Here is a 71,897-nt window from a genome sequence, read left to right on the forward strand (position 1 = left end):
GGCGGTGGCCACAATAACCCAGCACGCACATGTTCCGCATGAATTTTAATTATTGGCGCGTTCTTGGTATTCGCGCTGATGGGATCAGCTGTGCGCATATGTTACGCCCCACTGGGGAGGGCCGCGCACAAATTGAGATCACTTTAAAAGGATGGGTGGGCTACTCACTGGCCATCTTCACCATGGCTCGGCTCAAGCACAACCTGTCCTTCTCAGGAAGCCCAACTTCTCCCCAGGGGAGGTTGACATGCTGGTGGAGCATGTCATGCGTCACAGGGAGATGCTGTATGGCCCACAGTCTCGTACGGTGGGGGCATACAGAAAGGAGCAAATCTGGAGGCGCATCAGGCATACTGTGAATTCGGTGTTCCACCACAACCGCAAGTATTGCCGAACCTGATGCATAAGTGGAGGGACATGCGGCGACTGGTGGAAGCAGAAGCAGGCCAGGCGACTTGCTGAGGGAGGAAGGAGCCGCATCACTTTCTCAGCCTCGAAGCAGCTGATACTGGGAACCATATCGGAGGCAGCTGTGGGTGGCGTTGGCCACCTGGACCCATGCGCCGTGCAGGGCAGCAAGGTATGCAGAACACCTTGGAAAATCCCCCTCTTATCCTATCTCAACATATAGCAGCATATGTCTCATGTACCTATAGGTACTGATTACTGTTAACCTGTATAGCCAACCCTGTGCCCATTTCAGGTACAGCAATCAGTAATCCAGGATTGCAGCCAGGCCTGCTGTACTGATTATGTACCAAGACAGCACAGAGCAATGCACAGCTAACACTTTGGGAGTACTGTAGTAGGACAGTGTGCACTGCTCTGGTTGGTGTGTATGGTGATGCAGTATAGTGTACATACTGTCTTACAATATTAGTGCATGTTAGTTCTTATGGGCAATGTAAGACTGAAGTATCAGCTGCTGCACATGGGTCCAAGGCACACAATACTGGCTTTAAACAATAGTAGTCAATGGGAGGGGTGCATTTCTCTGGTATTGATGTGAGGCATATGAATCAATGGGCACCTGCTCAGTATTGCAGGTTCAACCTTGCAAAGTTGCCCTCTCACTCTTCCCCCCCCCCCCCTTCCCCATACACCCTAGCGGAGATGTGCGCAGGGCCCATAGACCCTGGCGGAGATGTGCGCAGGCAGATGTGCGCAGGGCCCATAGACCCTAGCGCACATGTGCACACGGCCCTTCCTACCCTTCCCCATTTGTTTCCCCTTCAACTTCCTGTACCACACATGCCAACTTCACAGGTTACATACCATATTGCACAGGTCTGAGGCCGTGGATTGCAGAAACAGTGGGCTTGATTAGGTAGAGGGTTAAAGTGCAGGTCGTAGGACAGGGCTCTCTGTTCTAGGTTTGGCCTGAAAGGTCCCACATTCCATGCAACACACTGAGAACGCTCTTGTGTCCAGAACTGGTTGTAGGGCAGGTGCTACATGTGTGTGGTTGGCAGCCACAAATGATACCCCAGAGGTGTCATGACAAGTGCCATGTGACTACAACTTGAGTATATGGAGCGAAGTACATCACACCCCTATTGTCAGTGTGCTAATACCCAGTTGGCTAAAATGTTAATATTCTTCCTTCAGTTTCCTCCCCCTTTCAGATCCTAGTTATTTTTCCTTGTTTTTTGTAACTTTCTCACATCCTAAATATTGTTAATATATCTGTTAAGTTTCATTCTATATGTGACGTTGAATTGGGAAATGTTTTACTATGTTACTCTCTGCCTTTACTCACATTGTTAATTGTAAACCGGGTTGATGTGATTCCTATCATGAAACTCGGTATAATAAAAATAATAAATAAATAAATAAATAAAATATGCTTTACCATTTAGGGGAACCAGATGATGAGCAACCCGGACCTGCCCCTAGGCCCCAACGCCAGTACCGGCGTGTGCAGGTGCTCCGTGACTCCTCGGAAGAGGAAGAGGGGGAAGACCGTCAGCGCATGGAGCAGCCTGAGGAGGAGCAGCAGGGAGAGGAACCGGACGAACCGCTCGCTGAGGTGGAACCTGATGTTCAGCAGGACAGCAGTGCGTCCGACCATCCTGAGCCCCAGGCCGGCAGAGACACTCGTCCGGCAGGGCGCCGGCCTCTTGGATGCCATCTCTGGCCTGTCTGACGTAGTCCAGCAGGAAGGCAGTGCCCTCCGTCTCACTGTCAGGGAGGGGTATGAGCGCCTTGAGGGGCGCCTTCAAGCCATTTGCCGGGCCACCTGAGCAGCAGACGGAGGTTTGGAGGGAGTTGCTTCAGCGCATGCCTCCCGTGCAGCCCCCGCCACCAGTGGCTCCATGGCCTTTCATGCCATCCCCTCCAGGGTATTTGCCTCCATACCCATGGATGCCACCTGCCCGTGCAGGGGCCCCTGAGGTGGTACCTCCACCTGTGGCACCAGCACCTCAGCCTCCTGCAGGCTATGAGTGGATGGCACCCCCCGCCTGCACCTGCTGTTCCACCGCCGCCTCCTCCACCACCACCACGAGCTGAAGAGCTGTTGCCCCTGGCTATTCCCTCATGTAGCCATGCCCCGGATGTGCCCCAGGCACCTATGCCCTCTGAGGGCAGTGTCAGCAGTGGGAGGAGTCCCCTGCGCCGCAGTACCCGGGTGGGCCAGTCTAGGCTTTCCGAGGCTCGTAGGAGGGGACGGCCAAAGAAGTGAACTGTCACAAGGTTTCAGTTGTTCATTTACTTTTATTTCATTATCACATTTGTCACACTTGTAAATAAATGCACATTTATCACCTACGGAAATGGCTTTCTATGAGACTGTTCCTTTCTCGTATCGCCCGCCTTTGGCTTAGGCGATGTATCTCATCCAATTCCTCCATGGACAGCTGTATGTCCTCCTCCTCCTCCTCCTCATTCTCTTCAGGTCCATCCTCAGGTACAGGGATGTGTCTGTTAATTGCCAGATTATGTAGAATACAGCAGGCTAGGAAAATCTCACACACCTTAGAGGGGGAGTACAGGAGGCACCCACCAGATCTGTCCAGACAGCGGAAGCGTGATTTCAGGATGCCAAATGTTCTCTCGATGACAGCTCTGGTCCTGCGGTGTGCCCTGTTGTAGCGCATTTCAGCTGCCGTGTTGGGGCTGGCCATGGGGATCATGAGCCAAGATTTGAGGGGATAGCCTCTGTCACCTGTAGCATAAAAGATAATCAGAAGGTTAGATAATGTCTGTGGATCACTGGCGTTCAGCTCACAGGGCTTACAAATAGAATGCCTACTGTGGCACCCTATAGCTAGTGATTGTACAAAGATAGGTGGGTGCTGTTGTTTGTTGCTCTACTACCTAGGAGCCAGCCCCCAGTGATGTGACACAGCTGGAATTCTTCATAGATCCTTGATTGGGTGAGAATGTAGGCGTCGTGGGTGGATCCAGGAAAGCGAGGCACTACGTTCTTGATGAGGCCCTTGGCGTTGCACATCACCTGCATGTTTAGTGAGTGGAATCCCTTGCGATTGCGGTAGATGGCCTCATCTGCTCCTGGTGCCCTTAGGGGCACGTGGGTGCAATCAATAGCTACCAAGACCGAGGGGAAGCGTGCTATTTGGTAGAAGTCTCTCATGGTTTGTTTCATGCTGTTCCTCTCTTCTGATGGGGAAGGAGATAAAGTGGTGTGTGTGTCGCAGCAGGGCAGCCAGGGCCTGCTCCAGACATCTTGAGGTGGCACCCTGAGTGATTCCAGACGTCAGGCCAAGCGGGGTTTGGAAGGTGCCGGTAGCCAGAAATACAAGGAAGGTAGTCACCTTGATGTGTACAGGCAAGGCATGGCCCCTTTGCGTGCGTGGTTGCAGGTCACCCTCTAACATTCTGCAGAGGGACAGTATGGTCTCCTTATCAATCTGTAACGGGTCATTATTCCTCCTCAGACAGGTCCAGAAATTGGGTGTGAGTCCTGTAGACTCGGTGTAACGGGTAGCGCCTCCGTCTCAGCTGCCTTCTCTCCTCCTCTCTCTCTATCCCTTCTGAGCCTTAGGGATTGCAGCACGTATATTGCTGCTGCTGTGAACATGTGTATACAGGGAAATTAGCAATGAATGGCTGTCTGTAGAAGCTCCTGAGGCTCTCTCTCCTATGGTCATACGCACATGAACGTTGTTTATGGAAAACGGTGCCACTGTCCCAGTTTAAAGCAGGTACTCCCCCAGGCCCTCTCCTTTCCACCTTCTGGCCTTCTACAGGATGTCTGGAACTGTAGTGATGTCAGACAGCAGCCGCAGAACCTTCACTCATTCCTTGCGTACAAAAAAAGCAGTAGTAAATCTACGTGAGTGAATTCGTATGCGCGCGCCGGTGACGTTATGCGTGTCCCTTATAAAATACGTTTTATGCACATAAGTTTGGTCTCCACCCAGACACGCCCCTTTTCTATTTCTGTAATGTTCCTCGCGCAGGTCAACTAACACGCACAAATACCGCTATACAAAATTCAGGTTGTGCGCGCCACTCCAGTTTATGCGCTTAAGTGCCTGTTTTTCCGCGCGTACAGCTTTGAAAATCTACCCGTTATTGTATAGCTTTCTTTAAAAATCTGTTTAATATTGGCACATAAGTGCTGAAGGATCATTTAATAAGTAAAGGACTAGAAGGTTCCTAAAGGTGTTCAGTTATAACCAGATTGGGTGTGGCAACTCAGAGGTCTGGGGGAAGCGAACTAGTGAACTGGTTGGAACAATACAGCTGCTTGCACAGCCCAAGAGAGGATTCTTCTGTTTCCAGTGCAGATAAGCCTGTGTTAAAATTGAAATTACTATATAGTAGAGTTTCTGTGCAAAATAGAACTTTGTGTTTTTTTTTATTATTCCTTCTTCCAGTGCTCTGATTCATAGTCTCTGAGCTCTGTGTAAAAAGAAACTGTTGTCTCTCATTATCCCTTCTTTTCTAGACCTCTGATTCATAATTTCTGTGGTGCTCTCTCTGGGGGAAAAAAAACAAAAAACAAAAACAAAAATTCTGTGTTTTCTTTCACTATTCCTTCTAACAGTGCTCTGTGCTCCATTTACATCTTGGCTCTCTGTGTAGAAGTAGTGCTCTGTTTATATCTTTCTCTACGGTCTGGTATTGTATATTATTGGTTTGGTTCCTTGCTAATTGTTTGCTTTAAGATTCAGTATACCTGCAATTATCTTATTGTATAGCTTCTTTAAAAATCTGTTTAATATTGGCACATAAGTGCTGAAGGCATCATTTAATAAGGTAAAGGACTAGATGTTTCCTAAAATGTTCAGTTCAAACCAGATTGGGTGTGGCAACTCAGAGGTCTGGGGGAAGCGAACTAGTGAACCGGCTGGAACAATACAGATTGCTTGCACAGCCCAAGAGAGGATTCTTCTCTTTCCAGTGCAGATAAGCCTGTGTTAAAATTGAAATTACTATATAGTAGAGTTTCTGTGCAAAATAGAACTCTGTGTTTTTTATTATTCCTTCTACTGGTGCTCTGATTCATAGTCTCTGAGCTCTGTGTAAAAAGAAACTGTTGTCTCTCATTATCCCTTCTTTTCTAGAGCTCTCATTATTTCTGTGGTAATCTCTCTGTGAGAAAAAAACAAAAAACAAAAACAAAACTGCTGTGTTTTCTTTCACTATTCCTTCGCACAGTGCTCTGTGCTCCATTTATATCTGGGCTCTCTTTGTAGAAGTAGTGCTCTGTTTATACCTTTGTCTAGGTCTATTATTGTATATTATTGGTTTGGTTCCTTGCTAATTGTTTGCTTTAAGATTCAGTATACCTGCATTTCTCTTATTGTATAGTTGTCTTTTATAATCTGTTTAATTTGGGCACATAAGTGCTGAGGGATCATTTAATAGGTAAAGGACTAGAAGGTTCCTAAAGGTGTTCAGTTATAACCAGATTGGGTGTGGCAACTCAGAAGTCTGGGGAAGCTAACTAGTGAACCGGCTGGAACAATACAGACTGCTTGCACAGCCCAAGAGAGGATTCTTCTGTTTCCAGTGCAGATAAGCCTGTGTTAAAATTGAAATTAATATATAGTAGAGTTTCTGTGCAAAATAGAACTCTGTATTTTTTTATTATTCCTTCTACTGGTGCTCTGATTCATTGTGTCTGAGCTCTGTGTAAAAAGAAACTGTTGTCTCTCATTATCCCTTCTTTTCTAGAGCTCTGATTCATCATTTCTGTGGTGCTCTCTCTGGGGGGGAAAAAAACAAAAAAACAAAAACAAAACTGCTGTGTTTTCTTTCACTATTCCTTCGCACAGTGCTCTGTGCTCCATTTATATCTGGGCTCTCTTTGTAGAAGTAGTGCTCTGTTTATACCTTTGTCTAGGTCTGTTATTGTATATTATTGGTTTGGTTCCTTGCTAATTGTTTGCTTTAAGATTCAGTATACCTGCATTTCTCTTATTGTTTAGCTGTCTTTAATAATCTGTTTAATTTGGCAGATAAGTGCTGAGGGATCATTTAATAGGTAAGGGACTAGAAGGTTTCTAAAGGTGTTTAGTTATAACCAGATTGGGTGTGGCAACTCAGACATTTGGGGGAAGCTAACTAGTGAACCGGCTGGAACAATACAGACTGCTTGCACAGCCCAAGAGAGGATTCTTCTGTTTCCAGTGCAGATAAGCCTGTGTTAAAATTGATATCTACCTTATAAATGGCCTGTGACCGACGGCCCGCAAATGCGCAGTAGAGACCAGCTCTACCGCGCATGTGCGGGCGAGCACGTCGCTCTGAGGCAGCTTCAGAAAGAAAAAAAAATGGCGGCATCCAGTGGCAGCAGCGGCGGTACCGGCAGCGGGCGGCGACAGCGGTAGCGAGCGACGGCGGTAGCGGCGACGGCGGTAGCGAGCGGCGGCAGTGGCGACGGCGGTAGCGGGCGGCGACGGCGGTAGCGGGCGGTAGCGAGGGAGGGAGAAGAGAGAGAGAGGGAGGGACGGACTGAGTGGGAGGGAGGGACGGAGAGAGAGAGTGGGAGGGAGTGACTGAGTGAGAGGGAGGGATTGAGTGAGGGGGAGGGATTGAGTGAGAGGGAGGGAGTGGGACTGAGTGAGAGGGAGAGGGGGGACTGAGGGAGGGAGTGGGACTGGGAGAGAGAGGGAGGGAGTGGGACTGAGGGAGAGTGAGTGGGACTGAGTGAGTGAGAGGGAGGGGGGGAGGGAGTGACTGAGTGGGAGGGAGGGATTGAGTGAGGGGGAGGGACTGAGGGAGGGAGTGGGACTGAGGGAGAGGACGGAGGGAGTGGGGACTGAGTGAGAGTGGGACTGAGTGAGAGGGAGGGAGAGAGGGGGGAGGGAGTGAGTGAGACTGAGTGGGAGGGAGGGACTGAGTGATAGGAGAGGGAGGGTGGGGAGGAGTGGGTGAGGGAGGGGGTGGTGAAGAGTGAGGGGAGAGAGAAAGAGGGGGAGGTGAGAGACAGAGGGATGTAGCCCGTTTTAACGGGCTTAACGGCTTGTTACTATATAGTAGAGTTTCTGTGCAAAATAGAACTTTGTGTTTTTTTATTATTCCTTCTTCTGGTGCTCTGATTCATAGTCTCTGAGCTCTGTGTATAAAAAACTGTTGTCTCTCATGATCCCTTCTTTTCTAGAGCTCTGATTCATAATTTCTGTGGTGCTCTCTCTGGGGGGGGGGGGGGCGGAAATCAAAACAAAAACAAAACTGCTGTGTTTTATTTCACTATTCCTTCGCACAGTGCTCTATGCTCCATTTATATCTGGGCATTCTGTGTAGAAGTACTGCTCTGTTTATACCTTTCTCTAGGTCTGTTATTGCATATTATTGGGTTGGTTCCTTGCTAATTGTTTGCTTTAAGATTCAGTATACCTGCATTTCTCTTATTGTTTAGCTGTCTTTAATAATCTGTTTAATTTTGGCAGATAAGTGCTGAGGGATCATTTAATAGGTAAGGGACGAGAGTCACGTGACGCTGTGCAGGGGAGCGGATGTAGCTTGCCCTTGCTGGCATCCCTTCTAACCATCCAACCCCATCTGTGACTACCAAAACTTTCTTTTTGGGTGATATTTGAGCCAGAAATTTGTGGTAGCATTCAAGGAGCAGCTGTCTGTGTGTGATGTCAACCAGAACAACCAGAAAGGAAAAGGAGAGAGACAGAGAGAAATTGAGGCCTACGGACCCACTGTCGGAAGCCGAAGGGGAGATGGCAGAATCCTCGATGCCTGTGAACTGGGCCGACCTGAGAACAGCGGTTGTGGAGGCGTTGGAGCCGGAATTCAAAAAGCTCTCGCAGCAAATTGCTGATTTAACCTCCTCAATTGCGGGCTATGAATCCCGGTTTACGGAAGTGGAGCAGAGAATCTCAGAGGCTGAGGATGGCCTCCAGGCCACGCGGGACGAGCTGGCTAAATTAACAAAGGCAGTAGAGCAGCACACTGACCGTTTGGAGGACCTTGAGAACCGTTCTCGGCGGTCGAATCTCCGTTTTATAGGGCTGCCGGAGTCTTTGGACGAGAGGGAGCTGCCGAAGATTATGGAGGGCTGGCTGCAACAGGAAGTGGGCCTGACAGGGGCGAGAGGGCCCTTACGAATTGAACGCGCGCATCGGCTGGGTCAGCGCAGAGTGCAGCAAGATCGGCCCCGAGTCACCATCGCTAAAATTTTAAATTTCGCTCACAAGGAAGCGATTTTGCAGGTGGTACGCAGCGGCAAGACTCTCACCTTTGAGGGTAAGAAGATCCTTGTCTTCCAGGATTTTTCGGCGGCCCTCTCGGCTCAACGGCGCGCGCTCTCCCCACTCTGCGCGCAGCTGCACAACCTGGGGCAGCGTGCAGTCCTTGTTTACCCAGCCAAGGTCAGGGTTTCGACTCCCAGTGGTCCTCGGTGGTTTTCAGCGGCGACGAAGCTGAAAGAATATGTTGCGACGTTGGATAAGCCGGCGCATGGGAACTGAAGGGCCTGCTACCGCGAGAATGCCGGCGGCACGTGAAGAGGCGAGGTGGTTCGTTTTTCGTTCTGTTCGTGGTCCCTGACACGTGGGCGTCCTTGATGGCGCTGAGACGCGGCAGCCTCATTATTTGGCGGTTGGTACAGGACATTGTATTTCGGAATGTTGCTGTGCCCTGGACAATATTCTGGACAGGTTTGGCCGCTGACCTCCCAGACGTAAACTTATGATGTTTGTGGTTTTTTTACAGACTTGGGGATGGCTCGAGTTGTTTACTCATTTTGTTGGGACTGACTCCAATAGTTTTTGCTCCTTTAGCACAGGTGTTAAATGAACCGCAATCGCTCAGGACGCACACGGCGGTATTATAGCCGGGAGGAGCCGCGATCGGTTCAAAAAACAAAAACAAAAAAAAACAAAACAAAAAAAAAAAAAACAAACAGTTTATCTTATGTTCTGGTTTGTTCTTTTTGCCTAAAGGTTATGCTGCATGTTGGTTTAATCAACCATAGATTCTGCAGACAGATGAGTGGCCGGAGTTACTGTGGGGGTGTAAAATTGTGTTGTCGAGTCTCTGTCTGTTCCCTGATGTTATTGCTAACTGTTCTAACAATTCTTTATGCTACTTTCGAAGTTTTATCAAGTTTTTTTTATTTTTTCTGGGATCCGAGTTGGGGTTGGAGGGAGGGGGGGAGGTCTAGAGCGTCGGAGGTGACTCAAATGGATGGGGGTAACATGCATGCGGTAGGGGGAGTGGGTCAATGGGGTTGCGGGGGGGGGGAGTAGGTAGGGAAGGAGGGTTGCACACGGAGGGTAGGGAACGGGGAAGACAGGGCAGGGGTGGGGGGGTGGTAGGGGTGAGAGAAGAAACACTTCCTTGGTTGCTTCACGCTACACGTGCGGTGGGGAGGCGGGTGCGGGGGGGGTGGTCCTTGCTGGGACGGCCGTCCTCCCTTCTATTATGGATCAAAGCTCATGAGTTACTCTTTCATACTGTGATGCATGGCTAGTCGGGGAACTGTCCTGATATCCTGGAACGTTTGTGGTATTAACTCGCCCATCAAGAGGGCCAAGATTTTGCGGGCTCTGAAACGGAAGTCGGCGGATGTGGCTTTTCTTCAAGAGACCCATCTGACAGACGGTGAACATGTTAAATTATGTCAGGGCTGGGTGGGAGCGGTACACTATGCATCGGGGAGCTCCAAGTCTGCAGGGGTGGCTATTTTAATTAGCAAGAATCTTCCGTTTACGGTTTTGAACGAAATTAAGGACCCTAGTGGTCGGTATTTGATCCTAGAGGTGGAACTCAATCACACGCCCATGGTGTTTTGCTGAGTTTACGCCCCCAATGCTCAACAAGTCCCTTTTTTTCAGACCCTACAGAAAGTGCTTTTACCGTATATTGACAGAGCTATGGTGGTGGGGGGTGACTTTAATGCCCTAGGGGATCCAGACTTGGATAGGATGTCCACGACTGGGCCCGGGGGAACCCGAAGCGGGGGCTTCCATGCTTTGGTGGACTCCTTGCATCTGATTGACTCTTGGAGAACACTCCATCCACTGGAAAAAGATTTCACACACTTATCACGGGCACATGCGACCCAATCGCGTATTGACTATTTTTTGGTCAGTACTCATTTTTTTTCCAAGGTGGCGGGGGCTGGAATTGGGGACATCATTCTCTCCGATCACGCCCCTATCAGCTTAGAATTGACAGTCGTAGACAAAGCCATTTCGGTTAAACATTGGCGTTATCCATATTATTTAGCGGAAGATGAGTCCTTTCAGGGGTTCCTAAAGGAAAGATGGGCGGATTACGCAAAACTGAATGCTCAGCATAGCGTGGACCCTATTTTGTTTTGGCAAACCGCAAAGGCGGTTTTACGGGGTGATATCATATCATATTTGGCATATCGGAGGAAATCTCTAGACAAGCGGCTGTTGTCCCTGAGTGCACAGCTCCAGAGGGCAAAACGGGTATTGGTGCGACAGCCTTCCTCGTCTCATAGGGCATCTTTTATCGCCCTGCAATCTGCAGTCAACTCCCTGATACATCAAAGGGCTAAGAAGAGTGTTCTTTACTATCAGTTCCAGCTACACAAATTCGGGAATAAGCCGGGGAAAATGATGGCAAATTTGGTAAAATCGGCTAGGAAATCTCGATATATTCCGGCTATCAAGTCAGGGGGAGGTCAAGTAGTTAACACTACTTCTGAGATTCTGGCTGCTTTTCACTCTTATTACTCGGCTCTTTATGAGTCTGATGGCTGGAATTCCAGGGCCTGGGAAGCTTTTCTGCATCGTATTAATTTGCCTTCCATAACGGTAGGACAGCAGCGGCAATTAAATGAGCCAATTACGTCCGAGGAAGTCCGTTTGGCTATTGCTAAAGCAAAAAAATTGAAAACGCCGGGCCCGGATGGGTATAGCTCGGAATTTTATAAATGTCTCGTGGAACCCCTCACCGATCTTCTACCGTTGGTCTATAATGCTTTAATTGTGCAAGGTTCATTTCCTTCGTCGGCCAATAGGGCACATGTCACTCTTATTCCGAAGCCAGGGAGGGATCCGCTCGTACCAGCGTCCTATCGCCCCATTTCCTTGTTGAATGTTGACCACAAGCTGTTAGCCAAAATTTTGGCTGACCGTTTGGGCGATATTTTACCCCAGTTAGTCAGCCCAGGGCAGGTGGGGTTTGTCAAGAAGCGTTATGCGCTCACCAATATCAGACGGGTAGTGGCGGCTATGGCGTTGTGTCAACGTTCGGACACGCCCTTTCTTATAGCTAGCCTCGATTCGGAAAAAGCGTTTGATAGGGTAGAGTGGGGCTACTTATTTCGCCTGCTCCCCTTAATGGGGTTTGATGGCTTTTTTCTTCAAGCAATACAGCTTCTATACCACGATCCGGTTGCCCTGCTTTTGGTGAACGGGATGCTATCCGCTCCCTTTCCTGTAAAGCGCGGTACACGACAGGGCTGTCCACTTTCTCCCCTGCTTTTTCTACTAACCTTGGAACCCCTGTTAATAGCTATTCAGGAATCTCCGCTTATTCGGGGTGTACTGTTTCATGTTGGATCTCAAAGGGAGATTTTCAAATATGCCGCCTTTGCAGACGATGTTTTAGTCTTTCTTACGGCACCGCAATGCTCGCTGCCGTTGCTTTTGGATCTTGTTCACGACTTTGGGTCCTTCTCAGGTTTGCGAATAAATTGGGACAAGTCCGAGGCGCTGGCGTTTCCGCCGGGGCTTCGGGAGTCATGGCCCGGTCCTTTTCCGTTGCGGTGGGCTGGACCCTCGATTAAATATCTTGGGATATTTCTGTCCGTTGATTTAACTACCATCTACTCTCTGAATATCGCGGGTCTGCTTACGCGAACACGAGACAAATTGCAGCAATGGCGGGATCTTCCGTTGTCCTTGGGGGGGCGAATTAATTTGTTTAAACTGATTCTGTTACCCCAGTGGTTGTATGTGGTGCAAAATTTCCCCTGTGTGATTAAACGTAAGGATTTGCAGACTCTGGATGCTCTTATGCGTGTCTTTCTCTGGAGGGGAGGAAAAGCCCGGATCCCATTGAAGTGGCTTAAATTAAGATGGGGTTCAGGGGGTATGGGGGTTCCGGATCTTTGCTGCTATAACGTGGCTGCCAATTTAAGACTGGTGAGGGATTGGTTGCTGGGGGAATCTAAATTTGTGAGCTATATAGCGGAAAACACATTGGTAGCCCCGCTCAACCTTAAATTTGTGCTTATGTGCCCCAGTCGGGCCCTTCCTGGTGCGTTGTCACAGCATATCTTGATTAGCCCGATTAGAAAGGCCTGGCGATTTCTGACGCAGCATCTACATATTCCACTGCAATGTGCGTGTTTGCTACCATTTCTGGGGAATTCGGATTTTTCTCCGGGTTCTGACTCCCGTGGGTTTCGAGAGTGGAAATCAAAAGGCGTGGTTCAAGTGGGACACGTGCTGGATTCCACGGGTGAGTTATTTACTTTTGAGGTGTTTCGGGATTTATATGGGTTATCTAACAGTCATTTATTTAGTTATTTACAAGCCAGGCACTACATCCACTCACTACCATTCTTCAATCAATCGCCCGGTCATATACAAGCTCTTAATGGTTTTCTTCACCTTGATAATAAACGAGGGATCTCTCTGTCCATGTTTTATCAGAAATTGCTCCAAGGGTTGGCTACTGATACTGTGCAGGTTTCTGTAGCTCGCTGGGAAAGGGATGGTGCTTTTATAATACCAACAGCTGCTTTCACTGCCTGTATGAAAAATTTGATTAAGGTCACTGGTAATATGTATTATCGGGAAATGCAGCTCAAATTTCTGCGCAGAGCATATGTCACTCCCCAAATTGCTTTTCGGACACAAATTTCCACATCGGCGACATGCTTGCGATGTGCCTCGGCGCTTGGGACTATGTCACACTTATTTTGGACTTGTCCACATATTCAAAAGTTTTGGGGCAAGATAGTGGACTATTTGAGTCAGCTTCTGCACATTAATCTCCCACTTTCTCCTTACATGCTTTTATTTGACTGCATTCCCCGCCCGCTTGTTCGGGGTTTTGGTCCCCGTTTGTTTGTGAAGAAAGCAGCTGCGGTGGGGAAGAAAGTTATATTGCTTAATTGGCGGGAAGTGGAGGTCCCATCTATTTGGACTTGGCGGATACATCTTCATCGCCTGATGCAAATGGAAAACTTGGATTCGAAGGTGTGCCCGAATCGGCGGCGTCGGTTCCTGCAGATTTGGGATGCATATCTTCAAGCTTTACCACATCGTTCCCGAAGTTTGATACTTAACGACTGACTATAGTGTGTACTCATGGCCCAGATCGTACGTGTATGCCTGGTGGGAGGGACTGGAAGAATATATGGAAGTGGTCTTGGGGTAAGGGGGGGGGTGAATTTTAGGGAGGGGGGGGGAAGGGGAAGGGAGGGAGGGATGGGTGGTTAGGAAAAGGAAGTTTGGCGTGAGCAGGTGGGATTCACCCGGACTTTCAACATAGTTGGGGCGGTATAAGGACAATAGCGTTCCTGGTTAAGTTTGGTGTTCACCCATTGGTTTGCTTGTCTATATACCGTAAGGGGAATTACAGATATTGTTCAGGTCTGTGGGAAGGGGGGGGAGATGTATGTCTATAAATGAGCAGTATTTTGGCTGTTTACTGTACTTGGGTCTGCGGCTGTGAAAGTGTCAACACAGTGGAGACCATGTGTATTTCATTTTGCTCAATAAAAATTATTTGAACATAATAGGTAAGGGACTAGAAGGTTTCTAAAGGTGTTTAGTTATAACCAGATTGGGTGTGGCAATTCAGACATTTGGGGGAAGCTAACTAGTGATCCGGCTGGAAAAATATCGACTGCTTGCACAGCCCAAGAGAGGATTCTTCTGTTTCCAGTGCAGATAAGCCTGTGTTAAAATTGAAATTACTATATAGTAGAGTTTCTGTGCAAAATAGAACTTTGTGTTTTTTTATTATTCCTTCTTCTGGTGCTCTGATTCATAGTCTATGAGCTCTGTGTAAAAAGAAACTGTTGTCTCTCATTATCCCTTCTTTTCTAGAGCTCTCATTATTTCTGTGGTAATCTCTCTGTGGGAAAAAAAAAACAAATACCAAAAACAAAACTGCTGTGTTTTCTTTCACTATTCCTTCTAACAGTGGTCTGTGCTCCATTTATATCTGGGATCTCTGTGTAGAAGTACTGCTCTGTCTATACCTTTCTCTAGGTCTGTTATTGTATATTATTGGTTTGGTTCCTTGCTAATTGTTTGCTTTAAGATTCAGTATACCTGCATTTCTCTTATTGTATATCTGTCTTTAATAATCTGTTTAATTTTGGCGCATAAGTGCTGAGGGATCATTTAATAGGTAAAGAACTAGAAGGCTGCTAAAGGTGTTCAGTTATAACCAGATTGGGTGTGGCAACTCAGAAGTCTGAGGGAAGCTAACTAGTGAACCGGCTGGAAAAATACCGACTGCTTGCACAGCCCAAGAGAGGATTCTTCTGTTTCTAGTGCAGATAAGCCTGTGTTAAAATTGAAATTACTATATAGTAGAGTTTCTGTGCAAAATAGAACTCTGTGTTTTTTTTTATTATTCCTTCTACTGGTGCTCTGATTCATAGTCTCTGAGCTCTTTTCAAAAAAGAAACTGTTGTCTCTGATTATCCCTTCTTTTCTAGAGCCCTGATTCATAATTTCTGTGGTGCTCTCTCTGGGGGAAAAAAAACAAAAAACAAAAACAAAACTGCTGTGTTTTCTTTCACTATTCCTTCTAACAGTGCTCTGTGCTCCATTTATATCTTGGCTCTCTGTGTAGAAGTACTGCTCTGTTTATACCTTTCTCTAGGTCTGGTATTGTATATCATTGGTTTGGTTCCTTGCTAATTGTTTGCTTTAAGATTCAGTATACCTGCATTTCTCTTATTGTTTAGCTGTCTTTAATAATCTGTTTAATTTTGGCAGATAAGTGCTGAGGGATCATTTAATAGGTAAAGGACTAGAAGGTTTCTAAAGGTGTTCAGTTATAACCAGATTGGGTGTGGCAATTCAGACGTTTGGGGGAAGCTAACTAGTGAACCGGCTGGAAAAATACCGACTGCTTGCACAGCCCAAGAGAGGATTCTTCTGTTTCCAGTGCAGTTAAGCCTGTGTTAAAATTGAAATTACTATATTGTAGAGTTTCTGTGCAAAATAGAACTCTGTGTATTATTTTTATTTCTGATACTGGTGCTCTGATTCATAGTCTCTGAGTTATGTGTAAAAAGAAACTGTTGTCTCTCATTATCCCTTCTTTTCTAGAGCTCTGATTCATCATTTCTGTGGTGCTCTCTCTGGGGGGAAAAAAAACAAAAAAACAAAAACAAAACTGTTGTGTATTCTTTCACTATTCCTTCTAACAGTGCTCTGTGTTCTATTTTTATATGGGCTCTCTGCGTAGAAGTACTGCTTTGTTTATACCTTTCTCTAGGTCTGGTATTGTATATTTTTGGTTTGGTTCCTTGCTAATTGTTTGCTTTAAGATTCAGTATACATGCATTTCTCTAATTGTAAAGCTGTCTTTAATAATCTGTTTAATATTGGCAGATAAATGCTGAGGGATCATTTAATAGGTAAAGGACTAGTAGGTTCCTAATGGTGTTCAGTTATAACGAGATTGGGTGTGGCAACTCAGAGGTCTGGGGGAAGCGAACTAGTGAACCGGCTGGAACAATACAGACTGCTTGCACAGCCCAAGAGAGGATTCTTCTGTTTCCAGTGCAGATAAGCCTGTGTTAAAATTGAAATTAATATATAGTAGAGTTTCTGTGCAAAATAGAACTCTGTGGTTTTTATTATTCCTTATACTGGTGCTCTGTTTCATAGTCTCTGAGCTCTGTGCAAAAAGAAACTCTTGTCTCTCATGATACCTTCTTTTCTAGAGCTCTCATTATTTCTGTGGTAATCTCTCTGTGGGAAAAAAACAAAAAACAAAAACAAAACTGCTGTGTTTTCTTTCACTATTTCTTCTAACAGTGCTCTGTGCTCCATTTATATCTTGGCTCTCTGTGTAGAAGTACTGCTCTGTTTATACCTTTCTCTAGGTCTGGTATTGTATATCATTGGTTTGGTTCCTTGCTAATTGTTTGCTTTAAGATTCAGTATACATGCATTTCTCTTATTGTATATCTGTCTTTAATAATCTGTTTAATTTTGGCACATAAGTGCTGAGGGATCATTTAATAGGTAAAGAACTAGAAGGTTGCTAAAGGTGTTCAGTTATAACCAGATTGGGTGTGGCAACTCAGAAGTCTGAGGGAAGCTAACTAGTGAACTGGCTGGAACAATACCGACTGCTTGCACAGCCCAAGAGAGGATTCTTCTGTTTCTAGTGCAGATAAGCCTGTGTTAAAATTGAAATTACTATATAGTAGAGTTTCTGTGCAAAATAGAACTCTTTGTTTTTTATTATTCCTTATACTGGTGCTCTGATCCATAGTCTCTGAGCTCTGTGTAAAAGAAACTGTTGTCTCTCATTATCCCTTCTTTTCTAGACCTCTGATTCATAATTTCTGTGGTGCTCTCTCTGGGGGAAAAAAACAAAAACAAAAATTCTGTGTTTTCTTTCACTATTCCTTCTAACAGTGCTCTGTGCTCCATTTACATCTTGGCTCTCTGTGTAGAAGTACTGCTCTGTTTATACCTTTCTCTACGTCTGGTATTGTATATTATTGGTTTGGTTCCTTGCTAATTGTTTGCTTTAAGATTCAGTATACCTGCAATTATCTTATTGTATAGCTTTCTTTAAAAATCTGTTTAATATTGGCACATAAGTGCTGAAGCATCATTTAATAAGTAAAGGACTAGATGTTTCCTAAAAATGTTCAGTTCAAACCAGATTGGGTGTGGCAACTCAGAGGTCTGGGGGAAGCGAACTAGTGAACCGGCTGGAACAATACAGATTGCTTGCACAGCCCAAGAGAGGATTCTTCTCTTTCCAGTGCAGATAAGCCTGTGTTAAAATTGAAATTACTATATAGTAGAGTTTCTGTGCAAAATAGAACTCTGTGTTTTTTATTATTCCTTCTACTGGTGCTCTGATTCATAGTCTCTGAGCTCTGTGTAAAAAGAAACAGTTGTCTCTCATTATCCCTTCTTTTCTAGAGCTCTCATTATTTCTGTGGTAATCTCTCTGTGGGAAAAAAAAAACAAATACCAAAAACAAAACTGCTGTATTTCTTTCACTATTCCTTCTAACAGTGGTCTGTGCTCCATTTATATCTGGGATCTCTGTGTAGAAGTACTGCTCTGTTTATACCTTTCTCTAGGTCTGTTATTGTATATTATTGGTTTGGTTCCTTGCTAATTGTTTGCTTTAAGATTCAGTATACCTGCATTTCTCTTATTGTATAGCTGTCTTTAATAATTTGTTTAATTTTGGCACATAAGTGCTGAGGGATCATTTAATAGGTAAAGGACTAGAAGGTTCCTAAAGGTGTTCAGTTATAACCAGATTGGGTGTGGCAACTCAGAAGTCGGAGGGAAGCTAACTAGTGAACTGGCTGGAACAATACGGACTGCTTGCACAGCCCAAGAGAGAATTCTTCTGTTTCCAGTGCAGTTAAGCCTGTGTTAAAATTGAAATTACTATATAGTAGAGTTTCTGTGCAAAATAGAACTCTGTGTATTTTTTTTATTCCTGATACTGGTGCTCTGATTCATAGTCTCTGAGTTATGTGTAAAAAGAAACTGTTGTCTCTCATTATCCCTTCTTGTCTAGAGCTCTGATTCATCATTTCTGTGGTGCTCTCTCTGGGGGGAAAAAAAAACAAAAACAAAACTGTTGTGTATTCTTTCACTATTCCTTCTAACCGTGCTCTGTGTTCTATTTTTATATGGGCTCTCTGTGTAGAAGTACTGCTTTGTTTATACCTTTCTCTAGGTCTGGTATTGTATATTTTTGGTTTGGTTCCTTGCTAATTGTTTGCTTTAAGATTCAGTATACATGCATTTCTCTTATTGTAAAGCTGTCTTTAATAATCTGTTTAATATTGGCAGATAATTGCTGAGGGATCATTTAATAGGTAAAGGACTAGTAGGTTCCTAAAGGTGTTCAGTTATAACGAGATTGGGTGTGGCAACTCAGAGGTCTGGGGGTAGCGAACTAGTGAACCGGTTGGAACAATACAGACTGCTTGCACAGCCCAAGAGAGGATTCTTCTGTTTCTAGTGCAGATAAGCCAGTGTTAAAATTGAAATTACTATATAGTAGAGTTTCTGTGCAAAATAGAACTTTGTGTTTTTTTATTATTCCTTCTTCTGGTGCTCTGATTCATAGTCTATGAGCTCTGTGTAAAAAGAAACTGTTGTCTCTCATTATCCCTTCTTTTCTAGAGCTCTCATTATTTCTGTGGTAATCTCTCTGTGGGGAAAAAAAACAAATACCAAAAACAAAACTGCTGTGTTTTCTTTCACTATTCCTTCTAACAGTGGTCTGTGCTCCATTTATATCTGGGATCTCTGTGTAGAGGTACTGCTCTGTCTATACCTTTCTCTAGGTCTGTTATTGTATATTATTGGTTTGGTTCCTTGCTAATTGTTTGCTTTAAGATTCAGTATACATGCATTTCTCTAATTGTAAAGCTGTCTTTAATAATCTGTTTAATATTGGCAGATAAGTGCTGAGGGATCATTTAATAGGTAAAGGACTAGTAGGTTCCTAATGGTGTTCAGTTATAACGAGATTGGGTGTGGCAACTCAGAGGTCTGGGGGAAGCGAACTAGTGAACCGGCTGGAACAATACAGACTGCTTGCACAGCCCAAGAGAGGATTCTTCTGTTTCCAGTGCAGATAAGCCTGTGTTAAAATTGAAATTAATATATAGTAGAGTTTCTGTGCAAAATAGAACTCTGTGGTTTTTATTATTCCTTATACTGGTGCTCTGTTTCATAGTCTCTGAGCTCTGTGCAAAAAGAAACTGTTGTCTCTCATGATACCTTCTTTTCTAGAGCTCTCATTATTTCTGTGGTAATCTCTCTGTGGGAAAAAAACAAAAAACAAAAACAAAACTGCTGTGTTTTCTTTCACTATTCCTTCTAACAGTGCTCTGTGCTCCATTTATATCTTGGCTCTCTGTGTAGAAGTACTGCTCTGTTTATACCTTTCTCTAGGTCTGGTATTGTATATCATTGGTTTGGTTCCTTGCTAATTGTTTGCTTTAAGATTCAGTATACATGCATTTCTCTTATTGTATATCTGTCTTTAATAATCTGTTTAATTTTGGCACATAAGTGCTGAGGGATCATTTAATAGGTAAAGAACTAGAAGGTTGCTAAAGGTGTTCAGTTATAACCAGATTGGGTGTGGCAACTCAGAAGTCTGAGGGAAGCTAACTAGTGAACTGGCTGGAACAATACCGACTGCTTGCACAGCCCAAGAGAGGATTCTTCTGTTTCCAGGGCAGATAAGCCTGTGTTAAAATTGAAATTACTATATAGTAGAGTTTCTGTGCAAAATAGAACTCTGTGTTTTTTATTATTCCTTATACTGGTGCTCTGATTCATAGTCTCTGAGCTCTGTGTAAAAAGAAACTGTTGTCTCTCATTATCCCTTCTTTTCTAGAGCCCTGATTCATAATTTCTGTGGTGCTCTCTATGCTATCGAAAACATCGTTGGTGCTCTCTACACCTCCCCGATACAAAAGGGAGACCCACGCGCCTGTCGTGGCTTCCTCAATCAGTGCTTCATGCAATTTGCACTGCAACCATCCTTGTTCCCAAAGGAATCAACCAAAGTAATCTTCATCCTTTCCCTCCTGGAAGTGAAGGCTCTCTCATGGGCCTCTCTCATATGGGAACGCTCTGATCCTATGTTTTCCAAGCTACCTGAGTTTATTGCTCTCTTCAAGCAGACTTTCAGAGATCCCGGCTGCCAAGCTGTCACCAGCTACAGTCTACTCCACCTCTGCCAAGGGTCTCGGACCCTCTCTGAGTATACGGTGAAGTTTAGGACCCTGGCTACTGAGCTCGGGTGGTAAGAAGATTATCTGTAAGCCATCTTCCTAGATGGACTCTCCAGCGCTCTCAAAGATGACCTCTCCTTCCTTAAGATTCCCACATCTCTAGAGGACCTGATTTCCCTCACAGGGAAGATCGACCATCGTCTTTGGCAAAGGCACCTAAAAGTAAAGGCTTTCCGCTCTCCTACACCGCGTTCCACACGTGTCCACAGTCCTCCAGCCAAGATTCCAGCACCACCACTTTCTTCATGGTGGAACCTATGGAGGTGAACCATGGATGATTGACTCAGACGGAACGTTGCCGTCAGAGGAAGGAGGGTCTTTGCCTTTACTGTGGCACTTCCAGAAATCTTCGGCAGTTTTGTCCGGCCCGTCTGGTAAACTACAATGCCTGAGCCTGGTGGGGGTCCCGAGCTTAGGCGCTACCGTCACTGGCCCCCAACTCCTGCTTCCAGTCTCTCTGGGCATCCAGGCCCACTCCTTCGCCACCACTGCTCTGGTCGATACAGGAGGAAGTGGCAGCTTCATCATGGATGACATCGTCAAGCTTCTGAACATTCCTCTTCAGCCAGTAGATGTGAGCCTCCGCATCACCTCCATTCAAGAACATCTTCCAGGGCTCATCACCCATCGAACAGTGGCTGTCTGTCTTACCGTGGGTACTCTCCATGAGGAGGAGGTGTCCTTCTATGTGTTAAAACGTTCCACACATCCAGTCATCCTGGAGCTGCCTTGGCTCCAGATCCATGAACCCCAGTTCGATTGGCATTCCCTGCAGTTGGTGCAGTGGGGTTCCAAATTCCAGAAGACTTGCCTACGTCAAGTATTCTCAGCTTTCTCTGACATGAAGTCTACCACTCTATCTGGGTTGCCTACTCAGTATGTTGAGTTTGAAGATGTCTTCTCGAAACAGAAGACGGATACCTTGCCTCCGTTACGCAAATTCAATTGCTCCATAGAGCTTCTGCCGGGCACGACGCCTCCCAAGGGCAGAACGTACCCATTGTCTCACCCAGAAACCCTAGCCATGTCTGAGTATATCAAAGAGAACCTAGAAAAAGAGTTCATTCGTCCCTCTGATTCTCCTGCTGGAGTGGGCTTTTTCTTCATTAAAGAAGAAAGACGGCGGTCTATGCCCTTCTATTGATTACAAAGGGCTCAACTCCATAACCCGCAAAGACCATTAGCCTCTGCCCCTTATCAGTGAGCTGTTTGACTGACTTCAAGGGGCACGAATCTTCACCAAGTTGGACATGAGGGGCGCGTACAATCTGGTACGCATCCAACCCGAAGATATCTGGAAAACCGCATTCAATACGAGGGATGGTCACTATGAATATACAGTGATGCCCTTTGGGCTATCCAATGTCCCAACGGTCTTTCAACGCCTTTTGAACAAAATCCTCTGAGACCTCTTGTATTCATTCAGAGTCGTGTAACTCAACGACATCTTGATCTTTTCCAAGGATCTCGAATCCCATCGAGATCATGTTTGGATTGTCCTCCAACATCTAAGAGAAAATCATCTATATGCCAAGTTAGAAAAATGCCTCTTCGAGAAAAATTGCTTACCCTTCCTAGGGTATATCATTTCTGATCGAGGTTTCTCCATGGATCCAGAAAAAGTCCATGGGATCCGATATTGGCGCCAGCCAGTAGGCCTACGGGCCTTACAACGTTTCCTTGGTTTCACCAATTATTACCAGAGCTTCATTGCCAACTATTCTACCCTAGCTGCTCCGCTCACCGCCATGACCAAGAAAGGGGCTAACACTCATGTGTGGACACCCAAAGCACAAGCCGCCTTTCAGACGTTAAAAGAAGTCTTCTGTTCCAGTCCTTGTCTTCAGCATCCAGACCCAAGATGTCCATTCGTTGTCAAAGTAGATGCCTCTGCAATTGGAGTGGGAGCCATCTTAAGTCAGTTTTCTCCAAAGGGTAAATTAATACCTTGTTCATTCTACTCCCACAAGTTCTCTCCCACAGAGCAGCACTACACCGTGGATGACTGAGAACTTCTCACCGTCAAGTTGGAGCTCCAAGAGTGGTGCCCCTGGTTGGAAGGGGGGCAACATAAATTTACCATTTTCACGGACCATAAGAATCTTGAGCACCTGAAAGAGACTCAACTCTATGTCCTAGACAAGCCCGATGGGCGCTCTTCTTTGAACAATTCAATTTTGTTCTATGTTCTCGCCCAGGTCCCAAGAACCTCTGTGCTGATGCAGTATCAAGATCCTTTGAACCAGAGGATGTTCCTGATGTTCCCAGACACATCATTGATCCTGCCTGCATATCTCTTGCTGTGACCACCACTGTTCCAGTGGGGAAAACAGTCGTTCCACGTAGATTACGTGAAAACGTTCTGAAATGGGCCCATGATTCCAAGTGGCAGGACACCCAGGTTGTACTAGGACCCTAGAGATGCTGCGGAGATATTACTGGTGGCCCAATATGGTGCAAGACTCTCGTAACTATGTGGACTCCTGTCTCGTAGGTGGCTTCAACAGAAGCCACCTACCGTACGGCCTTGGGGCCTACTCCAGCCGCTTCTAGCACCTACTGAGCCATGGAGCAGCATCTCAACGGACTTCATCACAGACCTGCCTCCGTCCCAGAACAATACCGTAATTTGAGTCATCATCGACCGTTTTTCGAAAATGGGTCACTTTATTCCCTTGCCAGGCTTCCCATCAGCCCCAGAACTAGCCAAGTTGTTCCTGAAACACATTTTCCGTCTCCATGGACTCCCAAAGGAAATAATATCCGACCGAGGACTACAGTTTGCCGCCAGATACTGGCGCTCCTTATGCAAGAAATTTAATATTGTCTTGAATTTTACGTCGGCCTATCATCCACAGGTCAATGGTCAAGCTGATAGGACCAACCGGACCTTGAAAACATCCCTCCATTCCTACGTGAAAGACCAGCAGGATAACTGGTCTGATTTGCTTCCCTGGGCTGAGTTGTCGCATAATACCCACATCGCTGCTGCCAACGATGTATCTACGTTCTCTGTGGCATTTGGACAACAACCTCAGCTGCCACTTCCAGTTCCTCTGACTGTTCCTTCCTCAGTGGCACAGTTCATGGCCCACACCATTTGCCAGGTGTGGAATAAAGTCAAAGAACGCCTTACCCAGGCAGCTGAATGCTCCAAGCGTACTTCTGATGCCCACAGACATCCCGCTCCACTCTTCCATCCTGGTTAGAAGGTGTGGTTAAGCACCAAACACATAAGGTTGAGACTTCCCTCTCATCGCCTGGCTCCCAAGTACATCGGTCCATTCCCGGAGCTTCGAAGAGTGGGAGCAGTGTCGTATCAGCTACAGCTGCCACGTGCCATAGCCATCCATAACACATTCCATGTCTCACTGTTAAAGCCTTTGGTCCTCTCCTGGTCCTCTCATAGAAATCCTTCTCCTCTACGGATCTCCACTGAACCAGACTCACCTCTTCAGGTAAGAGAGGTCCTCGATGTCCGTCGGCGTCAAGATAGATGGGAATACTTCTTAGCCTGGGAGGGTTATGGGGCCGAGGAGAATTCATGGAAACCCTCCCACAATATTCTCAACAAAGAACTCCTTAAAGCCTTCCATAGAACCCATCCTGTCAAGCCACAGCCGCATAGAGGGAGGCCTAGAAGGGGGGGTACTGTTGCGCGCCCCGTCCGTGACCGGCCTGCTCACCTTGCTAACTCCTCTGCAGTTCATGAATCGGCCTCCCCAGCGGCAGCCGCGAGCTCCGCTAGGCCTCGGTGTCCCATGGCAGCAGTTGCCAGGCCTTCCACTGTGCACCAGGCTTCACGCCGGAGTACGGCCTCTACAGTGGTATTGGCCATGCCACTACGCGCGCTGACCACTCGGCCTCTTGTAGGGCCAGGGGCAGGTCCTAGCTCCGCGGCGCGCCCTGATTGATGGAACAATATAAGGAAGTCCCTGCCTTCACATCCTTGCCTTGGCAATCGGGTCGGCATTGTATTGTGCTAGGTCACCTCTGCGTTCACAGTCTTGTTCCAGTCTTATTCCATCCTTGTTCCAGTGTCCTACTGTTTCAGCGTCCTCCTGTTCCTGCGTCTGTCTGTTTGACTTCTCAGGTAGTACCCTCAGACTGTCTCTCTGGTACTGACCTCGGCCTGTTCCTTGACCTTCCTGTCTGCTGCCTGCATCCTGACCTCTGCCTGCCTTAAGAACTCATCTGACCTCCGGAACCTGACCTCTGCCCTCGTTGACTACTCCTCGGACCGATACTCGGATTCTGACCTCGGCTGCCATGACCACGTCTCCTGATTCTGGCTTTGTCCCTTGCCTTGTCATTGCCTACTCTGTTTGGGCCTTCCTTGCCTTTTCAGGCCAACAGCGTGAAGTCTGACCGTGCTCCCTTGCTGATCGTGGGCACGCCTCTCTAATACCTCTCCGGGAGACCCTGAGAGGCCCACCTAAGTCCAAGCGGCCTGGGTCCCTACGGGCTCCACCCGGGGGGACCTCGGGCTTCCAGTGGTGAAGCTCATCTCAGCCTCTGTCTCCTCCTTTGCTCCGACCCCTGGGGGCAGGTGCTCCCTGGTCCCTACCAGGGAGCCATTCTCCACTGCTCCAGGACAAGGGTCCACCTCCAAGCTCAACAATGGGCATGTGTTTGTTTATAGTTTTGTATTTCTGCATGTGAATGATTGTGTTCTTGAGTCTCTGTGATTGTGTGTTTGTCTTGTGTATTTAATTTGTGTGAATGAGTATATGTTATTTTGTGGGTATGATTGAATGTATTTGTGACTTTGCTATGTGTATTTGTGTGTGTATATGTTTTTTGAAATTTTGTATATGTGTATGCTTGTCTTTTTCTGTTTGAGTTTATGGGTATATTTTTTTGCTTGTAGCAATATGTATATATTAGTATGTATGTAGCTGGATGTTTATGGTTTTGTATTTATACATATGAATGTATAAATACATATGTGTCTGTGTTAAAGATCTGTGGTTGTATATTTGTTTAAAGTGAGTTAATGAGTATATGTTCTTTTGTGGGTGTGAGTGTATTTGTATGCATTTATGTGTTTTTAAATGTGTTTGTATATGTGTTCTTGTGTGTAATATGTGTCTTTACATACTTTTTGGGTTTGTGATTTTGTGTGTGTGTATTTGATTGTGTTGATTCTGGTATGTGTGCATGCTTGTGTGTTTAAGTTTCAGTGTGTGTATATATTTGTGCATGTATGTCAATATGTTAATGTGTGAAAGTTTGGATTTTCTCCCTCATCCCAAACAAAGTTTACTGCCACCAGATAAGAGCCTTTTCATCTGTGGTCCCTGGGCTATGGAACTCCATCTCAAGCTGTCATCTTTTCAGTTAATTACTTATTGCTTTAGGAAGATGTAAAGGCCTTTTTTTCAATTAGCTTTTTAAGTGATTGCCTTTTATTTTAAAAATATTTGGGTTTGCATTTGCAGCTTGATATTTTCTCTTCAATAAGTCTTAGTAAATTATGAATGGTTAGTGGACCTTAGACTAACCTTGGACTTTTTCTGTGAGTATTTTTAGTATTATGGTAGTTTTAGGAGCTTAGGAATGGACTTTAGATGATAATAGAAGGTTTTCTTGGGTATTGTAAATACATGTGATATCTTAGGTGGTTTCATCCCATTTTGTGAGTGTTTTTTAAATTTTTATATGTAATAAGTTTCCAAAATAATTACAGGGATCAATCTTGATAAAGAAAAAACAACATGCTTAACATACAGATATTATCATATTAAAGAAACATATCCTCAACTTTGCAGTAAAGTAATAACTCTAGTAAGACATGTTGTCCAAAGATCACACTGTAGTAGCAATATGAAGGCAAATAGATGCTAGGGTCAATGAGCTAACTCTATTGAGAAAGAAGGTGTTTTATTATATGTATTCATGTTTTGTTTTGTTTATTGCTTGTTTTATGTGCTTTGCTTTTAGCATTAATAATTTATGTATAATGGATTTTGTTCATTATTTATTTGTTGTATTGATATGCCGTCGTTCTGTGACCACAACACTTGACAAAATAAAACAAATAAGAGCATAATGACAGATGGATAAAATCATAAAATACATAATAAAAAAATACAAAGGAATACAATATTAAAATATATAGGTTTAAAAATAAAAACAATTAAAAATAAAATGAGCCAAAATAAGATACTGCCTTAACTTAAGCATAACTTTCATATGCTAGTTTAAATAGCCATGCTTCAAACATTTCTTAAGCACAGAAACTGCTTTGCAACCCTTATTCAATGGGTAGAGTATTCCACAATTTAGGTCCAGCAATTGAGATAGCTCTCTTTCTCACTTCACTCAAGTGTGCAGTTCAAATTGATGGAACTGTAACAAGCCTTTGTTCGTGGATCTTAAATTTCATTGAGGAGTATGTAAATAGATAGCAGCATGTAGCCATTCAACTTTAAGAATGTTTATTGTACACCACTTGGAAATTATTACTTGTGGTATATAAATTTCAAATAAATAAATAAATAAATAAATAAATAAATATATTTAATTCTTTTTTATACCGACCTTCATGACAGGTGTCATATCAAATCGGTTTACATGTAACAAGGGGGTAAACATTCTTATCAACCATTTAACAGTAAAATAATCAGAGGAGGTAATAAAGTTACATATAACAAGGAGATCGAACTTGGGAGAAGAGAAAGAGAAGGACAGAGGAATAACCATTGTGATAAAAGGTATCACTAAGTAAGTTGTCCAGTAGGCTTGAGATGTGGAGTTCTGAAATTGAATAGATTAAGGGAAAGCTTGGCTAAATAGCCAGGTTTTAAGTCTTTTTCGAAATGTTTGTAGGCAGAGTTCCTGTCTGAGGTTTGGCGGTAAATTGTTCCAAATAGTGGGTCCCGCTATAGAGAATGCTCTTTCTTTGGTTGCGGTGTGGCGTGAAGTTTTGTTAGGAGGTACATGGAGAGATTCTTTATATGATTCTCTGATGGGCCTGGATGAGGAATGAAGTTTGAGGGGGAATTGGAGGTCCAACGGTTGTTGCTTGTGGATCGTTTTGTGGATTATGGTAAGGGATTTGTGTAAGATTCGATAATTTATTGGCAGCCAATGTAGGTTCTTTAAGATGGGGGAGATGTGATCTCTGTGGTTTGTATTGGACAAGACTCTAGCTGCTGCATTCTGGAGCATCTGCAATGGTTTTGTGGATGAAAGTGGAAGCCCCAGAAGAAGAGTGTTGCAGTAGTCAATCTTGGCAAAGAGCGAGGCTTGGAGGACAGTCCTGAAGTCATGGAAAAACAGTAGGGGTTTAAGCCTTTTTAGGACTTGCAGTTTGTAGAAGCCATCCTTTGTTGTGTTGTTAATGTATTTCTTTAAATTTAAGCGATTGTCAAGGATTACTCCGAGGTCTCTAGCATGAGAAATTTGGGCTGTAAGAGGGGGCTGAAGCGAGGAGTCATGATGGTCGGTTGAAATAATGAGCAGTTCGGTTTTGGACGTATTTAGGACTAGATTCAAATTGTTGAGGAGTTGGTTAATGGATTGAAGGCAATTTTCCCAGTATAGGAGGGTCTTTGATAGTGATTCTTTTATGGGGATTAAAATCTGCACATCGTCTGCATAGAGATAATGTGTTAATCTTAGGTTAGTAAGCAGTTGACAGAGGGGGAGGAGGTAGATGTTAAATAGGGTGGGGGATAAGGAGGATCCTTGAGGAACACCTACTGAAGATTTAATACTGGATGATTCTTTGTTGTTAATTTTGACTTTGTAGGTTCTGTTGCTTAGGAAAGAATTAAACCATCTGTGAACTGAGCCTGAAATACCAATGTCTGAGAGACGGCTTAGCAAAGTGGAGTGATTCACAGTGTCAAAAGCTGCCGAGATGTCAAGCAGAGCTAACAGAAAATCTTGACCTTTGTCTAGGCCTAAGATGATGTGATCCGTAAGGGAGAGGAGGAGGGTTTCTGTGCTGTAGGATTTGCGAAACCCGTATTGATTAGGATAGAGAATATTGTGATCGTCTAGGAAATCCAATAGTTGGGAATTGACCAATTTTTCAGTGATTTTTGCAACAAAAGGAAGGTTGGAGATTGGGCGGAAATTAGAGAGATCTTGTGTGTCTAAGTTGGGTTTCTTCAGAAGAGGTTTGAGTGATGCTGATTTTAGAGAGTCAGGATAAATTCCTTGAGATAAGGTACAGTTTATGATGTCTGCCAAGGGACTGGCTTTGGTGTCAGGGATACGAAGGAGGAGTTTAGTAGGTATATTGTCTGAGGGATGGCTTGATGGTTTCAGTTTCTTTAGGAGGGATTCGATCTCCTTGGATGAGATGGGTTCAAAGGTATCAAATTTGGCTCCGATATTGGACTGTTTTTCGGCCGTAGACTGTAGTGTGGAGGAGTTAGGGGGGAGCCGTGCTAAAGTGTTTATTATTTTTTTTTGAAAGAAAAGAGCAAGTTCTTCTGCTTTGTTTTGTGCCTCATCCTCTGGTATAGCCGGAGCATTGGTTTTCGTGAGTTGCGAAACGTATGTGAATAGAGCCTTTGCGTCGAATTGGAATTCATGGATTCTGCTAGCGAAGAAGATTTTTTTTGATCGTAGTATGAGGTTTCTATATCGGTGGAGCTGGTCTTTGTAGATAGATAAGGTAGTGTGGCTGGGTGCTTTGCGCCATTGGCGTTCCTTAAGTCTAAGGTCTTGTTTAGACTTTTTAAGATCTGGTGAAAACCAAGGTTGTTTAGCTTTCTGATCCGGGTTGATTGTTCTTACAACTGCTGGGCATATATCAATTAAGGAGAGGTCCAAGAAACAGAACTTTAGGAGCATATTAAGATTAACACACACACACAAAAAAAAAGAAAAAGAAAAAGACAGTTGAAGTTACACTACTGAGTGCTCCATAGGCTAATATGAAAAACTAAGAGCAACCCTTGCAGGAGCCTGATATTCAGCTGGATCTGCAGATTGCTAACCTACAAGCCTGTGATTCTGCCTTAGATAAAGACAAGCTTGTAGAACATTGCAAACTTGAATCCTCTGAAAATCTCAGGAAAAAGCTGAATTTAAGATTTCATTATGTCCCCAAGCTATCCTTGATTATACCAGATGACTTGCTCAAGAGCTATTACAAGGATATTTTGAAGGTACTAGAGGAGAATATCCCTTCAATCAGAAAGTCCCCTGTGTATTCCAACAGGGGACTTATGTCCCCTGTTGGAATACACAGGAGGGAGGCTTCTGTTGATAGTCTCGATGTGATTAGTTTCCTGGATAATTCCCCAGCTGGAAATAATTACCAGGAACATTCTTTTGGTGACTTTCATGCTTGAACCAGACAAGAAATACTATAGATAATGAAAATTAATTTCAGATTTAAAGAGGATTGCTTTTTTGGACATAGCATTTCTCTGTTTCCAGATATTTGCAGAGCATCTCAGTTGAGGCAGAAGATGTTTCTGTCAAAGCAAGAGGTTGTTCTCTCTATAGGGGCCATATTCATGTTATGATTTTTTTGTTTATATGTTGATGGTTATCAAGGTAATAAATATTTTGTCTATCCAATTCAGATTCGATAGTAGGAGTGTTCCACGAATTATGGCACCAGATTTGCCTTGGGGTGAAACAGGAACTAGTTGAGGTGGTTGGGTATGAAGGGTAAGTGGAAATGCTTGTTCTCAACACTAATTTTTATGATTCTAGACATGAATTTTATATTTATATGATTTTATGCTGTTGATGTTATGGATTTTGGGGTGGGGACAGAGTTTTGCTGTTTCAGACTAAATACAAACACCATTCATTGGAAATGTAATTGGACTGGCAGTGTCATCATAAGTACGTTAAATGCTGATCCCGTTCATTAAAAGAAATAAAAATAAGCAACTGGATTAGAAAACTAACCAGCTATGAAGGAGAAAAGTACAGCTGACAAGATATATTGGGCCTATGCAAGACTAAGCAGTGAAAAGAGTGTAGAAAGTGGGCACTTGGGTCAGCCAGATATGTGGAGAAAGGAGCCTGTTATACAAGGGTTTTAGTTAACGGGAGCCAAAGGCTCTGCATTAAGGTTGTTGCTATGTGGGTCCTGGGTATTAGTGCTGTCTAGTAGGGTTATTTGGCACATAACAATGTGCTTGGTAGTGGAATGTGCATGGCTATTAATGACATCTAGAATTAGTATAATATAATAAAAAGTTAAATGATTCAACTGAAGCAACAAAGTTTGACATCATCATTGTTAAAGGCATACACTCTCTTTTTAACTCCCCTACTGCTTAATAAGAAGGAGATTGTTAATCAGTTGGGTAGAGGTTAAGGATCATATTTATACAGACATAAGGGTCACACTTGTATCTATTTATAAGTTATAAATAATAATAACAGCATTATGTTTTAAGCCTCCTCCCCGAAAAAAACCACATTTCTTGATGTCATGTGTTGTGTTCTCAGTTAGGATGCATTTTTCTACGTAACCATAGATGCCATATCACCTGGCGATGGCTCTATTGTGTGCATATAGTCTGTGTACTGTTTATACATATGTGCTTGGAAATGTTTTGGTAGCAGTGTTGGGATGCAGTATTCTATGGGTGTTTGTGCCTCTGTGCATTTGGTAGCTTTTGCATGTGTGCATCGGGGGTGTTTGTGGTATGCTGGTTGATGTTTTTTGGCATATGTTTGTGTATGTATATGTGTTGCTACTTTAATATATTTATGTTTCTATCTATGTATTTTTCAGTGTGTGTATTAGTTGGATGGGCATTTGTGGTGTTCTTTTATGTGCATGTGAAAGAAGTGTGTTTGTATATGAGATGTGAGAATGTGTGTTCATATGTAATTTTGTTTTATAAAAGAGTGTGTGGGGATCAGGTGATGCAGTGAAGAGATCAGACGTGTGATTCTCTTCCCGGTTCCCTGGCTCGCATCCGGCACTATCCACAGCCATTAAAAGAGCCCAGTATCTCATCCAACATTAATATCTATTCATCTGAGCCCCAGACCTGAGATCTGCGAAATGGCATCCCGACAGGCCCGAAAAGAGAAGGAAAAGGAGAAAGACCGGGACAGACCGCGTCCATCCGACCTTATCCAGGAAGAGGAGGCCGAATCCCCCAAATTGTCACAGACGGCGGCAATGCTAGATATAAAAATTGCAATTCAGGAAGCCCTTCACCCAGAGCTACAATCGATTCTTAACAAATTGATGGAGCTGACCTCTTCCATAGCGTTTTATGAGACCCGCTTCGTGGATGCTGAGCAACGCGTCTCAGACATTCACGATGGCCATCTTGAACTACAGCAAGGCCTTGAAATCCTGAAAGCTACGGTAGCGAAACATGCAGATCGGCTAGAAGATATGGAAAATAGATCGGGCAGATCTATCCTGCGCTTCATAGGTATCCCTGAAAGTCTTGCAGATAGATATTCCTTTTAAACTGGACTCGTGGTTAACTCGAGAGCTAGCTCTTACCCAGACGCATGGACCCGCGGCAGACAGCTGACTCCCGACCGCATGTGGTGATTGCCAAAATATTCAATTATGCCCTTAAAAATGAGATATGAGATCACGTGATGTGGTGGACTCGGTAGGACGCCATCCTCCGAGCTCCGGCTATCCCCCTGCCACATCTTGCACCATCCTGCCTACTTTCTGCTTTTTTGGGCAGTTTTGCTCCACTAGAAGCTTTTCTGTGCTTTGCGTTCCACTTATCTCTCCCGGGGCCTCGCATGGCGACCCGATCTCTTAGAAAAGAGAAGGAGAAATTGAAGGCCCCCGAGAGCAAAATGGCTGCCGCTCCTGACCCAGATTTCGATCCTGCGGGTGAATCGCTGGAAGAAAAGATCTCACAAGCGGTGGTACAAGCACTAGATGTCCATCTTCACCAGCTGTCGGACCAAATAGCGGATGTCCGGGCATCGTTGACCGAGTTTGATGCCCGCACGGAGCGCCTTGAAGGCCGGGTGAGCCTCGTGGAGGACGACGTGGGGGCTTTGGAGAGACGCGTAGAGGAGCTCACTAAACAAGCGCGAGCAAACGAAGAGAAAATCGACGAGCTCGAAAATCGATCTCGGCGGAATAATGTCCGTTTTGTGGGATTCCCGGAGTCCCTACCGGAAGCTGAGCTCCCTCGAGTTTTGGAAGCGTGGCTGCTCGGTTTGGTGCCTTCCTTGGCCTCTCCCTCCGGGGGGTTGTTTGAACGGGCGCATCGGCTGGGTCGGAGGACGGAGGGGGATGCGGCACGGAGACCCCGCGTCATTATTGCCCGATTCCTACACTTTGCTCATCGTACTTTGGTCTTACAGCAGTACCGAAGAGCGCGGGAGTTTTTCTATGAATCCTCTAAGATTCTTATGTTTCAAGATTTTTCGCCTAGAGTCTCCTCACAGCGGAAAGCTTTTCACGAGGTTTGCACAGAGTTGATCAACAAGGGTGTGCGGTTTGCCCTCATGTTTCCTGCCCGGCTCCGGATTAACCACCAAGGCCAACTAAAGTTTTTTGACTCGGCGGTGGAGGCTCGCGCTCTCCCTGGTGGTGCATCTTCTTCACCAAAGTGATTTTCATGTGGATCGGAGCGGGACTCTACATTGTTTATCCTTGTCTAATAGGAGCGCCTGTATTCCACGTGCTGGTTCTATGTGGGCACTACGGAGCACAAGCTGCAGTACGCTCCAGTGCTTCCTTATGGTTAATGCTGTTTTCTGTTAGTGTACTCCCTGTATCACTGTTTATATATTTTGCTATATGATGTTTTTTGTACAAGGGAGCATTGTAATCGTTATGCTATGTTGTAGCGGTTGTGGACCGGGTGGTGCATCAACTAACTACTGTAAGGTTATTGGTTTGTGGGGGGCGGGGGGATAGCCGAACACATGTGGTTCATCCCCGTGATCTCTAACCCCTCTGGGGTAGTAACGTTGGTAATGGGGTATGGGGAAACATGTTGGTCGTCCGGTGACCTAGTTTGGGGTTTGTTCAAGGGGTCTTCTGGGGGGGGGGGGGGGGAGGGTCTGGAAACGGTTCGGGGGGAATCTCTGGTATGGGGGTATGATTGGTAAAGTGCTCTGTGTAAAGATGTGGTACGGCGGCTTGGGGCATGGCCGGGGCCCTTTCATTTTCAGAACCCATGGACCAGTTGACCACGTATATCTCTCTTCTGGGGTCAGATGGTGTTAAATATGGTCACGTGGAACGTGGCGGGTATGGGAACTCCTGTTAAGCGGGAAAAGGTTTTTGCTCGATTAATCAAACTGCAGGCAAAAATTGTATTCTTACAGGAGACTCACATGCTCCCCACTGAGATTCTTAAACTCAAAAAAAAGTGGGTTTCACAGCTCTATTATGCCTCGGGGTCATCCAAGAGTAGGGGTGTAGCCATAATGTTCCATAAGTCTGTCTCTTTCCAATTGGTGGAGTCGGTGGTGGATCCACAGGGGCGCTATGTGATTGTGAAGGGGTTTCTCATGGGTACCAAAGTCTTATTGGCATCCATCTACGCTCCCAATGCGTATGATCACTCTTTCTATACTCGCCTTTTGTCTCTCCTCAGTAAATTAGGAGATTGTCCAATGATATTAGGCGGGGACTTTAATTTTGTCATGGACCCTGAATTGGACAGAATGCCTAGTAGGGGGGGCCTGCGAGCGAGCGAACGGAAGGGGCCCCGGTTTCTATGCCGTCACTTAGATCTGGTGGACTTGTGGCGAGTACTTAATCCTGGAGAGCGCGATTTTACGCACATAGCTAAGGCCCACCCTACTAAGTCACGGATAGATTATTTACTTGTATCCGAATCCCTTTTCTCGAGATTCACGAGGTCATCTATTGAGGCATTGGTGATTTCGGATCACTGTCCTGTGTCTGGGGTCTTTTCTATAGGGGGTGGCGCAGCTCCAACGCAGTGGCGGTTGCCGGCTTCATTGGCCACTGATCCTGCTTTCACTGTTTTTTTAAAAAGGAAATGGCAGGAGTTCCTCTCCTATAATCAGCAGCATATGGACCAACCGATCCTTTTGTGGGAGACTGCTAAATCTGTTTTACGGGGTGACATAATTAGTTATGTTAGTTATCGTAAAAAGCAGCGAGACAAAGAGATTATAACCCTTGAAAAAAAACTACGGACTCTGAAACGGGGGCTCTATTCCAAGACGGACCCCAAGTTGACTTCCCAGTTCCGGGAGACTCAGGTTGCACTTAATGAATTATTGCACACTAGGGCAGCCCATATGCTTCGCCACAGACAATTCAATTTCTATAGGTATGGTAATAAGGCGGGCAAGCTAATGGCGTGCTTGTTAAAGGCGCAGGACGCTTCTAAACATATTGCGAATATACGTAATAAACAGGGGGATATCCAAACTCAATCCAAGGATATAGCAGCCGTATTTTCTGATTACTATCAGACGCTCTATGCGGCGGACCAGGTCCAGGATGAGGATATAAATGTTTTTTTACAGCGGACTAACATGCCCTGTCTCTCGGAGGCGCAAACTCTGACCCTGCAACGGCCGATCACCGTGGCCGAGGTTCAGGAGGCGATCCAAATGCTCCCAAACAAGGCCCCTGGCCCTGATGGCATGACCTCTACGTTCTATAAGGGGTTGCAGGAAGAGGTGGCCCCGGTGTTGCAACTAGTGTATGAAACAATGACTGACCGACAGGAAATGCCCCCTACTATGAGAGCGGCTACTATTGTCGTCCTCCCAAAGGCGGGTAGAGATCCACTGCTACCTTCGTCTTACAGGCCCATCTCGTTACTCAATTTGGACATTAAGATTTATGCTAAAGTCCTGGCCAATAGGTTGAATCATCTCATGCCTTTATTGATTTCCCCAGATCAGGTGGGCTTTGTGATGGGGAGACGGTCTACAGTAAACATTCATAAAGTTCTAGCCGCACTGGAGCTTTGCTCTAAGGGACTGGTAGCCGACCCGTTATTGGTCACATGTGATGCCGAAAAGGCGTTTGATCGGGTGGCTTGGCCCTTTCTACGCCGTGTCTTGGCTAAAGTGGGGATCGTGGGCAGGATTTTTGACTATATCAATCTTTTGTATTCCAACCCCACGGCGAGGATATTAGTGAATGGGGACCTTTCGGGGGAATTTTCGTTACAAAGGGGTACCCGTCAAGGGTGTCCCTTATCCCCTCTTTTGTTTATTTTAACGGTTGAACCCCTCATATGCATGCTGAAGGCTGATCCTTTGGTTACTGGAATCCCTTTGCGACAACAGTCCTATCTTACCCTGCTATTTGCAGACGATATATTGCTTTTGCTGTCTAAAGCGAAGGCAGCTCTTCCGGCTGCATTAGCTATTTTCCAGGAATATCAAGGACTATCGGGTTTTAAGTTAAACCTGGATAAGACGGAGGCGTTAGACCTGTCAGGTAAATTGAAATCCACTTGGGATCGGTTTCCGGTTAAGTGGGCTGCGTCCACGATCAAATATTTGGGGATCATTATTCACCCAGACCCCAGACAATGGTATGCGCTTAATGTTCCACCCACGATTCAGAAAATGGTCCATAAACTGAGGAGTTGGAAGGCTTTGCCCTTATCCCTACAAGGTCGTATTGCTATTATCAAGATGGTACTGGCACCCCAGTTATTGTATAAATTGTTGATGTTGCCCTTTCTACTCCTTGCCCGGGATAGACGTGGCCTCTATAGAGAGCTGCGTAAGTTTTTGTGGCAGGATAAAAGGGCGCGCCTGTCCATGTCCACTTTGATGGGACCCACAGTTGAGGGCGGATATGGACTCCCAAACTTTTATTTTTATTCCCTGGCTGCGAATTGGCGTTTTCTGGGGGACTGGTTGTTCGAGACTGCTGAATACACTGATCCTGTCATGATACGTATGATGTGCTATCCGCTGACTCCTGGGGTGGTTCTTCACCTTTCCACAGATAAGTTTCAACGTTTACCAATGCGTTTTATATTGTGTCACACTGTGCGAAAGGTATGGGGTATTCTTCGCAAGATGTTGGGGCTGTCTTTGGCAGTCTCCCCTCACTACCCAGTGCGAGCGGGGTCGGCTGTAGCTCAATCCCTTCTACCTGTCCAACATTCTTTTAAGTTGAGCTCACAGTGGTTACTGGGAGAACTGATTGACCCGACTACGGGAGCCTGCTATACCTTTGATGAATGCATAGCCCTATTTGATTTCAAACCCCAGCACTTCTTATTGTATGGGTCTGTACGAGCTCTGGTGAATGCCTTGGTGCAGGGGACAGCAGGGACGCTCACGAATGACCACTATTCTGCTCTCCTCACTTGTTTCAAATCCCGTAAGGGTTCCCTTTCGTGCCTCTATGCTTTTTCCCAAGTGATACAGGTCTACACGATTTACCAACACTTACTTCCTAAATGGTCACAGGATTGTCGGGAGGAGCTGGAGGTGAGGATGCTTAAACAGTCATATGCGTCCATCAATCTTATAACGAACAATGTGGGTCTTCGGGAGATGCAGCAGCGAATCTTTCACCGGATTGTTTACTCTCCAGCGCGAGCAGCTTGCATGGGACTGGTGGAATCTGCGGTGTGTCTTAAATGTTCCCACCCAGTTGCTTCTCTCATTCACTGTCTGTGGGAGTGCCCTTGTATTCAGACATTTTGGACTTCCATTCAAAGGTTCTTATCTCAACTCCTTGGGACTGATATTCAATGGTCATGCTCTTTCTGTTTGCTTAATAATGATGTTGGAGATCACAGTCTGAATGTTGATAATGTGGTTTTGCTGGCCAAGGTGTGTCTTATGGCTAAGAAATGTGTATTAGTTAAGTGGCTGGCAGCTGACCCACCGACCGTTGCAATGTGGTCCTCTCTGATGACTGAAATGTATCAGCTGGAATATGGCTCAATGTATAAGAAATTCTCCCCCCGAAAGAAACGGGGGTTTGAGGACATCTGGGGACCTTACTATAGATCGCTGTCCGCTCAAGTGAGGAAACTGGCACCCTTGGGTGGCCCCTAGTGCCTGAGCTTCATAGGCCGGCTGGCCCCGATGTGGGTTCTTGACCGATTCGGTATTGGTCACCAAGTTGGTGCCACGCAAGCACTGTCCAGAGATTCCCTTGGGGTGGTTGGGAGGGGTGGGGGGGTGGGAGGGGTATGGGGGGAGATATTGAAAAGCTTTCAGGGTGACACCGCTGTATTGTATTGTTGTTTTGTTTGTTCCTTGTGCCTGATTCACCCAATAAATATATTTTGAAAAAAAAAAAAAAAAGAGATATTGCAGGCACTCCATTCTGGTAAAGCGCTCTCATATGAGAATCAAAAGATTCTCATATGAGACTTCTCGGCCAGACTCACTCTCCAACGGCGGGGAATGGCCCCATTTAGTGCAAAACTGCATGCGATGGGCTTGCGATCAGCGTTGGTTTACCCGGCGCGGATTCGTGTAGCAGCTAAGGATGGGATTCACTGGTTAACAACGCCCGAAGAAGCTTAAAATTAACTGCGGGAGCACGAGGCCTTTAAATCTGCTTCTAACAACTCAGCCGATTCAGGGCCTCCTTGAGTAGACGACCGAGGAACAGGTGAAGGATAGCCCAGCATTTTTGGAACTCGTTGAGGAGCCTAATCTCCCTGGAGATTAATTCTATCATGGCTATTTTATGAATACCCTTACTGCCTATGTAACTATATACTTTTTCAAGGGTTTTGGGGTCAGATTGATACCAGCTAGATTCGGGGGAGGGTTTTTTTTCCTCTTTCTCTTTTTTTCTTTTTTTTTTTCCTTCCACTCCCCTGTTGGGAGACTTGTGGGATGCACACCGGGCATACTTGCCAGTAGAGCCTTTCTATTACTTGTTCCTTTGTGATACGGGGCACTTTGCATACTGCTAGCTCAAGGTTTATGTATGGTTGGTTGGGGGGGGTTGGGACTGGGTGCGGGAGGGAGAACTGGAGGCATAAATGTGATCTTCGAGATTCCTTTAGGGGATTCTATTGCAGATGTGGGGGAATAGGGGGGGACGAAAGGAGAGGGGGACAGGGGGGGGGGGGGCCCGGTTCAGGGGAATTTGGTATTATGGTTACAACACTGTGTCACTGGAGACTTACATCAATGTCAGACATCCCTCCTCTTGAAAAATGAAATACCAGCTTACTGGAGGTCTCAGCTGGGCCCTCTTCCCTGCCGTATGTGTGTGGCCTTTGGGCCCTATGCCCTGCTGTGAGTGTGTGGCCTTCAGGCCCTCTGCCCTGCTGTATTGTGTGTGGCCTTCGGGCCCTCTGCCCTGCCGTGTGAGTGAGGCCTTCGGGTCCTCTGCCCTGCCGTGTGAGTGAGGCCTTCGGGCCCTGTGCTCTGCCGTGTGAGTGAGGCCTTCGGGCCCTGTGCTCTGCCGTGTGAGTGTGGCCTTCGGGCCCTCTGCCCTGCCGTGTGTGTGGCCTTCGGGCACTCTGCCTTACTACTAGGTAACTTGACCCAGCCTGGAGACTCTGACACTGTTGCCTGCCGCCTGCCCTGACCCAGCCTGGACTCTGACACTGTTGCCTGCCGTCTGCCCTGACCCAGCCTGAACTCTGACACTGTTTCCTGCCGTCTGCCCTGACCCAGCCTGAACTCTGACACTGTTGCCTGCCGCCTGCCCTGACCCAGCCTGGACTCTGACACTGTTGCCTGCCGCCTGCCCTGACCCAGCCTGGACTCTGACACTGTTGCCTGCTGTCTGCCCTGACCCAGCCTGGAATTTGACATTGCTTCCAGCCATCCCTATCTCTCTCTACCTGGAGTCACTCCAGAAGGTGGTGTTCACAACACCAGAACACAGCCCGAGCGTAACAGTATGTCAAAGCCATCAATTTCCAGGGGAAGAGATAGGTCTTTGTGCTAAACCGGTGAGTCAACTTTTTTTTCACTAGTCACAATATGCCTCAGCCTCCAAGATTTTATATCTGTGCTCGTTGCCAGACCTTAAACTATCCCAGTTACCAGAACTGTCTTGCCTGTCAACTCTCTGATCAAGAACACTGGGTATGTAGCAGTTGTCACAAGAGGAACGTTTCGGTCTACCATGAGTGTTTAAATTGTAATACTTCTAGACCAGGATGGTGGATCTGCTCTTGTCTCCCGAGCCTTTTGCCTCCTGGCAAACCCTGCCCCTGCTGCACAACTAACGGGCCAGCTGTTTCTCCAGAAAGCTCAGCCAGTTCTACTACACTAAATCCTGCTTCTGGTCCTGCTAAGGTTTTCACTATTGGGCAGTTTGCAAAGAATGCCAGTACATCCTTTCATAAAACATCTCACCAAGAAGTAAGGGATATTTCAGGAAAATTCAAGACTCACCTGGTTAAGAAGGCTTCTATAACTTCCACGCTAGAGCACCAGAAACAGAAGCTGAGGGAAGTAATTAACTCTAGCAGGGCTCTGCTTCCCACAGCTGCCAATCAGACTCTAACGAGCACCTTCCCAAGACGGCCCAAAGCTGCCTGTGTTTTCTCTAAGCTGCAAGTCTCCGCTGCAGAATCAAGGAACCATGATCTGGGGTTTAAGAATCTGTCCTCGTTTACCATGTCCTCTACAGCCCAGTCTTTATCCTCCTCTCACCCCAGCATAATGATTCCCATAATTGGTCAACAATCCACAACTGACTTCATTACTCTACCATCTCAGACTACCGCTGTGCCCCTGGAGGGGCTTGAACCTGCCTTGCTGCCCCCGGAGGGGCTTGAGCCTGCCCTGCTTCCCCAGGTGGGGCTTGGACTTACTGCTGCGCCCCCGGAGAGGCTTGAACCTGCCTTGCTGCCCCCGGAGGGGCTTGAGCCTTCCCTGCTGCCCCAGGTGGGGCTTGGACTTACCGCTGTGCCCCTGGAGGGGCTTGAACCTGCCTTGCCGCCCCCAGAGGGGCTTGAGCCTGCCCTGCTGCCCCAGGAGGGGCTCGGACTTACCACTGTACCCCAGGAGGGGCTTGAGCCTGCCCTGCCACCCCCGGAGGGGCTTGGACGTACCGCTGTGCCCCGGGAGGGGCATGAGCCAGCCGTGCCACCCTGGGAGGGGCCTGAGCCGGTCCTGCTGCCGCCCCTGGAGGGGTTTGAACTGGTCCTGCTGCTGCCGCCCCTGGAGGGGTCCGTACCAGTCCTGCTGCTGCCGCCCCTGGAGGGGTCCGTACCGGTCCTGCTGCTGCCGCCCCTGGAGGGGTCTTTACCGGTCCAACTGCTGCCCCTGGAGGGGTCCGTACCGGGCCTGCTGCCATCCCTGGAAGGGTCCAGACTGGGCCTGCTGCCGTCCCTGGAGGGGTCCGGACCGGGCCTGCTGCCGTCCCTGGAGGGGTCCGGACCGGGCCTGCTGCCATCCCTGGAGGGGTCCGGACCGGGCCTGCTGCCACCCATGGAGGGGTTTGAACCGGTCCTGCTGCTGCCACCCCTGGAGGGGTCAGTACCTGCCTTGTTGCCCCAGGAAGGGTCTAACCCCGCCGCCTTGCCCCAGGAGGGGTTACGGACTATTTTGCTGCCCCAGGTGGGGTTTGTGTCCCCCTGGTCACCCCAGGAGGGGTTATGGACTGCTTTGCTGCCTCAGGAAGGAGTTGAACCTGCCGCATCACCCCAGGAGGGGTCTGCCTTCATTATTCAGTACTCCCTGCAAAGTTGGGACCCAAAAGGAGGGGGAGGCCTTGAGGGGGGGGGGGGTACTGTTACGGCTATGGCTGCTGTGCAACTGCCTCACCACCAGGGGTCCTTCTAGGGCTGGCTCTCCTGACAGGCCCAGTCCATCTCCCTTATTCACTCTATGTTCTGGACTTCCCTTTATATCCCTGCCTGGCAGTTCCCTCAGTGCTTTGGCATCGAGCTCGCCTGGGCTCCCTGCTCTAGCCTTCCTTGCTTTGCTGTGCGTGTGGTCCTTGGGCCCTGCTTTGCCTTGCGCTGTGTGTGGCCTTCGGGCCTTCTACCCTGCTTTGCCTTGCCTTGCGCTGTGTACAGCCTTCGGGCTCTCTGCCTTGCCATGGGTGTGTGTGTGGCCTTCGGGCTCTCTGCCCTGCTGTGAGTGTGTAGCCTTCGGGCTCTCTGCCCTGCCGTATGTGTGTGGCCTTCGGGCCCTCTGCCCTGCCTTATTGTGTGTGGCCTTCAGGCCCTCTTCCCTGCCGTGTGAGTGAGGCCTTCAGGCCCTGTGCTCTGCCGTGTGAGTGAGGCATTCGGGTCTGCTGTCCTGTGTGCGTGTGTGGCCTTCGGGCCCTCTGCCCTGCCGTGTGTGTGGCCTTTGGGCTCTCTGCCTTACTACTAGGTAACTTGACCCAGCCTGGACTCTGACACTGTTGCCTGCCGCCTGCCCTGACCCAGCCTGGACTCTGACACTGTTGCCTGCCGCCTGCCCTGACCTAGCCTGGACTCTGACACTGTTGCCTGCCACCTGCCCTGACCCAGCCTGGACTCTGACACTGTTGCCTGCCGCCTGCCCTGACCTAGCCTGGACTCTGACACTGTTGCCTGCCGCCTGCCCTGACCCAGCCTGGACTCTGACACTGTTGCCTGCCGCCTGCCCTGACCCAGCCTGGACTCTGACACTGTTGCCTGCCACCTGCCCTGACCCAGCCTGGACTCTGACACTGTTGCCTGCCACCTGCCCTGACCCAGCCTGGACTCTGACACTGTTGCCTGCCGCCTGCCCTGACCCAGCCTGGAATTTGACATTGCTTCCAGCCATCCCTATCTCTCTCTACCTGGAGTCACTCCAGAAGGTGGTGTTCACAACACCAGAACACAGCCCGAGCATAACAGAAAGGGTAGTACTGGGGATTGTAATTCTTTGGTTAATACTGATGATGTTGCACAATTGGCCGCTGAAGACGTGACGTCACGACGTTTGGCGTCACGGGATGTGACGCCACATCTTCAGTGGCCAATTGTGTACGCTTTCCCCGTGCAGGCGGCCATCTTGTTGGGAGGAGCTACGGGGCCAGATCATGTTCCTGATGATTCTGATGATGGCTAATGGCTGCAAAAAAGATAAGTTTTGCCAAATTTGCTCCGCCGCTGTCACCTCTTCTCCCCCCTTCCGGAGCAGGGCGAACAGACTGACAGCGGTCAGGTCGGGTCCGGGTTGGGGGTCCGGGTCGGCGTCCAAAAGCGACTTACTTTTGGGATCTTGACAGATCCCAAAAGTAAGTCGCTTTTGAAAAAAAAAACAAAATTGTCAATTTTGAAAAAAAAAACCAAAATTGCTTTTGGTTTTTTTTAGCTTCGCCGCTCAGTTTCTATTTTCCCCCGTCCCAGAGCAAGGCTGCTTTTCGCGTCCTGCTCCGGGAGGGGGGAGAAGAGACACTGAGCGGCGAAACAACTTACTTGCACGGGGGAAAGCGGTCTCCGTGGCAGCCCCAGTCCTCTCCCCTCCTCCCGAAGCCAAAAAAAAAAGCGAAAAAAACGTTGCAGCCCCCTCCGGACATCGGAGGGGGGCTGCAACGTTTTTTTCGCTTTTTTTTTGGCTTCGGGAGCAGGGGAGAGGACTGGGGCTGCCACGGAGACCAGCACCCATGATCGCGGCCGGGGCAGGTGAGCGGGGGCTGGGGGAAAGCTTGCCACCTACCCTTATCCATGCCTCTACCGCCTGGGTCAGGGTAGGCGGTAAGTTTGCAGGTTAAACGCGCGACAAAATGGCAGGGAAAGATAGCGATAGTCGGGGCGCGGGTTACGGGATGCTAGGGAATAGCTAATTGGATCGTTTGCATGCAATATCGAGCTAATTCGCTCGTTTGCATGCAATATACATGCCGCGGGTGGAAGGGGTTCAGCGGGGATTTTTGGACGCGGTAGGAATAGGTTAAAGGGGATTCGGGATCGCAGGAAGGGCTAACGCGGCCGGAACGTGAGTTAAAAGCGGCTTAGGAGCAGGGTAAACGCGGCCGCACTTTATAGGATAGACCCGTTTATTAGGATGCCAAGAACCTGATATGCTGAGAAGGAAAAAGCAGAAAAAGCAGGAATATTGAGAAGAAGATTGTTCCAGATGAACTGCAACCACGTATCCCAGCAAAAGAACCCGGATTAGAGGTAAACCCAGGGATGTCAGGTTTCCCAGTTCCAGGAGAGAGATATTTCTGAGAACCCCATCTTGATGCACTATGGCACCCGCAGCATTGATTTCAGTGGGTAGAATGAAGGACTATACATCCCACACTGCACTGGGATGTAAATTCAAAGCCAGGACTGGCCAAACATTCTCCCTCCTGGAACTGGGTAACTTGGCAGCTCTGAAAAGCTCTGCAAGGACCACCAAAGGCTGCAAGTGGACAAAGCCAGCCAGAGAAGACAGCAGAGCCAAACCCAAGAGATCTTGTAGGAGAGGCCAGAAGGCCACTCTATCACAGTAAGACTGTAAAAAAAAGTCCAGGATATTGTTGCTGAGAGTAAGAGGGGGGATAGTTTTCTGAATTTGAAAGAGGGAAATATGATTCTGAGTGTGAGTCTGTTCAAGAGAGGATGATGTTTTTGCTAAGTGTAAGAGAGCGGGGATATTATTGCTCTGTGAGAGAGAGAAGAGATCTGCCTGCTGAGTGAGAAAGAAGGGGACATGATAGTCAGTGTGGGAGAGGGGGAAAGCACGTGAGAATGAGAGGGATATGATTACCCAGTCTGAGAGCAAGTGAATTATCATTGCCCTGAGGATGAATCCAATCTGCTGTGAATAGCACTTAGTGGCTCAGAAGGGAGGGGGAGGAAATGGCTAAGAGGTAGAGACCAGAGGGAAGAAAGGAGGGGTAGGAAATGGCTGGAGGTAGGAGAAGCAAAGAAAAGCAAAATAATAGAAAAAAAAAAAAAAAGTAACCCCATTCAATAACCACAGAGCAAAATAAGCAAAGAAACAATCACAGAAAATAGAGCAATAAAAACAAAAAAACAAAACCTCAAAATGAAAAGCCAAAAATAAGAGTAAATTAGAAAAATCTATCTATTTTCCCCAGCTCCTAAAATGTTTGACTACTGCCTGTCTTTTCTATATAATTCACATTCCTGCTCACAACCGTGTATCGACAGCCCCCTTTCCAATTCTGGCTTTCGGGATCCAGCTTTTCTCAGTCTCTGCACCAGATATTCCTTGGGGTACTTGGTATCCCTGTGCAGGATGGATTAGGGCTATGAATAGGTGCAGCACATGTTGGCATCAGAAGGGGTCATTTGGTGAGATGTTCCCCCCAATGATCTGCACAATAAGAGATGACTGAAGGCACGCCAGATGCAGTAATGTCAGTTTTTTTGTTATTAAAATTGCAATTTATGCTTTCAAGCAGACCCCATAAGATTGAAACACGGGTCTCATGAGGGATTGGATTAGGGAAGACTTTTTTATTTTTTAAGAATAAGTAAAGAATTAATTTTTTTAAATGCAGGTGATTCTGGTGACTTATTTAGCTGTGTGACTCTTTAGATGCTTAGTTCATACCTGTGAAAGTTCTTCAGGAATCTCCCTGGCTCCTCAGAACATCTGTTTCTGTTTTACACATCTGCTTAACACACAAATACTTTGTCACTTTTTCAAATATTTTAAACATGGATTTTTTTGTGGGCTGAGGCAAGATGACAGTATTCACTCTGTAAAATATAAGGAAAAAAGACCTGGTTAATGGTTTAAAAAAAAAAAAAATGAAGTCAGATTAACGATGGGACATTATAGAGATCATATTTTTTTTTGTTTGGGGTTTTTTTTGGTTTGGCCATTTCCCCCTGCTCCTGTTGGCTTCCAGCTAATTTCGCATTGACCTCTGTTGGTCTAGGATGCCATGAATCTTCATTTGCTACCACCTGGATTTCCCCCCCTATTATAGATCCTTCTCTCAACTCATTTAGCCCAGTTATGGCAGTGATAATCCTCAGCCAGAGCCCATGCACCAAAGCTGCCTTCGGAGCCCTGCAATCAGAGACTGATTAGGCAATAACTGGAACGTCGTCCCCACCCCCACTCCCAGAAACTGTACATTGCCCCTGCAGGGTCATAAGCCCTGTCCGGCCTGGGGAGCAGAAATCAAGCCCAGATCTTCTGCATGGCAGTACATACCACGATCACTGAACCACCAGGGCATCATGCTCCCACATGCACAGGAACTGGAAAGAGAGTCTGCGTGCAAAGTGTGAACATCAAAGTGAGCATGCTGAATCGTCTAGCATGCACATAGATTTGGGGGATTGATGTAGTCAGATTAAACAAAAAAAATGCAGCTCATAGAACCTGGGTTTGAAAATCCAAGACAGGTTTTAGACAACCATAGGTACCTGGGTACCTACCTATTTACCGAAAATTGACCTCTATACATACCTGCACCCACTAATTTTATTGCTTGCTAAGAATAACTTATTATTTTTATCATCTGTCTGGCACATATTGGAACAAGGGCAGTGAATTGGCAGAGCAGTAACTGAAGGATACTACAACACTTTCTCGCATGTCTGACCCAATACAACCCATGGCTTTTTCTTGTTCTCCTCCCCAAAGGGGGTCAGAGACTGAGGGACCCAAAAGAGGAAAGGGTCTTATTTTATCATGATGTCAATAATATACAGACCCATCCACACAGACCACTGGCAAAGTTTCCATTTGCCCAAAAGCTTTCCACGAGGGCTTATTCAGTCAATGGATATCAGCAATTTGTAACAAAAAGTCTGTTGGAGATGATGCCAGTAATAGTCAAGCTCAGGGCTTCTGAAACCTGTCCAGGGGATCCGGCAATCCGTCAGTTTTTCAGGATATCCACAATTAGTATGCATGAGATAGATCTAAATGCCTTGGAGACCCAGCATATGCTGAAGAGTCCCCAAGATAGGGTTGAGAAATCCTGATCTAGTTGTTGGTCTCATAGGAGGTGAAGGTGTGACAGCAGGGGTGGTTCTACAATGAGACAAGGTAAAGCGGCCAGTGGTCACCTTAGGCCTAGATTTTCTAAGCTACCGCAGCTTCCTGAATCGTGCAGTAATGGGGGGGGGCGGAGGGGGGCTATTGGACGCCCCGATTTAGTGATTGTTTGGAAAATGGCCCCCTTAGGTGGCAAAATTTAGACGTGGACCAAAACACCCACTGGCCAAAACACCCGCCGGCCACCTCACATTGAGGCCAGATACATTATTTAGTTACTTGTTGGCAGGGTTCATATTTCCCACCAGTATCAAAAAAATAAGAAGGTCCGGAGCACCAGTGATGGAGCCTCTCCCACTGGCAGTCCAAAAAGAAGAGGAGACCCAGTGGTGGCTGAAACAGAAGAGACCCAGAAGGCTGCTGGTGCAACCCATCCCGCTGGCAGCCAAAAAAGAAAAGAACATCCAGCAGCCAAAAAAGAAAGGAGGAACCAGTGTGCTGTCCTGAAGCCCATCCCGCCGGTGAGCCATAAAGAAAAAAGAGGCCCAGCGCACTGTCAGCGGCCCAAAAAGAAGAGACGGCAAAAAAAAAAAAAGAGGCACAGCGAACCATCGGCGGAACTCATCTTGGGTACTCTTGGGAATTACATGTTGAAATCCCTGTGCATAATATACGTGCATAGTACTTTGCACCTGGTCTAAAGTTGGTGCAAAGTCCAGGATACCTGCTGACCCAGAATTTGCAGGAAATCTTCCTTTGAAAATTATCTTGCAGGTCACTTGACCTGCAAGCTGCCCACGGGGTTTCGAAATTGCCCCTGTTTATACCAGTCATGTCCCTATTAATAAGTGGTACAGGAAGTATTAGCATAGTGAGGGATAAACAGAAACCACCAGCCAACCCACCCAATCAGGCTGGTGGATACTCAAGCCTGAATAAAAGAGGGAGATGGCAAACAAGAAGATGAGCACCTGGAGATCAATGTCTGACAGTAATTAGCAACAATAACAGTCCTGAGAGTTTTTGATGTATTCAAATTGTCAACAACTTCAGCTGTTTCACCTCCATTTGAACCCCCAGCCATCTCTAGAGCTCTGACATCTTCCTCCATTCCAGCTCCTCTGATAATGGAGAACCCCAATTCAGCTTCTGTCTGCTTTCAGGATTATGACTTCCATATTATTCCAGAAGTTGTTACAAAGCCAGATAGTTCAGAAAACGGAAAATAATGTTCTGTCTACATCCTCTCAGTTGTATTCTTTAGTATCATCTGTCTCCTGGGATTACTGGCAAATAGCCTAGTTACTACTGTCCAGGATTTCAGGATAAAAGTGTCTATTCATCATCTATTCATCAGCTAAACCTGGTTATTGCTGACTTTCCTGTTCTGTATACCAATATGAATTTCTATTGAAGTCTATGGGAAAGTCATGTGCAAGCTGATCACTTTCATTCTTGTTCTGAGCATGTTTACTTGTGTGCTTCCCTTACAGTCATTATCCTAGATCACTGGTTCCCAAACCTGTCCTCCTGGGAGACTCCCAGCCAGTCAGGTTTCAGGATATCCACAATAAATATGCATGAGATAAGTTAGCATGCAATGGACTAGGTGGGGATCCACCAGAACGGAGTTGAGAACCACTGACCTAGATGACGGATTTTCAGTTACTTACCTAACCATTGGACCACTAAATTGTGACACAGTAACCAAACATAATAGTATAACTTTTAGCTTCACAAAACTATTCCTTAATCACAGGCAATTCAGATTTTAGAGAAAGGAGGCACAGGAGTGTAATCTTTGAATTCCATGACCGAGTGTTATGTGCCCCAATGCCTGGTGTTAATGCATTGATTTTGAACCCATTTCTCAAGTACCCCAGAGCCAGTTGGGTTTTCAGGATATCTGTAATGAATATGCATGAGATAGTTTTGCATGTACTGCCTCCATTGTATACAATACATATTCATTGCGGATAGACTGAAAACCAGACTGGTTAAGAGGTACTAATGATTGGATTGAAAACCACTGTGCTAGTCAAAACAAGAAACAAAGCCAGAGGGAAAAAGAAGTTAAATGTACAAATAAAGCTTGATAAAAGAGTGACCCCTCGGGAGGAGCTCTGAGAGAGAACAGAGCTCCTAAAACAATCAACCCTTTGGGTGCCTAGAAAAGGAAAACAGGCCAGGCAGGAGAGGAAAGGTAGGATGTGGTCAGAAGCCTGACTAGAATGGGAAGAGAAAGACGACTGGTGTAGGGAATATAGGAGCTCCCAAGAGACTGGGGGAACGCAAAGTGAGCATGACTTTCTCCTGGGAGATGGAATGTGCAAGCAGTGAGTCAAGGCTCAGAGGTAGCTGGATTGTTTTGTTTGTTTACCCAAGAATTGCTTTATATTAATGTGGCCCACCCTTCGGTCAGCCACTAGATGGCCGTAGATTCCTGTCCAGTAGTAATAATAGCTTAGTGGGATTTTCCATTCCATTTCAGTCTCTCCAATGAGTTGACTGTGATTGGCTGGCTATCCCGAGGACACTAGGGGCAGTTAGTGGTAGAGAGATTGTGGTCATTTTGAGTTGGCTCTTGAAGAATAAGGAGCTATTTTTCCCTGTCTCACTAACCAACTTTATGTTTTTCCTGCATTCAAGGAGATCCCTCTTCAGTACATTCCCTGTCTGAGAGGGTCTGCTTAGGTTTTGAAGAAGAGAGATTTTGTCAGAATTAAAATAGTTTCTTCTTGTTCTGGGAAACATCCTATAGCCTTTGGAGAGGGGCAACCCCCCAATCCAGAGAGCAGGAGCTGGAGACCTGTGAGCTACCCCTCTACTCCCTAGAAGAAGCAAGACTAGTGACAGCATTACCCAGAGTGGGATTAATGGGTTTAGAGTAATTTGGATTTTTCCCCTTTTGGTTTCTGTGGAGAGTTTATTTTTTTTCTACCCCTCCTCACAACTTGGAGTCAGGAGAGTTAAAGACTGAAAACATCAGACTTTTTCCCCCAGAGAAGTCACACAGAATTTAAAAACAGTGCAGGACAGAACATCAAGCTCTGGAGACTCCCAACCAGATCTTCACCACAAAAAGACCAGGACACGGCTATCAGTAGGAAACAAAAATTTGGATTCAAGGGAGGATTTTTTTAAGCTTTTGCATTTCCCCAATAGGATTCCCTTATACCCGGGACTGTTTGGGCACTGATAAGGAAAAAGTGGCAAGCTTCCCCAGGAACTAGAGAGAGGCAATATGATGGAAGTAAAGTTGCTATTTACTGTTTATAATGATATATGATATGTCTCACTGTATTTCATTTTGTCTGTAAAGCCTGTTGCTAATTTACTGTTTATTGTGAACCGAGGTGATGTTATTAACGTGCCGCGGTATATAAAAATCACTAAATAAATAAATAATAAATAAATAAATGGAGAGAGTAGTCCTAAAGAATAAATACTCTTATGGCCTTAGGGGAAATAACATATCCTCCCCCTCCACTCCCCCCCCCCCCGCCCCAGTAAAGGGTTACATTAAAGGAGAGGAAGAGAACTGAAGGTTCCAGAACTGGGCTCCATTACAGGATTTTGTCATTCCTTTTCTAATCATCACAGTCGTCTGTTATCATCTTTAAACTTAAAATAAAGAGGCAAGCCATATCCAGAAAACCATTCAAAATTATGTCAAGCATTACTGTGACTGGTTTTGGTATATTGGTCTCCTTACCATGTAATATTCATCATGCAAACAAAGCACCTTGCATTTCCTCTTTCGGTAGTTAGGTTGAGTTCCTTATCTTAATGGTCTTCAGGATTGGATTTAAAAGAATTTTAGATGAACATTCTCTTCTGGCAAAGGCTCTACCCATCCACATTTTAGCAAGAGCAGCTTCTTCAAAGGCTTCTTCAGTAACTTAAAAGGAAAGAATTATGCTGTAAACTGTGGAAGGCAAAACCATGAAGGCTTCTTACAGTGCTTATCCCCATTTACAGATAAACACAGGGTATTCAGTCAGATTAGAAGCATTTATTGATAAGCGAAATAAAGAATTGGGAAGGAGGGACAAATGACTGACCTGATAGTCACTGTCAGAACTCCTTCAGTTCAGTGCATGCATATTAGTTGTTTATACAGAGAGGTATTTTAAATGTTTACCAGCTTCCTCTTATCCAAGCATGTTATGACAGCTGGAGCTGTTTCTTTTCATCCTAGCCCACTATTACCCCAACATTGTTATCTTTCCTGTTGCTACAGACAGTTCTCTCTCTTTATCTGAGTTTCAGCCTTACCATGGTGCCTGTGGTTTTGACATCATGAGTACCTTTAGCCTGGTTGTCAGTTCTCCCCGCTAGCAATGTTTCTTGAGCAACACAGCTGCAGTCCTGCACATATCACAAAATGTCTGCTGAGCTGTCCCTCACTCTGCAAATATACGACAGATAATAATATAACAGTCACCATCTATGCTAATGAACAGATGAAATGTACTGAAGCTAGCAAATATCTCTTTACCAAGAAAAGGACAGAAACTGTGGATACTGTTGAGCTTGTGGACCCTTTCTCCATGACATTATGAAGTTTGTCTCAAGGGAAAAATCCCTGAGAATTTGTCAGCAGAAGGCGGTGCAAGCAAAGAAAAACTAAACAGAATATTAGTTCTTACCAGTCCACGTTCCCCTGAGATAGTCTTTAGATATTGGGAACATCAGCGAAAGGTAGTCGAAACATGGAAAATACTGGATCTGGAACAGGCTGAATCAGAAACAGATTGAAATTGGATCTAGCTGAAGCAGGTTCTGGCTTAAGCAGGACAAGCTGAAGCAGATGCTGGATGAAGCAGGAGAAGCTGAAGCACATTCTGGATGAAGCAGGAACAAGTTGAAGCAGCTTCTGGACGAAGCTGAAGCTTTAAAGAAAACCAGAAGCTTGAGCAAACTGGCAGACTTCACTCCCCTCGACTGTTGCCAGGACAAAGGAACACCAGACGGTTGCAGTTTTAAATTAACTTCTAAACTTCCAATGCTAGTTCTAAGCCTCGAGCCTGTTGCTGCCTCTTTAAGACGTCAATGTCGTCATTAGTACGCTCGTCCCGGAGGGGAACATGCCCCAACGCTCCCTGAAACAGCGATCCAAGCCTGCGATCGTCCGCAGCCCTCAGTGAATGGCCGAGGCCATAAATAGACTCTCCAGACCCACCGGAGCAGGTAGGAAGGCCTGGTTACGGCGAATCACGGCCGGGTTTTCTAACAGATACGCTCTACCAAATTTCACCTTTGACTGTGAATCCCTCTGTCTACACCTTGTCATAACTTAAACTGTCCACCAAATCCTGATGAATTGGCTACATTAATTGGGTAACGTGATTAATTACAGTAAAAGCCCCTTTATGCAGCATGCATGGGGAGTAGGTGATGACAGTTAATAAAATATGTCAGTTATTTGAGAGCCCTCTGTTTCATGTCATTTCTCTTCCCCTCCTCACCCCTCCTGTCTCTTATAGGAAACAAAAGGAGAGAGAGAGAGAGTGATGCTGGAGTGGATGGAGCAGAAAGCACAGCTCCCTAATCCAACCCTCCCTCCTCCTGTCTCCTGTAGGAACAGGTAGAGAGGAGGATGCTGAAGTGGACAGACCACAGCAGAGAAAAATTACCAATGCTCCCTAATCTAACCCCTCCTGCCATTCTCCCGCCCCCTCCCCAGGATGCTGTCTGCTATCATTCAGGCAAGCAGAGTGCCCAGTGGCAGTCATCAGAGCCCATCCTGCCGGCAGCAGAAAAAGAAGAGGAGGCCCAGTGGTCCTTCGGTAGTTTCCATCTCCCGGTGGCCAAAACATTAGAGGTGGACAATGGACCATTGGTGAACCCCATCCCGCCAGTGGCCCAAAAACAAAAGGAGTCCCAGCAGTGGCCCAGATAAGTCACTGAATATCACAGCTAATCTGAATATCTACCCCGAACATCATCAGGAACAAGCAAGAGAAACAGGGAAATGGTCAGATACAACTCACAATACCAGGTGAAGGGATAATGCTAGGACCGGAGGCATTAGTCCCTTCAAAGCCTATTGGTTATACAAACTTTCCGGTCCTTCTAGAATTGCAGCTTCCAGTCTTGCTAGAGGTGGAGGTGATTGTGCCGCTGGCAGTACTGATAGAAAGAGTAATCTTGTGACAGCTTCCAGTGACATCTGAGGATGCAGTGACATCAGCAGCAGGTAAACGGGCTGAGGATGTGGGCAGTATCAGGTCCCCGAAGCTGATAATCTGCTATTTTCATTCTAGAAGAAAGGATTTATTTTTTATTTCTTTAGAGCAAAGACCCAAAATATCAGTGAAAATAAATGCACTTTTCTCGAGTAAGTGGGCTTTTGAAAATTGCTACAATATATGCCATTGAATCGTCCAAAGGATTTATTCGCATAAGTGCACTTTACGTGAGTAAATGGCTTTTGAAAATTGCTACAATAGTAGTTACATTTATGCGCGTAACTCCTTTGAAAATTACCCCCTAATTGTTTATACAGAGAGTTATTTTAATTGTTTAGCAGCTTCCTCTTATCAAAGCATGTTATGACAGCTGGAGCTGTTTCTTTTCATCCTAGCCCACTATTACCCCAACATTGTTATCTTTCTGTTGCTACAGACAGTTCTCTCTCTTTATCTGAGTTTCAGCCTTACCATGGTGCCTGTGGTTTTGACATTATGAGTACCTTTAGCCTGGTTGTCAGTTCTCCCCGCTAGCAATGTTTCTTCAGCAACACAGCTGCAGTCCTGCACATATCACAATATGTCTGCTGAGCTGTCCCTCACTCTGCAAATATACAACAGATAATAATATAACAGTCACCATCTATGCTAATGAACAGAACAAATTTACTGAGGCTAGCAAATATCTCTTTACCAAGAAAAGGACAGAAACTGTGGATACTGTTGAGCTCGTGGACCCTTTCTCCATGACATTATGAAGTTTGTCTCAAGGGAAAAATCCCTGAGAATTTGTCAGCGGAAGGCGGAGCAAGCAAAGAAAAACTAAACAGAATATTAGTTCTTACCAGTTCACTTTCCCCTGAGACAGCCTTTAGATATTGGGAACATCAGTGAAAGGTAGTCGAAACATCAAAAATACTGGATCTGGAACAGGCTGAATCAGAAACAGATTGAAGTTTGATCTAGCTGAAGCAGGTTCTGGATGAAGCAGGAACAAGGTGAAGCAGGTTCTCGACAAAGCTGAATTAAGCTTGTTCCAGGTTCTGGACGAAGCAGAATTAAGCTGAAGAAGGTTCTGGACGTAATAGGAACAAAGTGAAACAGGTTCTGGATGTAACAGGGACAAGGTGAAGCAGGTTCTGGATGAAGCAGGAACAAGGTGAAGCAGGTTCTGAATAAAGCAGGACAAGCTGAAGCAGGTTCTGGATGAAGCTGAATTAAGCTGAAGCAGGTTATGGACGAAGCAGGAACAAGATGAAGCATGTTCTGGATGAAGCTGATTTAAGCTCAAGCAGGTTCTGGATGAAGCAGGAACAAGATGAAGCAGGTTCTGGAGGAAGCTGAATTAAGCTGAAGCAGTCTGGACGAAACAGGAATAAGCTGAAGCAGATTCTGGACGAAGCAGGAACAAGATGAAGCAGGTTCTGTATGAAGCAGGAACAAGCTGAAGCAGATTCTGGACGAAGCAGGACAAGCTGAAGTAGATGCTGGATGAAGCAGGACAAGCTGAAGCAGGTTCTGGATGAAGCAGGAACAAGTTGAAGTAGGTTCTGGATGAAGCAGGAACAAGCTGAAGCAGATTCTGGATGAAGCAGGAATAAGGTGAAGCAGATTCCGGATGAAGCAGGAACAAGCTGAAGCAGAGTCTGTACGAGGCAGGAACAAGCTGAAGCAGATTCTGGATGAAGCAGGAACAAGCTGAAGCAGATTGTGGATGAAGCAGAAACAAGCTGAAGCAGGTTCTGGACGAAGGAGGAAAAAGCTGAAGCAGGTTCTGGACGAAGCTGAAGCTTTAAAGAAAAACAGAAGCTTGAGAAAACTGGCAGACTTCACTCAACCTCTACTGTTGCCAAGACAAAGGAACACCAGACGGTTGCAGTTTTAAATAAACTTCTAAACTTCCAGTGCTAGTTCTAAGCCTTGAGCATGTTGCTGCCTCTTTAAGAAGTCAATGTCATCATTAGTACGCGCGTCCTGGAGGGGAACATGCCCCAACATTCCCAGAAACTGCGATCGGAGCCTGCGATCGGCCCGCAGCCCTCAGTGAATGGCCGAGGCCATAAATAGACTCTCCAGACTCACCGGAGCAGGTAGGAAGGCCTGGTTGCGGCGAATCACGGCCGGGTTTTCTAACAGATACGCTCTACCAAATTTCACCTTTGACTGTGAATCCCTCTGTCTACACCTTGTCATAAATAACTGTCCACCAAATCCTGATGAATTAGCTACGTTAATTGGGTAACGTGATTAATTACAGTAAAAGCCCCTTTATGCAGCATGCATGGGGAGTAGGTGATGACAGTTAGTAAAATATGTCAGTTATTTGAGAGCCCTCTGTTTCATGTCATTTCTCTTCCCCTCCTCACCCCTCCTGTCTCTTATAGGAAACAAAAGGGGAGAGAGAGAGAGAGAGAGTGATGCTGGAGCGGATGGAGCAGAAAGCACAGCTCCCTAATCCAACCCTCCCTCCTCCTGTCTTTTGTAGGAACAGGTAGAGAGGAGGATGCTGAAGTGGACTGACCACAGCAGAGAAAAATTACTAATGCTCCCTAATCTAACCCCTCCTGCCATTCTCCCGCCCCCCTCCCCAGGATGCTGTCTGCTATCATTCAGGCAAGCAGAGTGCCCAGTGGGCAGTCATCAGAGCCCATCCTGCCGGCAGCAGAAAAAGAAGAGGAGGCCCAGTGGTCCTTCGGTAGTTTCCATCTCCCGGTGGCCAAAAAATTAGAGGTGGACAATGGACCATTGGTGAACCCCATCCCGCCAGCGGCCCAAAAACAAAAGGAGTCCCAGCAGTGGCCCAGATAAGTCACTGAATATCACAGCTAATCTGAATATCTACCCCGAACATCATCAGGAACAAGCAAGAGAAACAGGGAAATGGTCAGACACAACTCACAATACCAGGTGAAGGGATAATGCTAGGACCGGAGGCATTAGTCCCTTCAAAGCCTATTGGTTATACAAACTTTCCGGTCCTTCTAGAATTGCAGCTTCCAGTCCTGCTAGAGGTGGAGGTGATTGTGCCGCTGGCAGTACTGATAGAAAGAGTAATCTTGTGACAGCTTCCAGGGACATCAGCAGCAGGTAAACGGGCTGAGGATGTGGGCAATATCAGGTCCCCGAAGCTGATAGTCTGCTATTTTCATTCTAGAAGAAAGGATTTATTTTTTATTTCTTTAGAGCAAAGACCCAAAATATCAGTGAAAATACATTTTCCTCCATTGCATATTTCTTGTTTATTCTCTTGATCTTGGGAAAAGGAATTTGCTGAGTAACCTAAGCAGTTATCTGGGGGATTTCTCCAGGCAGAAGATTGCCCTTCCCTTCATGGTTAAAACTGTGTTTACTGTTTCACAGTCCGAGTACCTTCCACTGCAGAAAACAAGAGACCAGGCTGGAGGCAGGAACTGGGAAGGAGGGACAAATGACTGACCTGATAGTCACTGTCAGAACTCCTTCAGTTCAGTGCATGCATGATTTTAAAAAGCATTTACATGCGTAAATCTGGGTTTTACGCATGTAAATGCACTTTACTCGAGTAAGTGGGCTTTTGAAAATTGCTGCAATATATGCCATTGAATCGTCCATAGGATTTATTCGCATAAGTGCACTTTATGTGAGTAAATGGCTTTTGAAAATTGCTACAATAGTAGTTACATTTATGCGTGTAACTCCTTTGAAAATAACCCCCAGAGTTGTTTTAATTGTTTAGCAGCTTCCTCTTATCAAAGCATGTTATGACAGCTGGAGCTGTTTCTTTTCATCCTAGCCCACTATTACCCCAACATTGTTATCTTTCCTGTTGCTACAGACAGTTCTCTCTCTTTATCTGAGTTTCAGCCTTACCATGGTGCCTGTGGTTTTGACATTATGAGTACCTTTAGCCTGGTTGTCAGTTCTCCCCGCCAGCAATGTTTCTTCAGCAACACAGCTGCAGTCCTGCACATATCACAATATGTCTGCTGAGCTGTCCCTCACTCTGCAAATATACAACAGATAATAATATAACAGTCACCATCTATGCTAATGAACAGAACAAATTTACTGAGGCTAGCAAATATCTCTTTACCAAGAAAAGGACAGAAACTGTGGATACTGTTGAGCTCGTGGACCCTTTCTCCATGACATTATGAAGTTTGTCTCAAGGGAAAAATCCCTGAGAATTTGTCAGCGGAAGGCGGAGCAAGCAAAGAGGATGTTGGGGAGGTACCCGTAATGGAGAAGGTTTTCATGGGTAATGATTCAGATGGACTGAATCAAATCACGGTGAACCTAGAAGATGTGGTAGGCCTGACTGACAAACTGAAGAGTAGTAAATCACCTGGACCGGATGGTATACACCCCAGAGTTCTGAAGGAACTAAAAAATGAAATTTCAGACCTATTAGTAAAAATTTGTAACTTATCATTAAAATCATCCATTGTACCTGAAGACTGGAGGATAGCAAATGTAACCCCAATATTTAAAAAGGGCTCCAGGGGCGATCCGGGAAACTACAGACCGGTTAGCCTGACTTCAGTGCCAGGAAAAATAGTGGAAAGTGTTCTAAACATCAAAATCACAGAACATATAGAAAGACATGGTTTAATGGAACAAAGTCAGCATGGCTTTACCCAGGGCAAGTCTTGCCTCACAAATCTGATTCACTTTTTTGAAGGAGTTAATAAACATGTGGATAAAGGTGAACCGGTAGATGTAGTATACTTGGATTTTCAGAAGGCGTTTGACAAAGTTCCTCATGAGAGGCTTCTAGGAAAAGTAAAAAGTCATGGGATAGGTGGCGATGTCCTTTCGTGGATTGCAAACTGGCTAAAAGACAGGAAACAGAGAGTAGGATTAAATGTGCAATTTTCTCAGTGGAAGGGAGTGGGCAGTGGAGTGCCTCAGGGATCTGTATTGGTACCCTTACTGTTCAATATATTTATAAATGATCTGGAAAGAAATACGACGAGTGAGATAATCAAATTTGCAGATGACACAAAATTGTGCAGAGTAGTTAAATCACAAGCAGATTGTGATAAATTGCAGGAAGACCTTGTGAGACTGGAAAATTGGGCATCCAAATGGCAGATGAAATTTAATGTGGATAAGTGCAAGGTGATGCATATAGGGAAAAATAACCCATGCTATAATTACACGATGTTGGGTTCCATATTAGGTGCTACAACCCAAGAAAGAGATCTAGGTGTCATAGTGGATAACACATTGAAATCGTCGGTTCAGTGTGCTGCGGCAGTCAAAAAAGGAAACAGAATGTTGGGAATTATTAGAAAAGGAATGATGAATAAAATGGAAAATGTCATAATGCCTCTGTATCGCTCCATGGTGAGACCGCACCTTGAATACTGTGTACAATTCTGGTCGCCGCATCTCAAAAAAGATATAATTGCGATGGAGAAGGTACAGAGAAGGGCTACCAAAATGATAAGGGGAATGGAACAACTCCCCTATGAGGAAAGACTAAAGAGGTTAGGACTTTTCAGCTTGGAGAAGAGACGACTGAGGGGGGATATGATAGAGGTGTTTAAAATCATGAGAGGTCTAGAACGGGTAGATGTGAATCGGTTATTTACTCTTTCGGATAGTAGAAGGACTAGGGGACACTCCATGAAGTTAGCATGGGGCACATTTAAAACTAATCAGAGAAAGTTCTTTTTTACTCAACGCACAATTAAACTCTGGAATTTGTTGCCAGAGAATGTGGTTCGTGCAGTTAGTATAGCTGTGTTTAAAAAAGGATTGGATAAGTTCTTGGAGGAGAAGTCCATTACCTGCTATTAAGTTCACTTAGAGAATAGCCACTGCCATTAGCAATGGTTACATGGAATAGACTTAGTTTTTGGGTACTTGCCAGGTTCTTATGGCCTGGATTGGCCACTGTTGGAAACAGGATGCTGGGCTTGATGGACCCTTGGTCTGACCCAGTATGGCATTTTCTTATGTTCTTATGTTCTTATTAGTTCTTACCAGTTCACTTTCCCCTGAGACAGCCTTTAGATATTGGGAACATCAGTGAAAGGTAGTCGAAACATCGAAAATACTGGATCTGGAACAGGCTGAATCAGAAACAGATTGAAGTTTGATCTAGCTGAAGCAGGTTCTGGATGAAGCAGGAACAAGGTGAAGCAGGTTCTCGACGAGCTGAATTAAGCTTGTTCCAGGTTCTGGACGAAGCAGAATTAAGCTGAAGCGGTTCTGGACGTAACAGGAACAAAGTGAAACAGGTTCTGGATGTAACAGGGACAAGGTGAAGCAGGTTCTGGATGAAGCAGGAACAAGGTGAAGCAGGTTCTGAATAAAGCAGGACAAGCTGAAGCAGGTTATGGATGAAGCTGAATTAAGCTGAAGCAGGTTATGGACGAAGCAGGAACAAGATGAAGCATGTTCTGGACGAAGCTGATTTAAGCTCAAGCAGGTTCTGGATGAAGCAGGAACAAGATGAAGCAGGTTCTGGAGGAAGCTGAATTAAGCTGAAGCAGTCTGGACGAAACAGGAATAAGCTGAAGCAGATTCTGGACGAAGCAGGAACAAGATGAAGCAGGTTCTGTATGAAGCAGGAACAAGCTGAAGCAGATTCTGGACAAAGCAGGACAAGCTGAAGTAGATGCTGGATGAAGCAGGACAAGCTGAAGCAGGTTCTGGATGAAGCAGGAACAAACTGAAGCAGATTCTGGATGAAGCAGGAATAAGGTGAAGCAGATTCCGGATGAAGCAGGAACAAGCTGAAGCAGATTCTGTACGAGGCAGGAACAAGCTGAAGCAGATTGTGGATGGAGCAGGAACAAGCTGAAGCAGATTGTGGATGAAGCAGAAACAAGCTGAAGCAGGTTCTGGACGAAGGAGGAAAAAGCTGAAGCAGGTTCTGGACGAAGCTGAAGCTTTAAAGAAAAACAGAAGCTTGAGAAAACTGGCAGACTTCACTCACCCTCTACTGTTGCCAAGACAAAGGAACACCAGACGGTTGCAGTTTTAAATAAACTTCTAAACTTCCAGAGCTAGTTCTAAGCCTTGAGCCTGTTGCTGCCTCTTTAAGAAGTCAATGTCATCATTAGTACGCGCGTCCTGGAGGGGAACATGCCCCAACATTCCCAGAAACTGCGATCGGAGCCTGCGATCGGCCCGCAGCCCTCAGTGAATGGTCGAGGCCATAAATAGACTCTCCAGACCCACCGGAGCAGGTAGGAAGGCCTGGTTGCGGCGAATCACGGCCGGGTTTTCTAACAGATACGCTCTATCAAATTTCATCTTTGACTGTGAATCCCTCTGTCTACACCTTGTCATAAATAACTGTCCACCAAATCCTGATGAATTAGCTACGTTAATTGGGTAACGTGATTAATTACAGTAAAAGCCCCTTTATGCAGCTTGTATGGGGAGTAGGTAGTAGAGATGTGAATCGTGTCCTCGATCGTCTTAACGATCGATTTCGGCTGGGAGGGGGAGGGAATCGTATTGTTGCCGTTTGGGGGGGTAAAATATCGTGATATATCGTTAAAACCCGCTAAAACCCACCCCCGACCCTTTAAATTAAATCCCCCACCCTCCCGAACCCCCCCCCAAAAGACTTAAATTACCTGGGGGTCCGGAACGGCAGCGGTCCGGAACGGGCTCCTGCTACTGAATCTTGTTGTCTTCGGCCGGCGCCATTTTCCAAAATGGCGCCGAAAAATGGCAGCGGCCATAGACCAACAGGATTCGACGGCAGGAGGTCCTTCCGGACCCCCGCTGGACTTTTGGCAAGTCTTGTGGGGGTCAGCAGGCCCCCCCCCAAGCTGGCCAAAAGTTCCTGGAGGTCCAGCGGGGGTCAGGGAGCGATTTCCCGCCGCGAATCGTTTTCCGTACGGAAAATGGCGCCGGCAGGAGATCGACTGCAGGAGGTCGTTCAGCGAGGCGCCGGAACCCTCGCTGAACGAACTCCTGCAGTCGATCTCCTGCCGGCGCCATTTTCCGTACGGAAAACGATTCGCGGCGGGAAATCGCTCCCTGACTCCCGCTGGACCTCCAGGAACTTTTGGCCAGCTTGGGGGGGGCCTCCTGACCCCCACAAGACTTGCCAAAAGTCCAGCGGGGGTCCGGAAGGACCTCCTGCCGTCGAATCCTGTTGGTCTATGGCCGCCGCCATTTTTCGGCGCCATTTTGGAAAATGGCGCCGGCCAAAGACAACAAGATTCAGTAGCAGGAGCCCGTTCCGGACCGCTGCCGTTCCAGACCCCCAGGTAATTTAAGTCATTTGGGGGGGGGGGTTCGGGAGGGGGGGGGATTGAAGGAGGTAGGATTTGGCAAGGAAATGTTTAAGTTATTTGGGGGGGGTTCGGGAGGGTGGGGGATTTAATTTAAAGGGTCGGGGGTGGGTTTTAGCGGGTTTTAGTGTGCCGGCTCACGATTCTAACGATTTATAACGATAAATCGTTAGAATCTCTATTGTATTGTGTTCCATAACGGTTTAAGACGATATTAAAATTATCGGACGATAATTTTAATCGTCCTAAAATGATTCACATCCCTAGTAGGTAGTGACAGTTAATAAAATATGTCAGTTATTTGAGAGCCCTCAGTTTCATGTCATTTCTCTTCCCCTCCTCACCCCTCCTGTCTCTTATAGGAAACAAAAGGAGAGAGAGAGAGAGAGAAAGAGAGATGCTGGAGTGGATAGAGCAGAAAGCACAGCTCCCTAATCCAAGCCTCTCCTCCTCCTGTCTCTTGTAGGAACAGGTAGAGAGGAGGATGCTGAAGTGGACAGACCACAGCAGAGAAAAATTACTAATGCTCCCTAATCTAACCCCTCCTACCATTCTCCCGCCCCCTCCCCAGGATGCTGTCTGCTATCATTCAGGCAAGCAGAGTGCCCAGTGGGCAGTCATCAGAGCCCATCCTGCCGGCAGCAGGAAAAGAAGAGGAGGCCCAGTGGTCCTTCGGTAGTTTCCATCTCCCAGTGGCCAAAAAATTAGAGGTGGACAATGGACCATTGGTGAACCCCATCCCGCCAGCGTCCCAAAAACAAAAGGCGTCCCAGCAGTGGCCCAGATAAGTCACTGAATATCACAGCTAATCTGAATATCTACCCCGAACATCATCAGGAACAAGCAAAAGAAACAGGGAAATGGTCAGACACAACTCACAATACCAGGTGAAGGGTTAATGCTAGGACCGAAGGCATTAATCCCTTCAAAGCCTATTGGTTATACAAACTTTCCGGTCCTTCTAGAATTGCAGCTTTCAGTCCTGCTAGAGGTGGAGGTGATTGTGCCGCTGGCAGTACTGATAGAAAGAGTAATCTTGTGACAGCTTCCAGTGACATCTGAGGATGCAGTGACATCAGCAGCAGGTAAACGGGCTGAGGATGTGGGCAGTATCAGGTCCCCGAAGCTGATAGTCTGCTATTTTCATTCTAGAAGAAAGGATTTATTTTTATTTCTTTAGAGCAAAGACCCAAAATATCAGTGAAAATACATTTTCCTCCATTGCATATTTCTTGTTTATTCTCTTGATCTTGGGAAAAGGAATTTGCTGAGTAACCTAAGCAGTTATCTGGGGGATTTCTCCAGGCAGAAGATTGCCCTTCCCTTCATGGTTAAAACTGTGTTTACTGTTTCACAATCCGAGTACCTTCCACTGCAGAAAACAAGAGACCAGGCTGGAGGCAGGAACTGGGAAGGAGGGACAAATGACTGACCTGATAGTCACTGTCAGAACTCCTTCAGTTCAGTGCATGCACATTAATTGTTTATACAGAGAGTTATTTTAATTGTTTAGCAGCTTCCTCTTATCAAAGCATGTTATGACAGCTGGAGCTGTTTCTTTTCATCCTAGCCCACTATTACCCCAACATTGTTATCTTTCCTGTTGCTACAGACAGTTCTCTCTCTTTATCTGAGTTTCAGCCTTACCATGGTACCTGTGGTTTTGACATTATGAATACCTTTAGCCTGGTTGTCAGTTCTCCCCGCTAGCAACGTTTCTTCAGCAACACAGCTGCAGTCCTGCACATATCACAATTTGTCTGCTGAGCTGTCCCTCACTCTGCAAATATACAACAGATAATAATATAACAGTCACCATCTATGCTAATGAACAGAACAAATTTACTGAGGCTAGCAAATATCTCTTTACCAAGAAAAGGACAGAAACTATGGATACTGTTGAGCTTGTGGACCCTTTCTCCATGACATTATGAAGTTTGTCTCAAGGGAAAAATCCCTGAGAATTTGTCAGCGGAAGGCGGAGCAAGCAAAGAAAAACTAAACAGAATATTAGTTCTTACCAGTTCACTTTCCCCTGAGACAGCCTTTAGATATTGGGAACATCAGTGAAAGGTAGTCAAAACATCGAAAATACTGGATCTGGAACAGGCTGAATCAGAAACAGATTGAAGTTTGATCTAGCTGAAGCAGGTTCTGGATGAAGCAGGAACAAGGTGAAGCAGGTTCTCGATGAAGCTGAATTAAGCTTGTTCCAGGTTCTGGATGAAGCAGAATTAAGCTGAAGCAGGTTCTGGATGTCACAGGAACAAAGTGAAACAGGTTCTGGATGTAACAGGGACAAGGTGAAGCAGGTTCTGGATGAAGCAGGAACAAGGTGAAGCAGGTTCTGAATAAAGCACGACAAGCTGAAGCAGGTTCTGGATGAAGCTGAATTAAGCTGAAGCAGGTTATGGACGAAGCAGGAACAAGGTGAAGCAGGTTCTGAATAAAGCAGGACAAGCTGAAGCAGGTTCTGGATGAAGCTGATTTAAGCTCAAGCAGGTTCTGGATGAAGCAGGAACAAGATGAAGCAGGTTCTGGAGGAAGCTGAATTAAGCTGAAGCAGTCTGGACGAAACAGGAATAAGCTGAAGCAGATTCTGGACGAAGCAGGAACAAGATGAAGCAGGTTCTGTATGAAGCAGGAACAAGCTGAAGCAGATTTTGGACGAAGCAGGACAAGCTGAAGTAGATGCTGGATGAAGCAGGACAAGCTGAAGCAGGTTCTGGATGAAGCAGGAACAAGTTGAAGCAGGTTCTGGAGGAAGCTGAATTAAGCTTGTTCCAGGTTCTGGATGAAGCAGAATTAAGCTGAAGCAGGTTCTGGACGTCACAGGAACAAAGTGAAACAGGTTCTGGATGTAACAGGGACAAGGTGAAGCAGGTTCTGGATGAAGCAGGAACAAGGTGAAGCAGGTTCTGAATAAAGCAGGACAAGCTGAAGCAGGTTCTGGATGAAGCTGAATTAAGCTGAAGCAGGTTATGGACGAAGCAGGAACAAGATGAAGCATGTTCTGGATGAAGCTGATTTAAGCTCAAGCAGGTTCTGGATGAAGCAGGAACAAGATGAAGCAGGTTCTGGAGGAAGCTGAATTAAGCTGAAGCAGTCTGGACGAAACAGGAATAAGCTGAAGCAGATTCTGGACGAAGCAGGAACAAGATGAAGCAGGTTCTGTATGAAGCAGGAACAAGCTGAAGCAGATTTTGGACGAAGCAGGACAAGCTGAAGTAGATGCTGGATGAAGCAGGACAAGCTGAAGCAGGTTCTGGATGAAGCAGGAACAAGTTGAAGTAGGTTCTGGATGAAGCAGGAACAAGCTGAAGCAGATTCTGGATGAAGCAGGAATAAGGTGAAGCAGATTCCGGATGAAGCAGGAACAAGCTGAAGCAGATTCTGGATGAAGCAGGAACAAGCTGAAGCAGATTGTGGATGAAGCAGAAACAAGCTGAAGCAGGTTCTGGATGAAGGAGGAAAAAGCTGAAGCAGGTTCTGGACGAAGCTGAAGCTTTAAAGAAAAACAGAAGCTTGAGAAAACTGGCAGACTTCACTCACCCTCTACTGTTGCCAAGACAAAGGAACACCAGACGGTTGCAGTTTTAAATAAACTTCTAAATTTCCAGTGCTAGTTCTAAGCCTTGAGCCTGTTGCTGCCTCTTTAAGAAGTCAATGTCATCATTAGTACGCGCGTCCTGGAGGGGAACATGCCCCAACATTCCCAGAAACTGCGATCGGAGCCTGCGATCGGCCCGCAGCCCTCAGTGAATGGCCGAGGCCATAAATAGACTCTCCAGACTCACCGGAGCAGGTAGGAAGGCCTGGTTGCGGCGAATCACGGCCGGGTTTTCTAACAGATACGCTCTACCAAATTTCACCTTTGACTGTGAATCCCTCTGTCTACACCTTGTCATAAATAACTGTCCACCAAATCCTGATGAATTAGCTACGTTAATTGGGTAACGTGATTAATTACAGTAAAAGCCCCTTTATGCAGCATGCATGGGGAGTAGGTGATGACAGTTAATAAAATATGTCAGTTATTTGAGAGCCCTCTGTTTCATGTCATTTCTCTTCCCCTCCTCACCCCTCCTGTCTCTTATAGGAAACAAAAGGGGAGAGAGAGAGAGTGATGCTGGAGCGGATGGAGCAGAAAGCACAGCTCCCTAATCCAACCCTCCCTCCTCCTGTCTTCTGTAGGAACAGGTAGAGAGGAGGATACTGAAGTGGACAGACCACAGCAGAGAAAAATTACTAATGCTCCCTAATCTAACCCCTCCTGCCATTCTCCCGTCCCCCTCCCCAGGATGCTGTCTGCTATCATTCAGGCAAGCAGAGTGCCCAGTGGGCAGTCATCAGAGCCCATCCTGCCGGCAGCAGAAAAAGAAGAGGAGGCCCAGTGGTCCTTCAGTAGTTTCCATCTCCCGGTGGCCAAAAAATTAGAGGTGGACAATGGACCATTGGTGAACCCCATCCCGCCAGCGGCCCAAAAACAAAAGGAGTCCCAGCAGTGGCCCAGATAAGTCACTGAATATCACAGCTAATCTGAATATCTACCCCGAACATCATCAGGAACAAGCAAGAGAAACAGGGAAATGGTCAGACACAACTCACAATACCAGGTGAAGGGATAATGCTAGGACCGGAGGCATTAGTCCCTTCAAAGCCTATTGGTTATACAAACTTTCCGGTCCTTCTAGAATTGCAGCTTCCAGTCCTGCTAGAGGTGGAGGTGATTGTGCCGCTGGCAGTACTGATAGAAAGAGTAATCTTGTGACAGCTTCCAGGGACATCTGCAGCAGGTAAACGGGCTGAGGATGTGGGCAGTATCAGGTCCCCGAAGCTGATAGTCTGCTATTTTCATTCTAGAAGAAAGGATTTATTTTTTATTTCTTTAGAGCAAAGACCCAAAATATCAGTGAAAATACATTTTCCTCCATTGCATATTTCTTGTTTATTCTCTTGATCTTGGGAAAAGGAATTTGCTGAGTAACCTAAGCAGTTATCTGGGGGATTTCTCCAGGCAGAAGATTGCCCTTCCCTTCATGGTTAAAACTGTGTTTACTGTTTCACAGTCCGAGTACCTTCCACTGCAGAAAACAAGAGACCAGGCTGGAGGCAGGAACTGGGAAGGAGGGACAAATGACTGACCTGATAGTCACTGTCAGAACTCCTTCAGTTCAGTGCATGCACATTAATTGTTTATACAGAGAGTTATTTTAATTGTTTAGCAGCTTCCTCTTATCAAAGCATGTTATGACAGCTGGAGCTGTTTCTTTTCATCCTAGCCCACTATTACCCCAACATTGTTATCTTTCCTGTTGCTACAGACAGTTCTCTCTCTTTATCTGAGTTTCAGCCTTACCATGGTGCCTGTGGTTTTGACATTATGAGTACCTTTAGCCTGGTTGTCAGTTCTCCCCGCTAGCAACGTTTCTTCAGCAACACAGCTGCAGTCCTGCACACAACATAATATGTCTGCTGAGCTTCCCTCACTCTGCAAATATACAACAGATAATAATATAACAGTCACCATCTATGCTAATGAACAGAACAAATTTACTGAGGCTAGCAAATATTTCTTTACCAAGAAAAGGACAGAAACTGTGGATACTGTTGAGCTCGTGGACCCTTTCTCCATGACATTATGAAGTTTGTCTCAAGGGAAAAATCCCTGAGAATTTGTCAGCGGAAGGAGGAGCAAGCAAAGAAAAACTAAACAGAATATTAGTTCTTACCAGTTCACTTTCCCCTGAGACAGCCTTTAGATATTGGGAACATCAGTGAAAGGTAGTCGAAACATCGAAAATACTGGATCTGGAACAGGCTGAATCAGAAACAGATTGAAGTTTGATCTAGCTGAAGCAGGTTCTGGATGAAGCAGGAACAAGGTGAAGCAGGTTCTCGATGAAGCTGAATTAAGCTTGTTCCAGGTTCTGGACGAAGCAGAATTAAGCTGAAGCAGGTTCTGGACGTAACAGGAACAAAGTGAAACAGGTTCTGGATGTAACAGGGACAAGGTGAAGCAGGTTCTGGATGAAGCAGGAACAAGGTGAAGCAGGTTCTGAATAAAGCAGGACAAGCTGAAGCAGGTTCTGGAGGAAGCTGAATTAAGCTGAAGCAGTCTGGACGAAACAGGAATAAGCTTAACGAGATTCTGGACGAAGCAGGAACAAGATGAAGCAGGTTCTGTATGAAGCAGGAACAAGCTGAAGCAGATTCTGGACGAAGCAGGACAAGCTGAAGTAGATGCTGGATGAAGCAGGACAAGCTGAAGCAGGTTCTGGATGAAGCAGGAACAAGTTGAAGTAGGTTCTGGATGAAGCAGGAACAAGCTGAAGCAGATTCTGGATGAAGCAGGAATAAGGTGAAGCAGATTCCGGATGAAGCAGGAACAAGCTGAAGCAGATTCTGGATGAAGCAGGAACAAGCTGAAGCAGATTGTGGATGAAGCAGAAACAAGCTGAAGCAGGTTCTGGATGAAGGAGGAAAAAGCTGAAGCAGGTTCTGGACGAAGCTGAAGCTTTAAAGAAAAACAGAAGCTTGAGAAAACTGGCAGACTTCACTCACCCTCTACTGTTGCCAAGACAAAGGAACACCAGACGGTTGCAGTTTTAAATAAACTTCTAAACTTCCAGTGCTAGTTCTAAGTCTTGAGCCTGTTGCTGCCTCTTTAAGAAGTCAATGTCATCATTAGTACGCGCGTCCTGGAGGGGAACATGCCCCAACATTCCCAGAAACTGCGATCGGAGCCTGCGATCGGCCCGCAGCCCTCAGTGAATGGCCGAGGCCATAAATAGACTCTCCAGACTCACCGGAGCAGGTAGGAAGGCCTGGTTGCGGCGAATCACGGCCGGGTTTTCTAACAGATACGCTCTACCAAATTTCACCTTTGCACTGTGAATCCCTCTGTCTACACCTTGTCATAACTTAAACTGTCCACCAAATCCTGATGAATTAGCTACGTTAATTGGGTAACGTGATTAATTACAGTAAAAGCCCCTTTACGCAGCTTGTATGGGGAGTAGGTGATGACAGTTAATAAAATATGTCAGTTATTTGAGAGCCCTCTGTTTCATGTCATTTCTCTTCCCCTCCTCACCCCTCCTGTCTCTTATAGGAAACAAAAGGGGAGAGAGAGAGAGTGATGCTGGAGCGGATGGAGCAGAAAGCACAGCTCCCTAATCCAACCCTCCCTCCTCCTGTCTTCTGTAGGAACAGGTAGAGAGGAGGATGCTGAAGTGGACAGACCACAGCAGAGAAAAATTACTAATGCTCCCTAATCTAACCCCTCCTGCCATTCTCCCGCCCCCCTCCCCAGGATGCTGTCTGCTATCATTCAGGCAAGCAGAGTGCCCAGTGGGCAGTCATCAGAGCCCATCCTGCCGGCAGCAGAAAAAGAAGAGGAGGCCCAGTTGTCCTTCGGTAGTTTCCATCTCCCGGTGGCCAAAAAATTAGAGATGGACAATGGACCATTGGTGAACCCCATCCCGCCAGCGGCCCAAAAACAAAAGGAGTCCCAGCAGTGGCCCAGATAAGTCACTGAATATCACAGCTAATCTGAATATCTACCCCGAACATCATCAGGAACAAGCAAGAGAAACAGGGAAATGGTCAGACACAACTCACAATACCAGGTGAAGGGATAATGCTAGGACCAGAGGCATTAGTCCCTTCAAAGCCTATTGGTTATACAAACTTTCCGGTCCTTCTAGAATTGCAGCTTCCAGTCCTGCTAGAGGTGGAGGTGATTGTGCCGCTGGCAGTACTGATAGAAAGAGTAATCTTGTGACAGCTTCCAGGGACATCTGCAGCAGGTAAACGGGCTGAGGATGTGGGCAGTATCAGGTCCCCGAAGCTGATAGTCTGCTATTTTCATTCTAGAAGAAAGGATTAATTTTTTTTTTCTTTAGAGCAAAGACCCAAAATATCAGTGAAAATACATTTTCCTCCATTGCATATTTCTTGTTTATTCTCTTGATCTTGGGAAAAGGAATTTGCTGAGTAACCTAAGCAGTTATCTGGGGGATTTCTCCAGGCAGAAGATTGCCCTTCCCTTCATGGTTAAAACTGTGTTTACTGTTTCACAGTCCGAGTACCTTCCACTGCAGAAAAGAAGAGACCAGGCTGGAGGCAGGAACTGGGAAGGAGGGACAAATGACTGACCTGATAGTCACTGTCAGAACTCCTTCAGTTCAGTGCATGCATGATTTTAAAAAGCATTTACATGCGTAAATCTGGGTTTTACGCATGTAAATGCACTTTACTCGAGTAAGTGGGCTTTTGAAAATTGCTACAATATATGCCATTGAATCGTCCAAAGGATTTATTCGCATAAGTGCACTTTACGTGAGTAAATGGCTTTTGAAAATTGCTACAATAGTACTTACATTTATGCGCGTAACTCCTTTGAAAATTACCCCCTAATTGTTTATACAGAGAGTTGTTTTAATTGTTTAGCAGCTTCCTCTTATCAAAGCATGTTATGACAGCTGGAGCTGTTTCTTTTCATCCTAGCCCACTATTACCCCAACATTGTTATCTTTCCTGTTGCTACAGACAGTTCTCTCTCTTTATCTGAGTTTCAGCCTTACCATGGTGCCTGTGGTTTTGACATTATGAGTACCTTTAGCCTGGTTGTCAGTTCTCCCCGCTAGCAATGTTTCTTCAGCAACACAGCTGCAGTCCTGCACATATCACAATATGTCTGCTGAGCTGTCCCTCACTCTGCAAATATACAACAGATAATAATATAACAGTCACCATCTATGCTAATGAACAGAACAAATTTACTGAGGCTAGCAAATATCTCTTTGAAGTTTGTCTCAAGGGAAAAATCCCTAAGAATTTGTCAGCGGTAGGCGGAGCAAGCAAAGAAAAACTAAACAGAATATTAGTTCTTACCAGTCCACGTTCCCCTGAGACAGCCTTTAGATATTGGGAACGTCAGTGAAAGGTAGTCGAAACATGGAAAATACTGGATCTGGAACAGGCTGAATCAGAAACAGATTGAAGTTGGATCTAGCTGAAGCAGATTCTGGATGAAGCAGGAACAAGCTGAAGCAGGTTCTGGATGAAGCAGGAACAAGGTGAAGCAGGTTCTGCACGAAGCTGAATTAAGCTGAAGCAGATTCTGGATGAAGCAGGAACAAGGTGAATCAGGTTCTGCACGAAGCTGAATTAAGCTGAAGCAGATTCTGGATGAAGCAGGAACAAGGTGAAGGCGGTTCTGCACAAAGCTGAATTAAGCTGAAGCAGATTCTGGATGAAGCAGGAACAAGGTGAATCAGGTTCTGGATGAAGCAGGAACAAGGTGAAGGCGGTTCTGGACGAAGCTGAATTAAGCTGAAGCAGATTCTGGACGAAACAGGAGCAAGATGAAGCAGGTTCTGGACGAAGATGAATCAAACTGAAGCAGTTTCTGGACGAAACAGGAACAAGATGAAGCAGACCCACCGGAGCAGGTAGGAAGGCCTGGTTGTGGCGAATCGCGGCCAGGTTTTCTAACAGATACGCTGTACCAAATTTCACCTTTGCACTGTGAATCCCTCTGTCTACACCTTGTCATAACTTAAACTGTCCACCAAATCCTGATGAATTGGCTACATTAATTGGGTAACGTGATTAATTACAGTAAAAGCCCCTTTATGCAGAATGCATGGGGAGTAGGTGATGACAGTTAATAATATAGTCAGTTATTTGAGAGCCCTCTGTTTCATGTCATTTCTCCTGTCTCTTATAGGAAACAGAGAGAGAGCGAGAGAGAGAGTGATGCTGGAGTGGATGGACCAGAAAGCACAGCTCCCTAATCCAACCCTCCCTCCTCCTGTCTCTTGTTGGAACAGGTAGAGAGGAGGATGCTGAAGTGGACAGACCACAGAAGAGAAAAATGACTAATGCTCCCTAATCTAACCCCTCCTGCCATTCTCCCGCCCCCTCCCCAGGATGCTGTCTGCTATCATTCAGGGGGGCCTTAACTGCACAAATTGTGTTTATTGCAAAAGATTTGAGAACCCAACCCAACCTCAAAACATTTTAGAACTCTCACAGTTCAGAACTTTTCTAGATTCTCACTCCCTAGAATCTGTGGAAACGGGGCTTGATGCAAGTAGTAAATGAGCCAGGTGGTATTAATTCATTAGTTTTTTTCAATTGTTGCAAAAGAGGAATTTACATCATCTCTTTCTTTTCCTTATCCACTTTTTTCTTTAACTATTAAACCTTCTGAAAATATTTCCTTTAATTTCAGATATAACTGATTTGATTGATTTGATCAATGTAAAATGGCAGTATATTTTGTAATTATGAGATCTGAAAATTGATGTATAAGTTTATGTAATTGTTTATTGAATAAGCATAAATTAAAAGAAAAAAAACATTCAAAAAGGATTTAAAAACTTGACTGTGCTACAAAGTCTACATTGACAATCAAGTATCACAGCAGCCAAACACCCAACAGAATTAGCAACCGAAACCACGCAAAAGCAAGACATCAACCAGCACCAAGCAAACCCTTCTCGTATACAAAAACGATCTTCTGTCGGACTGTAAAAAAAAAGAATAACTTTACGTTTAACTAATTTCCCCACCCTTATAACCCTCCTTTCCCCACTCTTTCTATTCACCCCCCACCCCGTAGCACATCCACCCCTCTTCCTATCCCCCTCTAATCCTTACCCACTCCGATCCCCCGTTATCCGCTCATTTTTCGAATATAATATGAATCCTGTTATACCCTTAATTCGCATACGTTAAGGTACTACCTTTTGAATCTGGTAAACCATTGTGATGGCTTCCCCGAACGGCGGTACATAAATAAAGCTCAACAAATAAATGAATAAATAAATGTAAATCCTTGCCCTATTTATATGAAGAGCCCTGCTAGTTCCCTTCCAGTTTAGGTGAAACCAGTTCCTGTTTGGGAGGACACAGGATAAGAGGGTGGGTGATTAACTCCCCCGTATGGGAGATGCTGAACTGGGAATCCCTCTTTGACAACCATTTTACCTTCTGGAGTTATCCTAACCCTTTCCTGGGGGCCGCGAGCCATGGGGCTGACCACCGAGTTATTATTTTTTAAAAGCCGAGCCTCCATGGAGACCTTTGTTCTCCTTTGGATAGGGGGGAGTTTTCTTTCACCCTCACGATCCCTTTTTTGTATTTTTGGCCTTCCGCTGACCGATGTGATTTTATCTTTGCTTCTCTGATCGGGCTCTGTATCCCCGTCAACTGGAGTGCAGGTTTTCCTTTCGGATTTCTCTACCGGGATGCCTCATTTTCCCTGTTCTGTTAATATCTTTC

At 45.9% G+C, this 71,897-nt stretch overlaps 2 long non-coding RNA genes across 2 annotated transcripts; both read right to left on the reverse strand.

Moving 5' to 3' along the window:
• Positions 1-2,718: 2,718 nt before the first annotated feature.
• Positions 2,719-50,948, reverse strand: LOC115083888. Its single transcript, XR_003854415.1, has 5 exons — positions 50,818-50,948; positions 50,476-50,576; positions 49,881-50,066; positions 44,762-44,910; positions 2,719-3,166 (listed from the first exon to the last, which is right to left on the reverse strand). It is a non-coding gene; the product is annotated as an uncharacterized LOC115083888 (long non-coding RNA).
• A 17,460-nt stretch (positions 50,949-68,408) lies between these two features.
• Positions 68,409-69,520, reverse strand: LOC115083889. The gene is made up of 3 exons (XR_003854416.1): positions 69,501-69,520; positions 69,223-69,323; positions 68,409-68,476 (listed from the first exon to the last, which is right to left on the reverse strand). It is a non-coding gene; the product is annotated as an uncharacterized LOC115083889 (long non-coding RNA).
• Between the last annotated feature and the right edge of the window lie 2,377 nt (positions 69,521-71,897).

This window comes from Rhinatrema bivittatum, chromosome 2, assembly GCF_901001135.1.
Source record: "Rhinatrema bivittatum chromosome 2, aRhiBiv1.1, whole genome shotgun sequence".
Lineage (NCBI taxonomy): Eukaryota > Metazoa > Chordata > Amphibia > Gymnophiona > Rhinatrematidae > Rhinatrema > Rhinatrema bivittatum.